The sequence below is a fragment of the Sander lucioperca genome, chromosome 12 (assembly GCF_008315115.2).
Source record: "Sander lucioperca isolate FBNREF2018 chromosome 12, SLUC_FBN_1.2, whole genome shotgun sequence".
Lineage (NCBI taxonomy): Eukaryota > Metazoa > Chordata > Actinopteri > Perciformes > Percidae > Sander > Sander lucioperca.
In genome coordinates, this window is record NC_050184.1 from 14504386 (window position 1) to 14576474 (window position 72089).

Genomic DNA, 72089 nt, shown 5'->3' on the forward strand with positions numbered 1-72089 from the left:
CAAATATTCAGAGAGCATTAAACATTTGAGGTCTGCCAAGTGAAAGTAACTCCACAGTGCAGCGGTGCAAAAGAGTATAAAAACCTGCTGCCAATCAGTTATTTTATCTCACTTCTAAATCAAAACGCTTTCTGATTATCACACACAGTCATTTCAAATATAATTAAAGCATAATTATATGAGTACTGTTAATAAAAGCTTGGATCGGAATAATAGTCTTCTTGTAATAAAAAGTAAGATCCTTTCACAGTAATTCCTCCTGCTAGGTTGCTTGTAATAATGACTATAAATATGCATTTCCAATATACATAGTAGGTATTGTGATGACTTAACAAGGAGAGAGAGATATTAGTGTTCAGGTTATACATAATTCAACTTCATTGAGTGGGTATAATTTGGAGGTAGGAGCCTCTCTTCAATCACAGCTGATGGGAAGTTTAACTGTGATATAAAGATTAGTTAGCAGTGACTTTGTGAACCGTCTGTTGGGCTGTGTTCTCTGAGCTGTGACCAAATTATACCTCAAAGTATTAATTGTGTTATAAAATACCCAGTGCTCTTCCTCAGCTGGAGAATTTTTTGGACATGATAGTTGAACACTGGACAGTTTTTATTTCAGCCATAAAACATGCTGGAGTGTATGCTAGAGTAGGGCTGGGCAATATATCGATATGATATCGATATATGAGGCTAGATATCTTAAATTTTGGATATCATAATAGGACAGAAATGTCTTTTCCTGGTTTTAAAGGCAGCATTACAGTAAAGTAAACTTACCAGACTGTTCTAGTTGTTCTATTATTTGCCTTTACCCTACTTTGTCATTATATCCAAGTTATTGGTGATCATTTATCACAAATTTCATTGTGTAACTATTTTGTGAAAGCACCAATAGTCAACCCTACAATGTCGTTGAAATATTGTCATCGATGTATTTGGTCAAGAATACCATGATATTTGATTTCCTCCATATCGCCCAGCTCCATGCTACAGTATGTTTCCTTGCAGCTTCACATGGGACCTTGAAAGATGTGTTGCTTGTATGGATTTTGTTCTATTACTATACATTTTACTTTTAAGAAACTTGTCAGAGAAATGCATCAGTGTCATCTGAAGTCACCGTTAGCTTTTCACTCTGTGAAACCATGAAGGCAGTGTGGTATGAACAGCACACGTTCATTTTGCAATGCATTTTAGGATTTAGCTACATAGGCTGTGTTCGAATTAATCAGACTAAATCAGGTGTTAGTTCTCATTCATTCAACTAGATTATTTTTGGAAAATATTACAACTTAAGTATGGTTTTACATTTTTTTGATATTATTGTTGATACCATACCACAATGTCAGTACTGGTTTGTCTGTAGGGCTGGGTAACCTTTTAAGAAATAAGATTACAGTAACAATACCAGAACGCTTAAAGTGATACTGATACCAAAAGAGTACTTCATTTGATTATTGAGTACTTCACCTTTTTTTCTACTTCATTTGATACCATGTTTATAATGTTACTCGTACTCCCAGTTTTTCCTGAAATAATACGTATTAGACGCCACAGGCTTGTAGTAAAGCCATACTTTCAAATGTTTTGGTGCCATCAGCACGCTGAACTGCCAACTCCATCAAATACACCGCGCTCGGCTTCACCGTGCCACAGACTGTATGGGTTGTAGCTGTTGCGGTAGTGGGCTGGTAGTGCCATTTAATCGAAGAACGCTTGTAATGATTGGCTGTGAGCAAAACCATACAAATAGTATGTTTTTTTTCTAGGTCTGGGTACAAAAACGATAGAATGCAAGTATGGTTTGACTGGAGAAGATTGAATGCTACTCGGTACTGGGTTATGTCGGTCGATAAATTAAAGGTATTGAGTACCGATACCCTGTCCTATTGGTCAGTCCACTCATTCGGTCCAAATTTAAATATCTCAGTATATAATATTGGATGGATTACCATGATATTTAGTTCAGATAACCACGGTCCCCAGAGGATGAATCCTACTGTCTTTGGTGATCTTCTGTCTTTTCATCTAGCGCCATAAGTTTGAAATGTGTGGTTTTGAGTGAAATGCCTCAACAGTTAGATGGATTGCTATGACATTTGGTATACACATTCACATCCTCCTCAGAATGAACTGTGAAAAACTTTGTCGACCTAAGCATGTAGCTGCTGAATGCACCACTGTGCCTAGATGCAGCCTCGCAGAGCCGCAGGCATGGCTGTAGACTGTTCATTTAACATTTTTAAGCAGGGTTCTCAAAGCAGCTGTAAGATAACTTTTTCCAATAAGGACAATATATATATATAAAAAAAAGCAAACGTATGATTTCAAATCAGTAGATGTCTGATTAAACAAGGCTAAAAATCTGACCAAACATTTTAATACTTGACCGTTTTCAAAACTTTTATGTTTCCTAGCTACATTTCAGTCTATACCAAAAACAACTCGAGGTTCAATACCCAGCCTTGACCTTGATTGGTTTTGGGAAGGCAGTGAGATTCTGCAAGTGTTTCAATTTGCAGGAATACTTTTTTCAAGGCCACAGTGAGAACAGTCCCAGGCAGCCCCAGCTTGCCATTCTTTCACATGTCTAGCCATAATCAGGGTGGAGGCCCTGGGGGAAACCCTGTTGATCTGTAACCCTGGTTATTCCACTCAGGCCATCATCCACCTCCCACTAGCATTCAACTGGAAACCTCAATGCACCGGTGTAATTATGGCCAAACAAGTCCCATATGTACACGCAGGACCAACACAGTCAGACAGAGGCAAGCACACACACACACACACACACACAATCCGTGAATGAACACAAGCTTACAGATGCACGCACATTAATACATCACACTCACTCAAGCATATGAAGGCACACACACAAACACTATAGTTTGTATGGATGAACAGACAAACACACACCATGTGAAGGGTGTAATGGCATGCTAATCAATGCAAAGCCCTTGATGTAGTGGAGCAGATGGCCAGAGGATGAGCGGCACAGGGCTGACAGGTACACTCCTCTTTTACTTTCTTTATACATTTTCTCTCTTTTTTTCCCCCTCCTATTCTGTTTTGCCTTCTGTCTAACGCATATTCCCTTCATATTTCTTTATTATTTTCTCTCCCTACCAATATCCCCTTCCTCTTATCTCACTATTTCGTCCTCTTTCATCACTATGCCATCTCACTTGACTTTGTCTTTCTTTGTTCCAGAGAGACGATATGAATAATCAACAGCATGCAAAGAGCTGCTGAAATGCTGCTTTTGCCTCTGAAGTGGTGAATTGTAAAATGATGCCTGATGTCTTGAGTGCAGCTCTTTGGAAATCCAAAGTAGAACCCCATCCCCACCCCCTATCCATTCCCTAAAATTAGGGCCAAGGCAATAGAAAAGACAAATCAAATGCCACCTTTTTCTGTCAAAAAATGTCAAATGCCACTTTTAATGACATTGACATATTTCAACTTTTTCAATCAGTTTGCTGAATCTTTGAATTCATTGTAAATGAACGAGGTTTCCATTGAAGCCGTGCAACTTTTATGTGTAGGTTGAGGTTAACAAAGCACCTGACATCCTTCAACTTCTTCAATGCTATATCGTGGGCGGTTAAGAAGAGAAAAATAAGTTACTTCAGAGCCACCACATGACTCATATCACATAATAAAGGGTGACAATCATCTATACATCCCTCTCTCTCTCTTTATGTTGTAAATGTCTAAAGAAAGGTTTGCACATGCACCTTCAGTCTCTCTCATTTGCCTTTTACAGCTATCACTTTTCACTTCAATAGCATCAAATTATTAGCCCTCATATTGTGCGAAAGAGCACAATCTCTACGGGGGAAGATGGTGCTCAGACACTTAACATGTCTGATTCACTTTCTCCCACCACTGAAGTGAAATGTCACCCCTGACTTTGATGAAACACGATGATAAATCACTGGCAGCTGACTGATGAATCGGAGGCAGCTGTGGAATGAGAACTGCGTGAGTCAACTGATAATTTACATATGATACCAACAAAATAATGCGTGTTTGGTGCCTCCTGGTCATTAAAAAGGAAGGCTTGGTGCAGCAGAATCTGCATATCCCACACGCAGTACGGACAGGGCCGAAACAAAAGATCTGCCACAGTGATGGGATGCATCAGAGAATCTGGCCTGATGCAGGCCAACGCTGTCCAATCATTCAGTAACGCTCCATGTCTTCCTGAAGGGACTACTGTATGCAACATTAAGCAACTATTTATTCACAATCATGATGCAAACATCCACAAAACACACTGGATTTTGCTTTACAGAATTAAGAAATAATCTTTCTTTACAGCTCACAGAATATGAGGAAATAAATCAGTGATGTTAAAATATCACCATAGCCAGACAGGCACAAGGATTGATAGGACAATATATGCTAATGAAACCAAGACGGCAACATAAAAAATACACTACAACCATACGGTTGATCTCATACGAAAAAACACATGCACAATAATTCCTATGATATCTTACAACATTACAGCCACCGCTGCCGGTCAAGTGATGGTTAAGTTTAGCGGTCATTACAGTTAGATTTAACTGACAAAAGGTGACTGTGAGCAGGTTACAGGGCACCGTGAGGTGACGGTCTTGACAGCGGCCATTACAGTTAAGTTTAGCCGACAAATGTTGACTGTCCTGCTGTGACTGCAGTTACGTTTAGGCAACAAAATGACTACTTAGTTGCCTTTAAACACCTGCCCCCTTAAGTAGTACTCCCGGGACACAAATGGCCGTTTCCTGGGTAAAAGTCTTGTGTTTCCCCTTAATTTCTTCCGGCACATGAGACACCGTTTTAGGACCCATCCATCCACGTCAAACTGCTCTCTACGTGGATCTTTGTGGTCTTACACAGCGGCAGTCAATGTGGGGCATACAGTAATAAATACGTGGAATGCATACAAAATGCTGTGCATTCAGGCTATGTATAAAGTTAGCATGAATCGCTTGGTCAGTTAATTAGGCTTGGATATTAACTTCTGAACCTTTAAGTGAGAGGCATACTGAACTGGACTTTAGAGCCACAAAAATAGGGGACCTAATTTGATTTAAACAAGGAACGTGACCTATTAATATTTTTGAAAATGTTGTAGTGTGTCACCAGCAAATGATGGTATGGTAACTGATGTTGCTGAAAATCCATTGTATATTGGTGATATTTTTAAAATAATGTATTGTGGGATCTTTTGGCGATTGGTGTCTCTCATTGACTTTCTATTTCCCGTTTCTCCATCTTTTTTTCTCAGCTGTCTCTCTCTGCCCTCTCTTGTCTGTAGTAGGAGAGCAGGTGTGTTTGTGTTCGTTCGTTCTTGGGGGCATGTGAGCAGGTCACTAGAGATTAGCTCCAGGACAACCTTCAGGCATCAACACCACACGCACCACCGTCTACCACACACACTGTATACACACATAATATAAATGTTAGCATGATCACGAGTACGTGTGTGGTGGAGTGTGGTCACACTCTCCTCCACACACATACTAGACTGAGCCCAGGGGCTGCTGAAGCACCCCTAAACTTGATTCCAGCACCCCTTAAAAAATATTGTTAAAAAAAATAGTCTGTATTTGACGAACTCCCCCCAGATCAGTTTTTGAGTCACAGCGAAGATTCGTGTGATTGGTGTCAGCTGAAGAAGTGGAAGTGTGTGTAACATGCTTTCAAAGTCAGCGAAGCTGTTTAAAACCTAAATGGGCATGATTATTTTCAAACGGGTCCATTAAACTTCCACATCAAGATATCTGAATGAGCTGTATTTGGCTTTGGTGAGAGTCATTTACAGCCATGTCTGACAAATGTCAGCTAACTATAGCCGAGTTAAATAATACATTGAAATAGTGAACACATGTTAATATTACTATTACCTTTTTCCCTTCCCTGTTTCTGCATACTGTGTTAGCCTACTTATAAGTCTTGGCATTGTAGAAATTGGATGCAACCAAATACTGATCCTAAGAGTCCATTTACATTAATGTGTGATTATTATTGGTCATTGGTCATACCTCATTATCTTTTCATTTGATGATGTGACTTTTAGTTTTTTTTTTCATTTATTCAATATTTGCATAATACCATTTCATTTGTAATACCACCTCACCTTTGTAGTAATGGCCCTGTGGCTTAGCATCAAAGTACGTGTTCTCAGAATTGTTGGTGTCTTTCTAGTTACAGAATTCTGTGTTTCCCCTACTGTGATGGTCAGAAATGAAATGCACAGTTAGCACAGTAGAATAACAAAAAGAAAAAAGAATACGTTAAAAGGGTGCCAGGCACTGGTCCTAGAATTGCCCCTGACTGAGCCGCTCCATTATTCAGAAAGCTGCCAACAGAGCAGGGAATGAAGAAGAGGAAGATGAAGAGATAGACTAAGGCGGGATGACAAGCAACTTGTTTGTTTGTTTGCCAAATAATTAAGGAGACATCAGTCTACGCCGGAGCTCCGATTTAAAGAGGGGGAACACAGGCAGGTAGAAAGAGTTGTAATGACGCTGACGGCTGTGCTGTTGATTCTGTCACTCGCATAGATTTTATCTCTCACAGAGATTCAGAGGCACAGACAAGGACAGCAAGTGCTGTCATTACTCGCAAGGTTTTAATGCCTCATGTGATCCGAATAAACTGGGCGAGATTGGAAGAAGCACGATACTTGACTTTTTTGGTGTGACGTGGTACAGCGAATGCCAGTCCAGGACAGGACTCTGAACTCTACTCGTCTAGCTACCATATTCCACATGCAGCAGAGTTGACAAAATGTTGAGCTTGTTTGAGTCCCCTTCAGTTAATACCATGCACTCAAAGCAATAAGCCTAACGAGCAGCGGCGAGTGTTTTGCAAACTTCATTTTAATTGGGTTTCGCCTCTAAGGCTACCTATGTGCTTTACCTTATTGATGAAGATTGCAGCCTGAGAGGAATACCTGCTGAAATTGCTCAGAGGGCAATACATATTTAATGTATATTTCTATTCCCCTAAAAAGATGCTAGAATTGAACATCAGTCAAAGATATGAGAGTAAAGCGCAGAGCGCTTTGTAGTCAATATGCAAATTCCACATTATCTGAAAGTGTCAGGCAAATGGAAACTTCTTTGGGATCAGTGCATTAACAACACAGAGGTTTACATAACATTTTTATTTTTTTATACTATTTTTAAAGGGAAATGTATATATATGACTTCGCAGATTTGTATAGGTATCTGATCCCAAAAAAAGAGAAATCTACTCTGGTAAAATACTTTGTAAAGCAGTTTTAAATTACTTTAAAATGAAGATGAACATTTCCCTGCAGTTAACAAAATGAGATGCTGTAGTCACAGTTGGTTAAGTCTTGTGAAACGTCATGCAATACTTAATGCTGCCAATTCCTCACAATAATTATTATAATCTTGCTGCGCTTTCACACTATAAAATATCCAGTGAATCAGTACAATGATCAAAGGCAGACTCTGTCCTTTAAATAATCTATGGCCACAAATGACCAAATACTTCACTCAGTTTTGCGCTATGTAATCCATTGTGCCAAATGGAGAATTTGGAATGACTATAAGCGAGTAGCAGACTGAATGGGATGGAGGGACGACAGTATGTGCTTCTTTATATCAAAGCGTCTATGCTAATCAGCTGGCTGGTTATGTGAGGTTGAGCTGCTCGGGGCTCTGTGGGCATTTGGACCACATTGCTCTGCTGTGCTGGCCAGGTAAGGCACGCTGCCAACACCAGGCTCTTTGCCAAGCTGGGTTGGAAATACACTGCCAGCGTACTGGCACTGGCCGCCGGCAGCTTCAGTCACCACATTAACCTGTGGATGCAACTGTGAAAGAACACATAATATACAGGTACTGTAAGTGCCAAAATGACATCAAATTCAAATCAAATCACAAGAAGAAATATATACACGGAAGTCTCATGATTTTTTTGTATCTGGTATTTGTTTATTTAGCTTATATATATATATATATATAGATATATATATATATATATATATATATATATATCTATATATATATTATGTACATGAATTAGGCAGTGCTAAGCACCGGAAAAAGCAGCAATGCCTCTGCAAAATAGCCTCTGGAAGGAACTTGTTTTGGTGGAACGTGCACGTTCAAAAGTTGTTTTAGTCGTGCAACAGAAAACTCAGATTGGACAGATAGTCTAGCTAGCTTTCTGGATTTACCCTGCAGAGATCTGATAAAAGGTTAACCATAGTCCTCATAAATCAACCAGAGTTTAAAATGCCAACGCAAAGGAAGCAGACTAGACTACTACATAGACTACACACACCTCAACCACGCCCATAGCTGCAATAGCTCCTCACTAGACGTTGATTGGTCGAACAGCTGGCTAGGGCTGCAACGATTAGTCAACATAATCGAGGACGTTGATTATAAAAAAAAATTGTCAACGCCTAATTTCATTGTTGATGGGTCGTTCCAGATATGTTCTTGAGGGGCAGGGCTCCAGACTGTGACCAACCATTTTTTTTATTTTTATTTTTTTGGGCATTTTTAGGCCTTTATTTTCACAGGACAGATGAATACATGAAAGGGGAGAGAGAGGGGGAATGACTTGCAGCAAAGGGCCACAGGTCGGAGTCGAACCTGCGGCCGCTGTGTCGAGGAGTAAACCTCTATATGTGTGCGCCTGCTCCACCAACTGAGCTAACCCGGCCACACGACCAACCATTTTTTGAGACGGTGCGAGTGATTTTAACTTCTACTACTCACAATTTTATGACTTTTTTTATTTTTTTATTTTATGTTGCAAAGGAGGAGAGAGCCAGTTTGCCAGAGTTGGCCAATGGTTGTGAGAGGGAGAGGGTCCGTACCTACTGCGTAGGTAGGTAACGTCATCTACACTCGTGTGTCTCGCTTTCGTAGCGTCACACTCATCATTCGCAGATGCTGTTGCACAGCGCTGTTGTTACCATGCTTCCATGAAAATCATGACTTTGCAGTCCATAATACATTTATGAGTGGTGATCTGCAGCCGAGGATGATCCATTTTGTCTGCTAAAGACCGAACATTGGCGAGGAAAATGCTGCGAAGTGATAGCCGATAAAGAGTTAGCCATAGCCTAACGTTAGCCCTCTTCTTTTTTTACGGTCTTAACCCTGCTTGCCTGCACTTCCAGTTGGTGGAGCTGTGTTGATAGACCTCGGCAGTGCTGTAGTATTCGGTCTCGACACAAAATCGACCGCGACATTTGCCACACTCTGCGGTACCGCTCCCTCACTTGGGCGAGAGAGGTTACATTAGAGACGAGAAAAGAAGAGACTCGAATCGATATAGGCTGCTAAATATATAAATCTTACCTCGTAAAAACAAATAGTGCTTGTGTGAGTGTCGTGAGCTCATCTGTCTCTGGCTCCCGCATCACTCAATATTTCCCACACTGGCTGTTAGATAGTTAGATACCCCCATTCCATGGAAGTCTAATTGCATAGATATTGCTATTTCAGTGCAAACAAAAAAAAAAAAACAGGAGTGAGGGAGACCTTCTATGGGGCTGAGGCAATAATGTTATAATTGCCAATAATAGTACTTTGTTACATTTCTTCAATATTAGCTATGTTGTTTTACAACTTGTCATAGAAATGACCAATGATGTTCTATTCCAACGTCTTGTCGCAGGCGCAGGACCAAAGGTTCTAGAGCGCTACATTTGCACTTTGGTGTATTATTTATTTATTTTATTTTGATTGTAACCACCAGTATTAATGTCACAAATACATTTGATTAAGCTATTAAGCTTAAGTTTCATATTCATATGTTTCATGGGTCATTATTTTAATTTTCTATGGGAACAGAAGTTATGTTATGACAGAGACAGGACAACTAGGTGACATTCACAGGTGTACAGACTTGAGCAGGTGAGGTAAAACATGCACTGGAGCCTGCTACAGGAGCCCCGCCCAAAAGAAAGCAGAGATTGATGGCGTGACAAAAATAATCGTTGACTAATCGAAAAAACCAAAAAATGAATTAGTTGCAGCCCTACAGCTGGCTGTTCGTACACAAACGCATTACTTGAAGCCTGACAAGATGGTTTTTCATGTGATCCCGCAATTGTCTCGTGATTTTGTGAGAATCCAGCTGCCGTGCCAGGTAACCTCATTATGGCACTACATCAAAAGTCACAGGGTCACATAAGTCATGACAATTTATCCTCTGGGTACAATGAACATCTGTACAAAATGGCAAAACAATCCATCAAGGAGTTGCTTTGATATTTCAGTCTGGAACAAAGTGGTGGACCAACGGATATTGCCATCCCTAAAAGTAGTAATAGTGTAACTTGAAATCACTGTATTTGACAATCATCATGTGTGACTCTCAGGAAAGTCCCAACCCCTCTCTCTCTCTCTCTCTCTGTCTCTCTCTCTCTCTCTCTCTCTCTCTCTCTCTCTCTCTCTCTCTCTCTCTCTCTGTTGTCGCTCAAAACCAGTCCATAATTATTATTGTTCAAATTCACCTAGCTTACCCAATCTTCCTTAAGTGGGGTCACATCTAATTTTTCTGTTTTAAGGTAACCATGAAAAGTACCTTAACAAAAATGAGTCCACCTGTAACTGTAGTGTACATAGAGATTTATTTTTTTGTAAATCCAGTTTCTTCATTATTTTCCCAGTTCAGTTGGGACCGTGATCTAAAAGTTCCCTTAAAGTTAGGGCAACTAAAACGACTTGGTCAGGGTTGAGGAAGGACCATGTTTATGGTGAAATGATAAAGAGTGACTTTGCTGCTGGTGTGGAAGATATTTATTGTACAGCCATCCAGCTCCCTGACCTCCACAACCTTAGTTTTACATACACTATATAAACAGCCCACTACTTCCTGCATTGACTCTTGATGCAAATGCAGATTAGCTGCATATAAATGTTGGCTGTTGCCTGTTGGCTGCATATGAATGGTGTAAGTTGTAGAAAGTCTAGACAGCTCTGGGCTATTTGTTTAGTCCCTTAAAACTCCCACAGAGGTAAAGTTCTCTAGCAGTTTCTCCATCCTTTGGGTTGGCATATATAAGGTCGTTTTTCTTTATTTTCAAATGTTTATTATGTATAGTATTCATAGTGATAATGCCTTCACCTTTGCCATTCTTTTCTTATCAGAAAACTGCCACTGCTGAATGTAGCTCCTACCAGTTGAACTGTTTAAAAAAGTTTTTCCGTTTTCTCTCTCATTTATTCATTCTAATTTCTCAACACCACGCAACTTGTGTAAACAAATTTTGCTTTACTTTGACGTTTTTTGTATACATATTGCTCTTATATTTGTGTCTTATTTATCGAGTGATTATATTTTTACATTTGTGCTATTTTATAAGCCTGTAGTTAGCAGTATGAACTAGCTGTAAACACAGTTTGTGTTCCTGTGTGTTGACACAATATCATAATAATGACATAGAAGATGAGATACTGGGCCCTATTTTAACGATCTGAAACGCAAGTATCAAACACCAAACGCAAGTAGCTTTGTGGGTGGATCTCGGGCGCTGCTGCTATTATACCGGTGGGATAAATGACTCTTGCGCCCAACGCAAATCTAAAATGGGTTGGTCTGAAGTAGCTACATTACTCATAGGTGTGGTTTGGGCGTAACGTGCAATAAACCAATCAGAGCGTTATCTCACATTCCCTTTAAAAGCAGGCGCGCTTGTTCAATGGCGGATTGCTACGCACACGCTCTTAATACATCCAAGGGCACACGCTGGTTCACAGCCGAGGAGACCGACATTTGCTATTGATTTTTCTTTTTGACAAAATGTAAATAAAGAAATGTCACAAAAACATACTTTCCGATGTTTCTCTCACTGAATCACGAGGTGAATGCATGGTGATATTTTTGCAATGTAGTCTAACATTAGACCGAGATGACCTCACTATAGACGATGCAGCTCTTCTGTCTCTCCTCTCCCGTGCTGCTGTTGGGGCATTTGGGTTAAGTGCCATCAGCACACGCAGTTCAACATCACATCTCCTTAAGTCCTTTGATATTTCCTCATTTATGTCATCAACACATCCATGATTCATGGAAATGTTGTGTAAAACAAGGTCATATTTTTCCTTGTATTTATGTATGGTTTGCAAAAATGGGAACTGCTGGGTCCGTGAGATGAGAGAAGCAAAGTGTATGCGCGGTGTGCACACTCTACATTACGGCCAAGCATGCGCCCTTAAAATAGCATCTGAATAACGCGCCACTGACTTTCGACTAGGTTTTTTCTGGTCTGTGGCAGAATTGTTTTCTGAAACTGCACTACGGAACATTTGCGCCGGGGGTGGTTTTGCTCAACCACCCCCGGGAGCGCAAGTTCATTCCATAATTTACCGACGTGAGTCTGTGGAGGGAAAAGTCCGCTGTGCGTCGGGCGCAAAATAGAAATGATACATGCATCGGTGTACAAAGTCAATTGTGCTGGGTGCAAGATAGGGCCCACTAAGTTGATATTGCAAATGTCTGAACAGGTTGCTTATTTACACATCCGTACTTAATGTCCCTTACTGGCTTGACTCTTCATTGTTGAAATCCATGTGGGCGGAATGAAGCGTGCAGTAAACTGGAAGCAAGAATAGAGAAAAAGGCTGTTGTTATTCCACAAACAACAATATATAAAGCATTTGGTTATATTTTAAGGTATTAAAGGCGTCAAATACTGACGCTTGATGAGGACCCCTTGGCGGCTCTTCATACTACGTGGGTCTTGTGCGTCAGTATCTGACACTGAGGGCCACTAAACAAACGTCTATATTTCACGAGTTGGGAGCGTGAACAGCTTGGTTTGATAATCATTGTGTTTAAATCATCATTGTGTCAAGGCTACTCAGATTATCTATCAGCTAGGCTTCGATTGATTTCAGGAATATAAGATTGTGCGATTTAATATTGGATTCCGTTATTTTCTCTACTTTCTTTCATCTTCGCTTTCTTTGCTCTCTGTATCCGCACATTCTCTGACTCTCACTTCCTTTCACCTCACTTTTTGGTTCTCTCTTTCTCTCGAGCTTTCTGTCCCTTAACCAAACAGTCGTAACTCTGTAATTGGATATGCTGAGATCCTTAATGAAGCAGCTGACGGCCCTCCGGCTGTCCTGTCGTCTTATGCTATAAAGAAATGTGCTGACAGTGTAACATTGAAGTTATAGGGCAACTTTTGTGAGGGAGCGTAAAACTTGTATGTAACTCTCCCAGCTGGCTGAGTGCAAGTGTGAATCACAGGCTTTTGTTACTGTGATTATGTGGGCGGAACTTTTGAGTGCACGTATGTGTGAATGCCCATATCTTGTCCGTACAAACTTTGTATCTCCCAAGTTTAGTAATTATCATGTCTTCAGATTTGGTCTTCTGTGAATTCAAAGAACCTCTCATGCTCATAAAACCCTTTCAAAGCCCATTACAAGGTTTTGAAAAGTGTGTTGTCATCAAGCTTTAAACAGCTCCCTGGATGCAGACTTTCTGGAGATACAGTACGTGGTTTTCGCCTGACAACTTCAGTATAAGTCTTGGCAGTGAATTACAGTCAGGTACAGTTAATTAAAAATCTAATTAATGTGAATGTAAGAAGCAGTAGTGGCAGCAGCCAGCCCTGTCAGCTTGCTACGGCTTATTTACAGCTGTACTACATATGTCTTGTCTTAAACTTACTGTATGACAAATCTGTTGCTGCTGTGACATTTACCCCGCATACGGGATGTGATGTAACACACCCCCTTTGGTATTTAACGAGAGTTCTGATGATGAAACCGCATAAGTGTGAAGTGTGGCACTGCATAAGGTTATTATTAGTAGGACCACAATGCCGTCCCACCACGTGCACTTCCTACATTTGTGCCACATTGTTACATTCAAGGTTTTTTACAGGTCATTAGAAACTGAACCAATATGCTTCTTGATGTTATTTTTTAATTTTTTTTTATTTAGTCATTGGACCCAGAGGCACACTGTAGCAAAGTCATTGAATTGGTTAATCTTTCCCCTAGAGTGCACAACACTTTCCAAAGGAACGAGTAAGGAAGAAATCTGCAGCTAATTGATAACTAATGAATTACTGTCAGGTACTGTAGTTCCTGATTATTTCTCAATCGAGGAGGACTATAAGCCAGATAACAATAAGAGAAACAATTTTAAAATACTATATTAATGAAATAGTATTTAATGATTATTGTCTAGATATCTGTGAATCTATGAACTGTTGACGTTCTTGCTGCCGAGCAGCACAGCCCTAGCCATACACTAGTACTGGACCAGTGTGTTGGATTTAGTAGCATCTAGTGGTGAGAGTGCAGATTGCAACGTGTAGTAGAACCTACAGTAGCCTTCAGCTAACGTAAAAACATGAAAGGCCCTCTCAAGAGCCAGTGTTTGCTTTGTCCGTTCTGGGCTACTGTAGAAACATGGCGGTGCAACATTGTGGGCTCTTTGGACACGCTCCCTATGAAGGGCTCATTTTAAGCTAATGAAAACACTGCGATTCTTAGTTTCAGGAGATAATGCACAAATTCAAACATAATTATGGATATTATATTCCATTTCTGCCAATAGACCCCCCTAAATCCTACACACTGGTCCTTTAAGTTTCAATTACTTACATATTATTTACAGCTTTCCCTCAAGTAGCTATAGACACCTTAAAACTATATATATATATATATATAAAGTCACTGGTGCATCACTTAGGCCTGAGGCATCCTGCTGCATGTGTGACAATACACATGTGGGAGGGAATGTTACAGTAGCTCCTTGTGGAAGCCATCTGCAGACACCTGTCTGGGGAGTCCAGGCCTGAGCCTTCGGTGTTAATTGATTTGATGAGACAGCCACAGTGGGGGGAGGATCACTAATGACTCTGCTCCATTTACCCATTTAGAGCTACATCCACACAAATACATTTTTGTTTAAAAATGCATATATTTTACTACTTAACCCATCAACTGTACAGTATAACTATAATTATAAAACTACATTATATTTTATCACATTGAACCAGGCCCGTAGTCATGAATCAGATTTTATTAGCAGATGTCACATTTTCAATCATTTTAAACTTAGATTTATGATTCATATGACTCATACAAAGCCACACATTTCATTATGCAGCCTTAAGAAGGGAAACCAGCCAGACTACATCTTGCTACCTCATTTGTTGCTACACATTGAAGTCTCAAAAAATCAACTTGGAACTCCTGAACAGCTATTGAAACATAGTGTTGTAAATTCAAAAATCAACTCATATTCATTAAACTCATTTTGATTGATAGTTTGGGAGAAATTTGACAGTGTTTTCAGAACAGCTGCCATGTTGTGTTGGATAAGAGGGACACATTTGTTTGCCCTCATGTTTTTTTGACTGAATTACTTCTCAGACATAAAAATACTTACTGTGCTGACTGGAGAGTACACAGCATATATGCTATAGCTTTACTAACCACACACATGTAACATTATGTTTACACACATTGAGGCTTGATGTGCATTACCTGCTTCAAAAGATTCCCTCCCTATGCAATTACTAGGAGTTACAAACATTCTCAAAAAAAAATGAAGTGGTCGCTTTCAGATCCTCTATCACATATTAAATTAAAATCCTCCCAATTAACAAGAAAACAAAGGGGCATCCTCACAGTAAAAAATAACTGAATAAACCTAAGAATGTATGTGTACAAAAATTGTGAACATCTTGTTTCTGTAAAAGTTTGGAAATATAACAAAAACATTGTTTAACTTTCCAAAATTTACTAATAAATGATTTGGTGATAAATACAGAAACTACAATGTGCTGTTTTATGTAGTTCACAGTCACATTTTATTTGAATGGTGCTTAACAAATGCAAATTATTCAGAATTGTAGGCCTAAACAAAGTATTATTGTCAATTATAACATTATTGCCTCAGCCCCATACAGGGTCTCCCTCACTTCTCTCTGTCTTTTTTTGTTTACACTGAAATAACAATCAAAACAATTTACAATCACAAAACAATCACAAAAGAGGCAAAGACATCTCAAGTGCATTTCAATTAAATAAAAGTACCATTAGTTAAAACATTTGCACGTATGGATAGACTCATGTTCTATGGTTTTAACATGACCTTTAAAATCATTTAAGGAAATTAGACACTTTAGTTTGAGTGTTTTCTGTAGGTCATTCCAAGTAGAAGGTGCAGCAAACATGAAAGCCTTTTTAAACAACTCTGTCCGGGCTTGAGGTACATTCAATGAAATAGTGTTCTGGGACCGTAAACCATAAGTACTCTGTGTAAAAGAAAGAAATTTAGATATGTAACATGGGAGCCTGCCTAAAATGCCTTTGTATATGAACATATAAAGGTGAGTAAGCCGGCGATTTGACAGAGAAGGCAAATTTACTGTGGAGTAAAGTATACAGTGATGAGTGAGGGGTCTGCAATTTGAAATGAACCTTAAAGCTCCATGATACACAGCATCCAACATCTGAAGACACTTTGATGGGGCATTCATGTACAACAGATCACCATAATCAATAATAGAGAGAAATGTGGCATCAACTAGCCTTTTTCTGGCAGAAAAAGTAAAACAAGATTTGTTCCTAAAGAAAAAACTAGGGCTGTCAAACGATTAATTTTTTTAATCACGATTAATCGCTGAAGGTCTATAGTTAATCGCAATTAATTGCATATTTTATCACGATTAAAATTCTATTATTTTGCATTTCAGAACAGTTTCTAAGTACATATTAACAATGGAAAGCCATTCTTACCAGTGTATCTTGATTGGGAATTAAATGAATGCAAAGAAAGTTACTTTATGAACTTGATTTTAAGATTTGTAATTATTTATTTACTGTAAACAAAAGAAAAATGTGTGAATCTGTCATTATTGCACAATTCCTCCAAGTACCTAACTAAAAAACTAAAAATCCCTATCCTTACTAGAGTCAATATCGCATTTAGTAACTCTTAAACAGGGCTGTCAAACGATTAATTTCTTTTAATTTCTCTGAATTTCTGCGATTAATGCGATTAAAAAAAAAAACTAATCGCATCGCGGCGGCCCTTAATCGCATCGCGATTAACGCGTTAATGCTGACAGCCCTAGAAAAAACCTAGCTTCAATTTCAACTTTTTTACTAGGTTCTGTATATGTAGCTTAAAAGAAAGGTAATCATCAATTAAAAATCCTAAATATTTATAAGATGAAACAACCTCAATTATTTTACCCTGATCAGTAACAATATTCAGGTCTGTTTTTTCCTTGAGTTTGAAGAGACCATTACTTTGGTCTTCTCAGCATTAAGCACAAGCTTTAATTGATAAAGCTGTGCTTGCACTCTGTCGAAAGCAGTTTGCAAGCATTCATACGCCTTCTTAATGGTAGCTGCACAACAATAAATAACAGTGTCATCTGCATAAAAATGGAAAAATGCATGTTGGACATTTTCCCCCAGACAGTTTATAAATAGTGAATAAAAGTGGCCCCAGAATGGAGCCCTGGGGAACCCCTTTACAGATTGATACATATTTTGACGTTAGGCCTTCAACTTGCGTAGCTTGAGTCCTATCAGCGAGGTAGTTGATAAACCAGCCCACAGAGTGCTTAGACATACCTATACTGATCAGTCTCTGAACTAGTATGCTATGGTCAACAGTGTCAAATGCTTTGGACAGATCAGTGAACAGAGACACACAGTGTTTCTTATCATCGAGTGCTTCGACTATATCATTAATTACTTTTATGGCAGCAGTGGTAGTGCTGTGTTTTTTCCTGAAACCAGATTGATGCTTGGATAAAATTGACTGAGCATTTAAGTACTCTTTCACTTGATTACTAACCAAGGATTCCAACACTTTGGCCAATGCTGACAGTTTGGACATGGGTCTGTAATTATTAGGCAAGGTTGGGTCACCTCCTTTCAAAAGTGGTAAAACACAAGCAGACTTCCATACCTTGGGAATTTTGTTTGTGACCAGTGAAAGATTAAAAAGATGAGTCAAAGGTTCAGCTAGGATATCTGCAGCTAACTTCAAGAAGAAAGGTTCTAAGTAATTGGGGCCCGCAGGTTTTCGAGGATTCAATTGTTTCAGGGCTTTATGAACATCAGCAACAGAGAAGGTGCTAAGACTAAAAGTGTTTTCGTCAGTAGTAAAGGTATCATTTACAGGCTCCAACACCGTAGGGGCAACAGTGTCAAACATGGTGATATGAAATGCTCATTAAAACAATTTAACATTTCTACTTTGTCAGATATAGTCACACCATTCTTAACCAAAGACAACGGAAAACCTGTTGGTTTAGTAGATGCAGATAATGACTTAATAGTTTTCCAGAATGTTTTGGGGTCATTTAGATTCTCGCTGGTTTCAGATAGGTAAAATTCAACCTTTGCTTTTCTAAAGAGTGAAGTGAATCTGTTTCGCAACTGTCTGAAAACAAGCCAGTCAGCGTCAGTATCTGATTTCCTTGCTTTTGCCCAGGCTACATTTCTCTCGTGGAGCAAATTAGATATCTCTGAAGTAAACTAGGGATTGTCCCGCCCCTTAATTCTAAATTCACGGATAAGTGCATGTCTATTCAGAATATCAAGAAAACTGTTCTGAAAGGTCAGGGCTAATTCCACATCATCAATCAGGGCAATTCTACTCCAGTCAAAATAAAATGCTCAACAAACATTTTCATATTTCGCCTTTCAACAATACGAGGTGCAGACTTGGGCACCTTAGTGTCTCTAACAGCAGCAATCACACAGTGATCACTCACATCATTAGCAAAAACACCTATTGCAGAGTACTTAAAAGGGGCATTGGTCAGGATTAAATCAATGAGTGATGATTTCTCCGGACATTTAGGATTTGGTCAAGTAGGAGTGTTAATTAATTGAATCAAATTTAAATTATCACACTGCTCTTTAAAAGCATCTGATATCGGCCTCAGCCAGTCCCAGTTTAGATCACCAACAACAATAGTGTCATTACAAATAACTTGACTTAACAAATTTGATAGTGTAGATGAAGAGTCATTTGATGCAGACGGAGTTCTATAACAACCAACCACCCTGATATAGTGGTCTTTGGAGACTTCAAGGTTTAAGGCCAAAAACTCAAATTGTTTACTCACCAATTTTGAAAGCACTAAACTAGAGTTGAATTTGCATTTGATATAAATAGCAACACCTCCCCCCCTTTTTGGGCGATCTGAGCGATACACATTATAACCATTGATGCCAATATCTTTATCAAGGATAGATTTTGTCAACCAGGTTTCAGATAAAACAACAATGTCAGCATCAGTTGACCTGACCCATGAATTAACCATATCCAGTTTGGACATTAAACTCCGAACATTTAGGTGAATAATACCCAGGCCAGACCTAGATTTAAAATCTTCAGGTGTATCACATAGCGTAAAACTATCAGGTCCCGGATTAGGCTGAACATTTTCAGAGATTAGTAATAAAATAATAACAAGGAGTCTGGACTAGGGCTGTTGGAATGAATGCCGAAATTCGAATATAATTCGAATAGTAAAAAAAATCAATACTATTTGAATGCTGAAATTACTATTCGAATGTGACTTTTTTTTATAAATATGTTGGCTAACATTAGCTAATCTCCCTCTTCTCGCCTTGGCCTACCCGCATGTGTCACTCATGTCACGTCTTATGAACAATAACTTAGCGGGAGTGAGAAACACAAGGCATTGTGAGGTCTAAGATAACGTTAGTACAACATTACGAAGCTAACGTTACGTACCGAGTAATGTTAGTACACGGGGGAGTGACAGGCTGCGGCTGGAAATCGTAAGAAGGACGGGAAATAGTTTTAACATGACTTTAAAATTGACTTCCACCGAGCCAAAGTGCTTATGTTAATATTAATTAGCTCGTTCTTGTTTTCTAACTGCGTCGCGAGGTACAGTAACGTTAGCGTAGCTGGGAGCTTCATGAAGACAGCTAAAGGTAATGTTAGCTGCCCTACAGCTGTCAGAGTTAGCTTCTACTTATATATTACCTTCTAATAGCTGTATTCTCAGTAACGTGACAATCTGCAAGAAACAGGTTGCTTATAAATCACTAAAATAGTAGTGACAGCCCCGTTTGGCTTAGTTATTAATGCCGTTAGCATCATTTGTTACTTACCTAGCTAGTTTATGACAAAACGTTTCGGCTGTGCTTTCTAACATGATGTCATTGTGCTAACCGAGCACTGTTAGTCTTTACACCAGAGCTGTTTCACTACACTTGTTGATAATGTTTCATTCCAGAGTTCTCTGTTGATTTGTGTTTGTCGCTGTGTGCTCATGGTGGAAAATGAATGTTGCGTGCAGGTCCCCTCAAGGCCAGGCTGATGTTGGAAGCCCCTCTAGTGGATGGAACATGTAACAACAACCACATGCTTGTAATGCCATCGACAATGCATAAGCCTGAGTAGTGTAGTACATATTATTTTACAGGCTGCAATTGAGCATTAAATATTCGAATATAAAAAAAAATATCAAATGGAGTTTGAATGGTATTATAGAGGAAGATTGACAGCTCTAGTCTGGACTTAGCTGATTTGTAGCAGAAAGTGCCAGATCTAGAATTTAATGATATTAAAAAGGCAGGGAGTGAGTCTGCAGAGACAATGAAACAGTCCTTCAAAATGGAGAGGCAGTGAAGGTATAGTAGATTTGTAACCTTGTAAACAAACATAAATGAGTGACTTGGCCCCTGGGATTTGAATTGGAACATAGGAAAGTTCTCAGGCCTTGAGAATACATAAGGGAACTGCATATGGATGGACTCATTTTCTGACTGCAGTTTGACAACCCCACTGTGAAGGGGGATCAAAAAGATAAACAAGGCTAGATAAAGCTTCATTTTTTAAAACACTAGAGAGACAGCTTTGTGTAGCAAAAGGTGAAATAGATAACAATGCGGTGAGTAGTTAACAGGAGACGGGCAGGCTGTAGCCGGTGACAGCCTGATGGTGATGGAGGCAGCTAAGGCTGTAGCAGACGACAAGTCCAGTGATGAAGGCAGCTGAGACCTTAGCAGACGACAAGTGTGGTGATGGAGGAGGCAGCTGAGAATGTAGCAAACCACAAATGTGGTGGTGGTGGAGGCAGCTAAGGCTGTAGCAGACGACAAGTCCGGTGATGGTAACAGATGACAGCCCAGAGATGGAGGCAGCTGAGGCTGTAGCCGGTGACAGCCTGATGGTTGAGGCAGTTGAGGTTGTATCCACTGAGGCTGCAGCAGATGATAGACGGGTGAGGTGGAGGGAGCTGAGGCAGTAGCAGGCAGGCCCTCTGAGGTGGTGATGGTGAAGAGGTGAGGGCCACAGCTGAGGTAAGCAGAAGCCCGATAAAGGGGTTTTATGCAGGCAGCAGCTTGGTGGTAGAGGCCGTGGCTGGTGACAGCAAGCAGTGAGGGGTAAAACTGCAGCTAGTGGTAGCTAGCTAGTAGCGACTATGAGTAAGCCACCTACTTTGCTGCAGATAGTGCTAGAAGTAGTGCTTAGAGTTGTTGCAGTTTTTGCCTGTGGCTAGTTTCTAGTTGTTAGTCATAGCTAGTAACAGAGCTTAAGTTTAAAGCAGGTGGAAGCTAGCTGATTAGTAGTGGAGTAAGTATTAGGCTAGAGGTGGATGAGCAAAAATAAAAGTCCATGTAGTGTAGGCCAAGGCACAAAATGGCTACTAGCCCACAGCTAGCTAAGCTACACAGAAAGACTCCAGCAATTCCAGTTTGAAGACATTCACCAGTAAAACACAGTAATGTGCTACAGGTTTCTCTCACCCATCCGAGGCAAACACACAGATGTACCTCTTGCTGTTCCAAAGAATGATGCAAACTGTGAGTCAGTAGTGCAGAGATACAGAGGCCCAAAAGTACCAGGAATCAAGCAAGTAAACTTAAAATATTATTTAAAAGAGATGCCATTTCCAGACAAGAAACAAACAAAACAGGACAAACACAGTTTCTGCCATCTTGGATTGTATCTAAGGTGTTTAGACTTCCATGGAAAGGGGAGTAGGCTATCTAACTATCTAACACCCAGTGTGGGAAATATTGAGGGGAGTGATGAGGCAGCCGGAGGCAGATGAGCACACGACACTCACACAAGCACACAGTTTTTTTCACGAGGTAAATAAATAAATTTAGCTGTGCTCTTTTCCAGCATTGGATGTAAAATCTGTGTAGGCAAACTTCACGATATGGGGCGCATCTCTCTGCATTTTCCAAATGTCAATATGTAGTAGGGAGCCCGCGAATCATGCACTACAGTTGCATATATCATTAAAGCTGCAAGCAGCGTTGGACAGGCCTCTGTGTGTGCCTCTGCGTGCATCGGGGTTACTGGCGGACGCTTCTCCTTGCGACCGTGCATTTGCGCGGCACTCAGACACCGCATGAATGAAAATGAAAAGGGAACTCCCTGCTGAGTTCAATGACACCTCACACGAGACTCTACGTCATACAGTTCATCAGCTGTGAAAGGGGGCGTGGCCAGAGCATAGGGGTCGGGGCAAACCTTTAGTTATGAAAGAGGGCGTGGCTTAAGCATAGGGGGGCGGGCCAAACCATGACCAATGAATAAGGAAGTCTCTGCTAAGTTCAATGACACCTCACACAAGACTCTATCTTAAATGGTTCAAATGTTATGAAAGGGGGCGTGGCTTAAGTATAGGGGGAGGGCCAAACCATCACCAATGTAAACGGAAATCTCTGTTGAGTTCAATGACACCTCACACAATAGTCTACAAAGCATAGGGGGCAGGCCAAACGTCTCCAATTAAAAAGGAACTCTGTGCTGAGTTCAATGATACCTCACACAAGACTCTACCTTAAATGGGTCACCAGTTATGAAAAGGGGCGTGATTAACGCATAGGGGGCGGGCCAAACCATGACCAATGAAAACGGAACTCTCTGTTGAGTTCAATGATACCTCACACAATGATGTACAAGAAACAGGTCATTACTTATTAAAAAGGGCGTGGCTTAAGCATATGGGGCGGAGCAAACCATGACCAATGAAAAAGGAAGTCTCTGCTTAGTTCAATGATACCTCACACAAGGGTCTACCTTAAACGATTAAAATGTTATGAAAGGAGGCGTGGCTTAAGCATAGAGGGCGGGCCAAACCATCACCAATGAAGAAGGAACTCTCTGCTGAGTTCAATGACACCTCACACAAGACTCTAACTTAAACAGTTCAAATGTTATGAAAGGGGGCCTGAGTAAGGGGGCCTGAGTAAGTGTGCGTGGTTAAAGTATAGGAGGCAGCTCAGTATCACATGTAGACCATACATTATAAGTTTCATGTAAATCGAATGACGTTTGTCATATAAGGCTGATTTCCTGTTGCCAGCGGGGGACGCTATGACCAAAAGTCAATTTTGGCCTATAGGTGTCCTCAGGCCTGGACCCTTGTCCCTTGATGGCGAAACGCACAAAATGGCCACTCCGCCACGGCCATGCCCTATGACGAAATTTTTTTTCTTTTAACAACTTTTCAGCTTTAACGTCTTAAGATGGCACAGACCAAATTTGAAGTTGATCGGATGAAATCTCTAGGAGGAGTTCGTTAAAGTACAGCATGTGGAAATGGCCAAAATCACACTAATTTCGAACTTTCAATTCAAAATGGCGGACTTCCTGTTGGGTTTAGGGTATGGCTCCAATGACGTTTTCTGTGCGTCTTGACATGATAGATATGTGTACCAAGTTTCGTGATTCTACGTTAAACGTACTGCAGGGGCTCAATTGTTTTGATGTTGTAGGGGGCGCTAGCGAGCCATTTTTGTGCACCTATTGCCGAATCCCTTAAAATACGTACATTTTCACCAGACTTGATGCAACCCTCAAATTTGGTGAGTTTTTGAATATGCTAAGCCCCTCAAAAAGGCAATTCATTTGCCGGGAAAATAATAATAATTCCTTCAGTTCCAATAGGGCCTTCGCCGCTATTGGCGCTCAGGCCCTAAATATCAATTCCTTTGTTACGAGAGTAGTGAAAGTAAGAGCGAGATTGCAGCGTGAGGTGAGTGTGTTGTCAAGCAAGGAGAGTGAGCGGTAGCGGTGTCCGACTGAGAAGCATATGTGTGGCTGTGAGGAAAAAGCGCGAGGAAAAAAGAGATCCCAAAGACGATGTAAAGTGAGTTAACAGTTAACAATAAACAAGAAGCTTCTCAAGACATGGTGGCTTCATCTTTTGTTAATACTGTCGGTGAAGTAAAGGGTGTTACCCCCAAAAGAACATCAGCCCTGGATGGAACGTCTCCCCAGCTGCTTCCCGGCCGGTCTTGGAGCCCGAAACAGGAAGAATTTAACATATATCAAATTTGTATAACCTATTTAGTGAGAAACTTCATCCAACATCTGAATGCTCAAGTCCGATTTTATATATCCTCGAGTCCGAGTCCAAGTACAAGTCATCAGTCCGCAAGTCCAGAGAATAGATTCTCGAGTCAGACTCGAGTCCAGAGAATAGAGATTTGAGTCGGACTTGAGTCCATTACTGCATACAGCTAGTAAGTAGGGGTGGGGGAGAAAATCAATACAGAATAGTATTGCGATATTTTCCATGGCAATACTGTATCGATACACAGACGCCAAGTATCAATCTATTATTATATATGTGTTGGTCACTTTGTCTGCTTGACAATCCCATTTTGCAGCGATAAAATTGAAATGAGATGAACAAACTGAGAAATGTATCTTTATTAGATAAAACAGATGTTGACAAAGTTTCCATTTTGGGGTGATAATTTGCAATTGTAAACAATTTGAAGTTGGAACAAAGGTAACAAATTGCAATATATCGCAGAATATTGCAATATGTTAAAAAAACCCGCAATAATATCGTATCGTGCCATAAGTACCGTGATTATATGTATATATGTATAAGTTGAACTGCAGTGGAAACAAAAAGGAATCCGCAGTGGAAACCAGTGAAATGATCGTATTTCATTGAATGAATGCTTTATTCCAAACTTGTAAAAAAATAATACAATAAAAACTAAAACAAAATAGTAATCTTACATGTCCGAAAAGGAATGGAAAGAAGCAGAAGCTTATTTAATCCTACCCCCTTTCCACTACTATATAACAATCATCACGAATGGCTTCATATTTATATCATATCCGTAACACATTCTTTACAATTCCTCATTGACAGAACACAAAGCCTGTTAGTATAATGAACACAGATTTTTCCAAGTAGAAAAGCTGATAATAATCAGTCAGCGTGTAAACACCCGGAACCTTCATCACATCAACTTTTTGTCCTTTAATTTGAAAATCACTTCACTAACACTGAAGCAAGTGGGTATATTTTAGTACAGTTCAGTCCAGTTGTTTCACATGAAGGTAGGCATGCTGCTCCTGAATGCTTAATGAGTCTGCCTAATGATTCTGATAATAACAGGCAGGGGGTGGTGAATTAGTAGAAACAATTAGCTCTAAAATACCACCGCTCACAGAGAATGGTGTGCGCTCATAGAACACTTGCTTTTTTGGTATGATCTTCCGTTTTCTCATGTTCTCAGGTAGAATGAACTACACTGACCCAAGAACAATGTTAGTCAATTTATCTTGGGGATTGTACTGTTGATTGTACGCGTTTGTGTGTATCTCTCTCTGCGTGTTAGACTTTGATACTTTTTGAAAACCCTTTTTTTTGACTTGTTTGTTTTCCTCTGCTTGTGTGATGAATTTCTCCACACACATCCCCGCCTGAATTTGACTGATTGCCTCAACAACTTGTAATATCTCCAAAGTAGGGCTGTCAGCATTAACGCGTTAATCGCGATGCGATTAAGGGCCGAGCATAATGCGTTCATTTTTATTAATCGTATGCCGCCATTTATTAATTTATTTTCACTTCACTCGGCTTTGTGTCATGCCTAACAGGCTACTATTTTGCCGTACTTCCTCGTAACACATCCTGCTGCTGCAGGAATAGCAACGCGGATTTCGGTGCCTCATTCCAGTGCTGATATGCCTGCACTTCTCTCTGATGCTCTGAAAACGGACGTTACAGGAAACAGAAACATCGCTGCACATGACGCTAGTTAACACTATACTCGACAGCAGCTAACGTTAGCCTACCACTAGCTAGTAGCTGGATTAAACACGGTTACAATGCTGACAGCTAACGCTAAATGGTGTAAAGTTTGTCTGTATTTCACTGTAGAGGATTCCAACACCGGGATGACGGTGCGTTCAATGAAACTGATAATTTACAGCCTTGTCGTGCATTCAAAGTTGTTGTTAAATTCAAATGTGTGACTAGATTAAATATATAATAAACAAATACAAATCTTAAAATCAAGTTCATAAAGTCACTTAATTTGCATTCATTTGATTCCCAATCAAGATACACTGGTAAGAATGGCTTTCCATTGTTAATATGTACTTAAAAACAGTTCTGAAATGCAAAATAATAGAATTTTAATCATGTGACAAAAAATGCGATTAATCGCAATTAACTATAGAAATTCAACGATTAATCGCGATTAAGAAAATTTAATCGTTTGACAGCCCTACTCCAAAGGTTTTCTTTTACCCAGCGTTGCAACATACTGCTTTGATTAATTACCAAGAAGCAAGCAGATGAAATGATCAAACATAAGCACCTGACATGAATAGTACAGAACCGTATTTATCTCAACTCGTCATCAATTTAGTATTTTTTGTGCAACGTAGCAACACCGCAAGTGCGCTGACTTTTACCCCTAAATGAACTGAGAGCTACTTTGGCAAAACTTTCTGCTTGTTTACAGCTCATATTGATCGTTTGACCACTTGTGTTGGTTACCCTGCTGGCTCTACCTTTAGCGATGTCTCTGCATTCACCAATTCCAGCAGTTAGTGAGTACAAAGTTATCATAACCAATATGGAGTTATATTCCTATCCTTATTCAAGAGCGCATTCTTTCAATTTGAGAGCATTTCTCACTGATATTATGTTCAGATTTTGTAATAATTTCCCTCAAAACCTTGCGCTCACACTCAAATAGTCACTGCTCGTGCTTGGATTTGCTCTGCTTGTGCTCAAACTTTCTGCTTGGACTCAGATATGTTGTTCTGTGGACAGATTTCCTGCTCTCAGCTTTGGCCCTTCTCCTCGCACTCAGGCTGATTCTGCATGCTTACAAATCTTCTCACGGATTTCTCCTGCGCGCTCGGATTTTTTAGTGTTACAATCCTATCAAAATTCCCCAACCAATAGAATGCCAGGTGTAGTGTTGACCGATGAAATGATCCCTGCCCCATTGAGGGTGCGTTTGTTTTACGTTAGAACGTCTGTTGCGGACAACTGTAACCGAGTTTATTTACCCCTGTCGTCCATCGCTTTATTATTAGTATATGTCAACAATGTGCACAGAATGGTCGACGCTCTTTCATCTGCACCCATCAGGAAACGGGAGAAAGCTTTGAAGTGGCACATATCAAGTTAGGTCCACAACTACGAGGGTGAGTAACATAAATTAAGCACGTAGCATATGGCGCTAGCATATAGCCTAGCTTGATGTCCATAAACAAATAGATTTTCTTTACAGTTTAGCTAGATTGAACGACATATGACTGACAGTATGTGTGTATTTACAACTGGTATTTAATGACCCCACTTTGTATTTTTCCTCGTTTGGTTAAACACGTTCCTGGGGATTTGGCTAATTTCAGACATGATAGCATATAGCCTAGCTTGATGTCCTCAAACAAATAGATTTTCTTTATAGTTTAGCTAGATTGAACAACATATGACGAACAGTATGTTTGTATTTAATGACCCCACTTTGTATTTTTTCTTCGTTTGGTTAACCGTGTTCCTGGGGATTTGGCTAATTTCATGTTAGAGCCAATAAGAAACTGGATTGTTTGTATCAGTTTTTGCATCAATGTTATGTGTTGTTCATCAGAGTTTAGTCTTTTCCTTTATATAACATTAGTCTGAAAATGGATGGATTCAAATCAGTCTGTATAAAACGTTGTAGTGTTAAGTACAATTTCACCACTATAATAAAAACAGATCTAGAAATGATGTCTTCTTATTTGGTCCTTAAATAGCGGTTATTTTTTAAATTAATGCAAAGAAAATTGAACAGAAAAAACAAGTACTTTGTTTTACTTTCTTTTCTTCCAGTTGGGCCTGAAGGGCTCGACCACTGATGAGCTGCTGCATCATAGCAGCACAGTGTCTTATCACCAACCCATGAAAGCTAGAAGTCACCCTGCTGCTCCAGATCTACCTACTGAATGGCTGGCTACAGACTACAACCATCTGCTCCAGATCTACCTACTGAATGGCTGGCTACAGACTACAACCATCTGCTCCAGATCTACCTACTGAATGGCTGGCTACAGACTACAACCATCTGCTCCAGATCTACCTACTGTATGGCTGGCTACAGACTACAACCATCTGCAAGTTTTGTTTGTAGTAAACATCATCAACAGCTGCACTTAAAGTCTCTTGGGTCATATGGGACTTGGTTTTTCTCCATACTGCATCATACACTATATTGTTTTTTCTGTTTTGTTATATTAGTAGTCTACAGACAAAACTAAGTATCATTACTTAATCACAGTATATATTATTCTGGTGTACACTGTTGACTAGACTCCCTGCTATTGATTATACATCACTTTAGCTTGCCACTACCTCATAACTTTGCCTTAATTGCTCTTATATAGTTAATTTATATTCTACTAGTTGTATATACCTCATATTTAATGTAAGTATTCTTAATTTGTGTTGCAATACCTGAATTATCCCTCTTGTGAACACTAGGCTTATCTTGTCTTTATTTTAGTTCATATCATGACCCTGCTCACAAACTCACCTGTACCTGGGTCATCTGTTTGCCAATATCAATGTTCCTGCTACAGTAAATCCTACAGGAAAAGTGTACTGCTTCACAGTAGTATGAACCATATGCTTTTTAGGTTTTGTGTCAAATATTGTGCAGTTTATGAATTGTTTTGACAAGGTAAATTAAAGCCATTTAACAACCTGCAAGTGTCCGCTCTGGTAAATTTAATTGTACTGATTTTTTTTTATAAAGGTTACAGAACATGAAAAACCTATTTGCCTTGATTAGGGTTTTAATTTGTTGCAAATATGAACATGGCTTTAATAATCTGTATCTTATTGCTGTGAAAAACTACAATGATTTAAGAAATATCAGTGATACTTATCAGCATTTTTTTAATTGATTGTATGTTTGCAGACATTACAGGCACCTATTCATGCAAGCAGAGAACACAATAGTTTGTTCTCTCTTTTATCACTTGGATTATGTAGGTGATGGTGCAGAAACAGATGCAGTCCTTGTAGATCTCTGGCACTTTGAGGACAAACACATCCAGCAACTCTCCACTGTTGTTTTTGTATAGTGTGCTCCTATTTAAGACAAATTCATAGACATCAACACATAAGATATTAGGTGTACATAGCTTTCTTTAACATCATTACTATCTTACCTTACCTTCTCTGCTTTGGTTTTGTAGACATCATGGTAATTTTCTCTCCCAGGCCTGGTTGTGCAACCTGTGAATTTAAGCAAAATAAATAAATGATAAGTGTATGTAACATGATGTGTGTGTAGTTGTAGTATTTTAATTACAATTACATTATTATCAGACTAGCCAACGTTCTTGGTTTGTGCCACTGCTGCCTGCCCTCTGCACACAGGTGAGTACAAGGGGAACCAATGGGATTTTGCGTTGGGAGTAATGTACTGACTGGAACAACATAGTAGTGTGGTTGTACAACACTGGTCCATGCACACGGTGCAGCTGTGATGCAGCTCAACAGGGGTACTTCAGTCACACCTTGAAGAAGTGAAACTGAAACACAATACTTGTTCTTTCTGTTCAGTTTGCTTTGTATTGATTTCATTAGGGTAAAAATAAATAACTGCTATTTTAAATAGTGTTTTATTATAGTAGTGGAATTGTACTTACAACTTTCTATACAGACTGATATGATTTTTTTTATACTAATGTTATAAGAATTTAGAACAATATCTGAAAAACATACAACAGTGATGTAAAAACTGATACAAACAATCCAGTTTCTTTTGTTTTTCAGTTATATTACAGTTTAGGTTTTACTATTGGCTCTAACATCTCTGAAATTAGCCAAATCCCCAGGAACATGTTTAACCAAACGAGGAAAAATACAAAGTGGGGTCATTAAATACCAGTTGTAAATACACACATACTGTCAGTCATATGTCGTTCAATCTAGCTAAACTGTAAAGAAAATCTATTTGTTTATGGACATCAAGCTAGGCTATATGCTAGCGCCATATGCTACGTGCTTAATTTATGTTACTCACCCTCGTAGTTGTGGACCTAACTTGATATGTCCCACTTCAAAGCTTTCTCCCGTTTCCTGATGGGTGCAGGTGAAAGAGCGTCGACCATTCTGTGCACATTGTTGACATATACTAATAATAAAGCGATGGACGACAGGGTTAAATAAACTCGGTTACAGTTGTCCGCAACAGACGTTCTAACGTAAAACAAACGCACCCTCAACGGGGCAGGGATCATTTCATCGGTCAACACTACACCTGGCATTCTATTGGTTGGGGAATTTTGATAGGATTGTAACTAGGGATGAGCGAGTACAGCATTATCTGTATCTGTATCTGTATCTGTATCTGTTAACCATATGAATTATCTGTATCTGTATCTGTACTCGGACTGGGCGGGGCCTAACCCGGAAGTGGGCGCGATTTAACCCGGAAGTGGGTCGGTTTGTCTTGAAATGGTCGGGGCTTTAACCGGTATATTTTAAGCATGCAATTGATATGGGTTGATCAGAAATAGTTATATTTATTGCTGATTAGAAAACTATTTACATGACAGCATCAGCATTGAGCTTCAGATCAATGGTTTTGATCACGATAACAAACTATATACAGAACAAGAACAATGAATACAACACATGCGGTTGCAATTATGAAGTAAAATGTAATGAACAAGAGTTTTCATACTCAACATAACTTTCTTTTTTTAACTTTTAATTTTTTTATGATCAGTGTGATATATTTATTTTTTTGGTTCTTTTTTCTTTTTTTTATTTCCACACCAGGTGTGTGTGTGTGTGTGTGAGAGTAAGAGAGAGACAGAGAGAGAGAGAGAAAGAGAGAGAGGGGGGCAGGGGGGACTGTGTTCTACGGATCAAATAGTCCGACGCTGTTTTTCAGATCTGTTTAGAGCCAGCTGACGGTTTAAAAAAGAAAAATCATCTCCGACAGGCAGAGACGCAACGCGAGTCACATTCTACCAAGCACCACGTCTGAACAAACCCCACGTTTACCAGAACTCTACAGGTTAATAAGTAAGTACTACAAACCGAAGTAAAAAACAAACCTGAAGCTGAAAAAACCCTAAAAGTTAACGGAAAAGACCCGCAAACCTGAGTGACTGAGGGAGAGACAGAGAGAGAGAGAGCTGTTCTGTGTGAGTGAGCAGAGCGGGACACAGCAACACAATAAATCTGTATGTGTGTAGGGGAGGGGCGCTGTGACGACTAGCCTATCACAGAACGCAGACACAGTCAACTACCCAATGAGGATTTTTATTCAATCCGAGCACAGATATTGACTCGTATTACTCGTATAATAGTCGTACTCGGCAAAAGTGCTTTATCCGTATCGGATACTCGTTTCAGCCGAGTATCCGGCTCAACTCTAATTGTAACACTAAAAAATCCGAGCGCGCAGGAGAAATCCGTGAGAAGATTTGTAAGCATGCAGAATCAGCCTGAGTGCGAGGAGAAGGGCCAAAGCTGAGAGCAGGAAAACTGTCCACAGAACAACATATCTGAGTCCAAGCAGAAAGTTTGAGCACAAGCAGAGCAAATCCAAGCACGAGCAGTGACTATTTGAGTGTCAGAGCAAGGTTTTGAGGGAAATTATTACAAAATCTGAACATAATATCAGTGAGAAATGCTCTCGAATTGAAAGAATGCGCTCTTGAATAAAGATAGGAATATAACTCCATAAACCAATAGATACAATGGCTGGAGGTACGCAAATAAAAGTAGCAATAAATTGCAGTTTTCGATGGTGATACACAACACTAAATTTTCATATTGCATTTTTAGTGCATCAAAAAGAACAAACTGAACTATCTTTATTGGTAGCAAGGGAGCAGTTGCTCCACAACTACTATTCGTGTATATAATAGTATTTAAAGTATTTCAGTTTACAAGTTCTCTGAAAGACAATGTTTACACTGCAAACACATATACAATATATAGCTGCCTCACACCAGTATTATTGAAGGGAAGCCTGTGACCGCAGTACAAATACTTGGGAACTATGCTGGATGACAAGCTTCTTAAGGAAGCTCAAAATTTTTAATATATACGTCTGTTGAAAGTGTTCTTTACTTTTTTATGCTAAGATCTCCAACTATCTATGGAGGTCCCGGGACATATATGCATGTATTTGAAAATAAGCAACAAAAACATCGAAAAAAATGGGTGGAAAAAATTTGACAAAAGAGACTAAAACGTCAAAAGGTGACAAATGTCGGAAAAAGCGACAGAAACTTTGCAAAAAATGCTCAAAAAAGGCGACAAAAACATTGAAAAAATTATCTGAGAAAGGCGACAAAAATGTCAAAAAGCGTCCATTAAAACCCTTGAAAAAAGAGAGAAAAAGTAACATTTATTTGTCCCTGTTCAAAGCATTCGCCCAAGGTCCGAGTCATAAGTGACCCTCCATATGTACACGAGCTGTTTCGTGAGTGGGAGGCGTTCGAAGGCCACCGACAAGTGCAGCTTCAAGGGCCAGATGATCTGAAAAGAAGTGTTTTGTTTTGTGTTGGCTGTTAAAGTGCCAAGGACAAGTGATATTTTGGTGTGTGTTTAACATGAGTTATCTGAAGCGCTAACTTCACTTACTATGTCTTCACTGAAAAGCAAGATTTTATTCTACTCTCATTGTGACAGTTATTGTAAACCTATCAGAGCATTTCAATACATGCTACCTTACCTCTGACCTGCGTGTGCTGCTTAAGAGACCTATTCAAGTCTCAACTTGGCTGTAGGCAGGATTTTCGATATATTTTCTGTACATAGTATAGTCACGCTTAGACCCAACATGCTCTAAATGCCAGTTCAAAGCCTTCTTCTCAATCCTGGGATAGAATTTGGTGGGGAAATACTAGGGGGCTTAACAAAACATTGATCTGGATCGATACATGGATTCAACGATCCACTATCATCGATGCAAAGTGAAAATATCGATACGTATCTTCATCTTTAGGATGCGCCTTCATTTTTAAATTCCCATTTCATATTTATTCTTTTCATTAAAAAGAATACTTGTAAATGTAACTGATTGTGATGAATGGGCATATGATATTGTCTGATATCGATGGCAGGTCCCTGAATTGACAGAATTTGTGATATCAGCATATATGGTATAATAGTCTAAATGATCAATATAATAGCATATTGTGATTAAAGTTGTGATTTACACCCCTTGAAAATATTGAATAAAAAAATGTATTTATCGGAAAAATAATTAAGAATAAAATGTTAAGAATCTTGCTTTTATATACCCACCACCTGGCTCAGAAAACAAGGACATTACATCTTATCAAGAACAAACTTTTACCAACTCGAGCTACTGGAGGCATTCAAAGTTTAGGATTTTGGAGGGAAATGTTTTGGGTGGAAAAGCCTGAATTTATTATGTAAAATATTTTACGTTTTGGGAAAAAAATAGCAGTTTTCTGATTGGTACTTGGGATCAGTTGATACCTGGAGTTTGGCTATGAATGAGATCTTAATTTGAACTTTATCTAAATTTAAAAACATATATATATATATATATATATATATATATAATATGTATTTTTTTAGATCAATTCAAGATCACATCTCAATCTGCAGACAAAATCCCAGATTAAGTTCAGTGGCAAAGTTGTTTTCCATCTGATGCCATTGTTTTTACAATTGTCACTTTTTACAATATCTGATCATGGCAGCTACAGTATGGCAAAAGGTTATGGAAAGGTTATGGTAAACAAAGTATGGTTAAGGTGTTCACGGTTACTAAAAAGATGAAAGTTAAATTGGCAGTTGTTGGAGGAGGAGCCAAGGAATGTACATATACTGTAGGCCATGCTACTTCCTACACTGGCACTAAGTTACATTGGATGGAAATGATGTGGTGTGGAATCGTCTAATAGAGACATCATTTCTCTGGGATGCCGGGCTGCAGTATCAATGTCCGGGGAGCTATGTCAGACTGGTGCCTTTCTACTCCCTGACACTGTGTATTTCTCCTGATTACTGTGTGTAGTTATTGGGTCAGATTGGGTTATATTAAGTGTCAACTGGATGACTCTGGGGCTTATCAGTGTCAGCAGATTGGGAGTCCAGCTAAATATATGATAGCAATTAGAACTTTGGTGATGTATTCTGTTCAAAATTACTATGCTGCATCCCATGACTTCTGCCTTCAGGAATAATAACTCTCAGAGTGTTAGCATTTTCTTAATTGTATTATTTCCAACATACTGCCATTCCTTCCCCCTCCTCCGCTCCGTCCTTTCTCCCCCCCCCCCAAATGAGATGCGGTGATGGACTCCTCCATTACATGAATGCTATCAAGGGAGTGGTTAATGAGAACGGATAACGCTCTCCCTATCAGTTAGCTGACCCATTATCGTCCCTTATTGTGGCAAAATCTCATTTGACTGTGTTTTAATTAAACAGTGCTGGCGTAGTAAAAGGTGGCCTTGCATACAGTGTGGCTGAACCCGGGGCCCTGCAGCAGTAATCATTTGGCACAGGTAACTTTTAATCATTCTGCCAACGCAACGCAGGACTCACCCACTGCTGTGATATGTAGGCAGCTTATTAGAGGCCCCTTTTGTTGGCTGCCCCCAATTGCTCTTTTTGAAGAACACAAGGTAAAAAGAACTTCCTGTTTCACGGCCTGCTGTACGGTGTGGCATGAAGAGAAGGGGAATAAAAGGCGAGGAAGAGCAATAAAGAGAAAAAAAGAAGAGAAGATCAACAAAGCATAGCAGCAGACATAGCTTTAATCACATACACCCCCCCCCCACACACACACACACACACACACACACACCTAACAGTTTTATATCAAACGCTACCACCTCCGCTGTGCTGCAAACTGTCTGACTGCGAATAAAGTTTTGCAAGTGCACTTGTCCTTGGAGGACAAAAAGTTCTCCTGATAAGAAAAATAGGAAAAAATGAAAACATTGATTTAAAGATAAGAGAGTTCAGGGAGTGCGGAGGAGAGCAAGAAAAGGGGAGTACAGAGGAAAAGGATAGACAATTAGAGACAGCAGAGAAAGAGTGGAAGAAAAAAAGACTCAAGCATGTGAGAGAGCAAGCAAGATACTGTAGGATAAGGAACGTTTTTGTTGTGCAGGCTGCTTGGCTGGCTGGCTGGCTGGCTGGCTGGCTGGCACGCATACAGCCCAGGGGGGACAGTGAAGCTCCCTGAACGACACCAAAGCCAGAGAGCTACGACTGGAGATGAAGCCGCTCGCATCGCACAACCTCCCGCTGCTCCGAATCAAGAGCTGCAAAGCGCGAGAAAAACAGCTTTGATCTGTCCTCTCGTTCTCTCTATTTCTGGCTTTTCTCTTATTTCTCTGACTCTCTCCGTCCTTCCGCTTCTTCTATATGCTCTCTTTATCGTGAGCATTTTCTCTCTTTCCATCAGTGGTTGTCTGGCTCTCCTTATAAAAACTTCTCCCAAGATGATATTACCGTTATAAGCTCTCATTGTTCTAATGATGCGACTTGTTAACAACGCATAAATTAAACACAGCTTACACACACTTCAGTCACACTTTACTTGAAGTGTGATATGACGCACAACAAGCAGATCAAAACCACTCCAGAAGGATGGACTGTGTGTGTGTGTGTGTGTGTGTGTGTGTGTGTGTGTGCGCGCGTGTGCGTGCGTGCGCGTGTGTGTGTGTGTGTGTGTGTGTGTGTAACAACAGGTCTCATTTATGTAGGCGTAGACATAATTTCTTTTAGTTTGGATAAAATTGTACTCACCATAATAATAGCTGAGATCTATGAAAATAGAATAGTAATAATAGAGAATAGAGAAGCAAAATGTCATATTAACATTGTTCCTATATCCCTCACATTTCTCCTTTATCCATTTATATTTGTGATGTGTTACAAACCTGTGGACATACAGGCAAAAAACCTAAAGCCCATGAAATATTTCTCTATAACATTAAATATTAATGACTAAATAAGCAACAATCAAAGTGAAAGTTTAAGGGGGAAAGGCAAGAGTGGATGTAGTCCATAAGGTGTCCACCATGAACTGCAACAGTTAAAGTCCCTTCCTTGGATCAATAAGGCATTCCTCATTTCTCCTCATTCCCTGTCGTCTCTCTACTATCAACTATCAACTTGGTAATGAATGTGGAAAATTCCCAGTGTTTGATTTGTAAAGTGGGAGGTCCCGGAGCGGAGTGGATCCGGCGACTCAAAACAGGGGTTGGAGGTAACGGAAAAAAAAAAAATTACACTGCCTACGTAGCTTCCCTGACTAAAAAAACCTAAACAACGCTGTGTGTACATCAGGGCAATGTTTATTTTTATTTCAGAACATGCACCGTCTGCATCGGTGCAAAATGTAAAAAAAAAAAAAAAAAAATGTACACTGCAACAATCGTTTTCACAAGCAGCAATTATCCATCGGACTATTAAATCAACCAAAAAATCCACCGTGGTCTCCACATTCTTGATCGGCAGAAACGGTTTTTGCTTGTTTGGGATCCGACTGGCCAGCGTATTTGAAAAAGTTAAGCAAACTTTGTTGTCTTTTTAACATTTTTCCCCTGAGTGAAATGAGGCTATAACAGCAATCTCAACCAGCACAAGCGCTTGTGTCACTTGAAGTGCAGCGCCGTGCTGTTGAAGTGCCTCCACTCCCTCCGTCCCTCTCCCCACTCAGTCTTACCATGAAAATTCACCTCAAAACGCATCGAAAATGCAAACACAAGATTTTCAATGGGGAATAAAGACTAACAAGACAGATAACAACATTGAACACTACACAAACAGTAGTTTATTTTTTTCATTTAGGCACATTTTTCATGGTGAAACAGGAGGTGCCGGATCCAATAAAAAAGGTTCCCGATCCAACGTCGGAGGTGCCGGAACATGTTCCGGCGTGTTCCGGCTCAAATTAAGCCCTGAAAATGCCCTCCCAAAAAGAATATCTTATGTGAAATAATAGTAGTAGTAAGTAATAGCGAAATGCTGATGAGAATGGTTTTCAGGGCCTTTAAACATTTGGGTTAAACTAGTTTACATTAAAGCTGTCCTATAACATGTATAGTACCTCTCACATGTAAATTTAGGGCTGTATCCGACTCAGAATTTTGTCAGTCGAATTGGAGTTGGCTGTTCAATACGAATATTTTTCGGCGGGACTTTCAGGGTGACAGCGACGTGCACGTAATAAAGTGAACAAGCCAAGTACTGTAAGCCCTCCGAGCTAATGTGTACTAACTACTGCAGCCAAATTAAAACACGGGGGCTCCATGGTCTCAACCAGCGTGGACCAAGATGGCTAACACACTTTTATTAACTTCCATGTCAATTGACAAGGGCCGCTCTTAACGGTACAGCTTCACTTCTTCCGTTTTTACCCAACTTAAATTCTTCCAGAGCATTTTGCTAAGAGGAAGATCAATAAAACAGCTACTACATTTTTTGCGGACACTAGATATCAAAGAAAATGCCAGCAACTACAGTATATTGTATTAAGTTGCTGTGGGCTGTAAATTCACCAATTCTAAGCAGAAGGCAGAGGATAACTTGTCTCGGAGTCTGACCTGGCAGTGCCTCTCTAACCCCCGGGCAGCGGCCTCCGTCTCACTCAGACTCACCCTGGGTCCAGTTCTGTAGCTGCCTGTACCCGCCTCTGACATCTTCACTGAGCGGACGGGACGATGTAGTGGAATGATTTTACCCTTGAGAGCAGCGTGAAAGCGAGGAGTTCTCACTCTGCAGCTACTTCTGGGGACGACTGCAGGCTGCAGAATCTCAGTCGACTGATTGGTCACCGACGATGATTTTAGGGGGCAGCCCTATGTAAGTTTGTGTCATTTCTAAGTTGCCCATCCTACCATGAAATATATATAGCAATATCTGGAATGCCTAGGTAAGACAAAAGCTCGAAAATAAAGGGTGTAAAACATGGGGCCAAAAAAGTATTAGTATTTTATTTCTTACCTCCTTTGTAGACACAGGGATGCATGTTGGTCTGCCATTCTCTAGTTTATCTGAAGAAACTATTTAATCACATTTTGGATGAATTAACTGCCAGTGCTTAAAAGCCGACTTTTTTTGAGAAAATGTGCAGTGTTGTGTTTAGGCTTCAAAGTGAACTTGACGTGTATCCAAAATAATCATCATCCTGATCCTGCAGTGCCGTAGGCCCACACAGAAGGATCAGAGGTGCTAAATAAATAACTCATCCTGCTCCAGCTACCCCTGTTAATGACTTTATTGGCCCCCGCCACTAAGATGTCTCCTTCATTAGCCTCGGTGAAATGTCAATCACAGGGTGTGAGACTGTGTATGCGCTTCTTTGCTAATCAGACATATCTGTGGAACTTCTGACATGCTGGGATTGATCAGTCACTGAGCATCAGGCATCAGCATTAATGATGGAGAGGGAGAGGAGCAGCTCTCAAAGCATGCATTAGTTAGTGGACAGTGAAGTGTATTTTACTGGTGTGTGTTTGCGTGAGAGGTAGCTGGAGGGAGGAATGGAGGAAAAGTAATGTGCTTGCATGTGTGTATTAATGTGTGTGTTTTATGTATTAGTTACGACTGTACAATAGATGGGACAAGGATCTATTTATGCTTTGTAGTTTCATAAGTGTGCCCGCAGCACTCACTACGTGAGTTTGCTGTTACTGCTGCCATATTGGCTCCTGCATGATCTTTTCTTACATTTAAAGTCAGATCAGTCAGATAAAATTGTATAAAAATTACAGTGTTGATGCTCATTGGGATGAACTGTAGTAAAATGTTCATTCCAAGACAGTATTTTTGGATTGAATTCATTCAGATTTGGATTAATTGTTGGTGACTAAAAGTCTGAAGTGGATTTTCTTGGATGTGGGATCTTGAATGGCAAATACATTTTCATAGTATTCTGTCTTCTGGAAAATGAGATATCCTGTGTGAAAACTTAACATTTTGGCAGAATAGAGGTACAAGAAGAAAGCTCATAAAGTGCACAAATGGAAAGGGTGCTCAGTGAATGTTGGCAATCTGCCCAATCTACTCATTCGGTTTTGATGCGACTTGTGAATGGGTCACCAAATCATTCATAATCTTTTTTTCTAGGGACCATGAATAGTCATGACAAATTTCACAGGAATCTGAACCGTTGTTATAGAGATTTATATCTTGCTCTGGATCAGAGTATTTAATAGGCCGGCCAACCCTCCAATTGACAGCTGTTGCTGCCACAACAAACAAGGTGATAACTCTCAAGATGGTCTGTCATTGCCATGAAATTCTGTAGAGACATTCATGGTCCCCAGAGGCACAATCCTACCAACATTTCCAACATGTAGCACCGTCATTAAATCATAATGATGCAATGATAATGACGTGCGCGAACAATACATAAACGATGCATACCTCTGGTATTTTAATTGGGATTTTTTTTCAATATACTATTTTAAAAAAAAAATCATCTTACTTTTGCACAATATACGCCTCCTGGTATTTGTTCCTGTTTGGGGAAATCAGAGTTGGACACACGACACACTTATGAAAATAGCAAGGGTTTAAATGTTCCTCCTTTTTTTTTTTTAGCAAGAGGTGACGTTGTCAGGTCCGAAAAGGTATTCTCTTTACTCGAGTACTACAGTAGAATACTACAGTGTAGAAATACCGGTTACATGTAAAAGTTATGTATTACAAATAAAAGTACAAAAGTATTAGCATCAAAATATACTTACAATACAAAAAGTAGAAATACTCATTATGCAGAAACGCCCATTTCAGAATAATATATATTATTGAATATATATACAATAATGTATATTATTGAATATATATATATAACAGTATATATATAAAATGTACATGAATTATGCACTGCCTGGGAGTAGAAGCAAAAACATTTCACTTTACATACGTGTAAGAATTATGTGACAAATTATTGATTCATTAATGTGTACATCATTTTAATGTTGCAGCTGGGCTTAGTTTGTACTTTATATACTGCTTGATAGCTTGTGCATTTTACCAAGGGATCAATAAAGTCTTATCTTTATTCACAATAATACATTGCATATAATTGTTGGTAATATCTTTTAATCAGGATCTGCAAAGTAACTAGTAACTAAATGTATCAAATAGATGTAGTGAAGTAAAAAGCACACTATTTCCCTCTGAATTGCAGTTGAGTAGAAGTATAAAATGGCTATAAAGTAGCAAGAAATGGAAATACTCAAGTACAAGGACCTCCAAAATTGTACTTAAGTACAGCACTTGAGTAAATGTGCTTAGTTACTGTTTTTATTTATGCTTTAAAACAGCTGGCTGATTCACCATCAGCTGACTAGTAGCATCCACTCATAATCATACAGGTGTATAGCATGGTCGATATAAAGTCATACTTTTGCTATTATATTGGTTATAGATTTGGGGCCCTATCTTGCACCCAGCGCAGCGCAAAGCCCGACGCAAGTGTCTTTGCTAGTTTAAGACCGACGCATTTGTCAGTTTCCCGTCCAGCGCCCACGTTGTTTAAATAGCAAATGTACCTGCGCCCATCTGTGCGCCCATGGGCGTGCTGGTCTTACAGGGAGGTGTGTTCAGGTGAATTCTGGGCGTATTGCTATCTTGAGGCAGCGGGAAGTGATCGCGCCATTGACCAACAAAAACTTGGTCTAAAGTCAATAGGGCAGCATTTCATTGTTGTTTTAACAGCGAATTAGTAAAATGCGCCTAGGCTTGTGCACAGCGCGCACACTATGCTTGTTACACACACACAGGGAAGCGCAGCAGCACACAAACATGCAAAAGATTACAAATAAAAATATTACGGTGCAAATCCGCCATCATAATAGCAATGCGCCAAGGTACAAACGCACCTGACTTTCAAAGGGAATGGGAGATGACACTCTGATTGGTTAATTGCATGTTGCGCCCCAAACACACCTATGAATTAATGAAAACACTAAGTACAACCCTTTTGAACCATGCGCCCGGCGCATGGACCCTTTTTTCTGCCGTCAAACTAGCAAAAGTGGATTTGGACACGCCCTAAACGCTCCTGCGCTATGCGCTTCACGCCATGTGCTTAGATCGTTAAAATAGGGCCCCTCAGTATTTATCTTATATTAAGTAATTATAACGGAGCGATTGGGTCTCTCAACAGAATCCTTGTTGCTGCTTGGATTTTTTGAGAGCCCCCTCAAAAAGCAGAGCCTCTTCCACCGAATCTAATATAAAACCACGTATAATGCTTTGAGTTGAGCCATATTTTGGTAAAAAAGTGTTTGGAATATGCATATAATGTATGGACAGCTGAGACGTAGATGCTTCAGGAAAGTAGGACAACTTTTTTGATACTTTCTCATTAGCATAAAACTAGGTCACCGGCGACTACAGCCACTGCCCTCCTAAAGGTACAAACACTTGAAAGCTGCCCTTCGTTTGATATTCTAAAAGAGATTTTGGAGTGTTGCTTTAGGGGCCACCTAACCTAGTAGTCGCTGTTAAACATTCTGATCAAGCATAAAAAGATTATCAGGTATTGACCATCCTGAGCTGACATTTTCCAGGTAAAGCTCTGCAGTGTGTGAATTTGTGAGAGACCAGCAGCATATTTATTAGAAATACCCCATATTTAAAGTAAGATGGGAGCATGTGGAGTGAAGGTCTTCACTCATATTCAAGTCTCACATTCATGTCGCAGAAACATTTCATTTGCTTTGTTTCAGTGCAGTTCCATTCAGTATCCTTAAACTCGGCACAATAGAGCACGTTCTGTAAGGCCTTGATTTTGAAAAGCCTGCACAGGCAGAGGTACACCAAGTGTCCTTTTGTTGTTGCCAGGCAACAAGCAAAGTCAGCTGCTGTCAATCATTTCGCAAGTAAAGAATAGCATTGAGTAATGTAATTAGCTAACGAAAGAAGAGACTTAGCATCTATTTCAGTCTTAGCCTGTTGCTCTTTATTTTAGCACTAAACATTCTCTATTACTGAAACGGTATGGATAGGAGCAACCACGGCCAACTCTTCCTCTATTTTCCTTGCTTACATCAGACCTAAAAGAACATAAGGCCTGATTGGACAACCACAGTAAAAGAAACCTTTAAAAGGTCAAGCAGTGTGATTTCCTGCTTGAAGCCTATTGAAGAACGGCCATTTTCAACTGCTAGTAAGCCTTCATGATTCGGGGGAAAATATGAATCACGATTTTTTAGCTTAGAATCGATATCACGATTCTCTGCCACGATTCTTTTCTCACAAAGTGTAATGTTTATTGCACACATGAACCATGACAAAACAAAACAAATTGGCAGTACCAAACATAGATCTTTTTGGGACCTATAGCACATTGCGCATCCCCACAAGCCTGTAAACATAGAGGCTTCAATGAATAAAGAAAAAAAGTACATACTGGCCATTTAAGTACAGTAGGCTACCAAAAATAGTGACATATAACATATTGAACTAACTATGGCCCTGATACAGGCTCTATCTGAACTCCTTGAAAAATCGAAGTCATTTGAAAATCAAATCGCGAACAGGGGTGAATCGAGCTCGCGATTTTATAACAATTTATCGTGCAGGCCTAACTGCTAGTGCAGGTGCCTTCTCTATAAAAGCAGGGCGACACAAGTGGCTAAAATAGAGGCACCTGGAGCGCAAACGCGGAATGCAAAGTGCTTCAGAATCATTCAAAACAACTACAAAAGGAACCCCCTGCTGCTAGAAATGCATCATTTATGATTGCAGCCCTGTGACACAACATCAAATCAAACTTAATTGTCCTAAAGTGGATATTCAGGTCAGTGTGTTAGCAAAAGAATGCCCCCTGATTTAGGGAAATCCAGGTCATCAAAGTGTTTTGGATCTATACCCCCATTTAATTATGTGAAAACTGTAGGAAAGTATAGTAATGAGTTGAGGATGGACATCCAGTCCACGCAGCTACTATTATATGAACACAATTTTTTATTTTTTATTTTTTTTGGTATGGTGACATTTTTACTTGTTGTTTTTGCACTTTAGGTGACAGACGCTTCATTTTTATCCTTTATTTGCATTGAGAGGTTTTGGTGAGATGTGCTTGTTTTCAACAGCAACCTGCCTCTCATTCTTTAAGTTAGAGAAGAAGTTCATAAAACTGGGGAGCACTTCTACTAGAGATGTTAAGGGTTCAAGGAGCAGAATTTCTAAAGAACTGTTTCCAAGCACAAAATGATTATTATACAGTGTCCAGCAGCAGTGATTTAACCTTTACTTGGCAGGGAGCTGAGATTTTTGTCACTTTTTGGCCTAATTTATCTTGTTATGAAACAGAGCTACCCACCTATTGAGGTATAGCAACTCTTGCCCACCTACTGACATTTGCAAGTGCTCATCAACGGAGACACAAACCATGAATTAGTGTTGCATACTGCTGCTGCCTCGCTCTAAAAAATAAAAAAGGGAATATCAAAATGAGGATTGTTCAATATTATAGCATGGTTCTAAGTTAGGTATCAATAGGTATCCCACAGAAGGTAACACTATGCCAGAGAAGAACACTTCTCAAAAAAGGAATTTGCCTGCGTTTAACTTTCTTGCACAGCTAACTGTATCGACTTCCATACTTGTTTCACTCGTCTCCAGGTCTTAATAACATTCCTCCATTCATCTCCATGTCACCTACAGGACATTTACATCTTCTGACTGAAATGCGTGCTATTGGTCAGCTCACTAATCCATGTAATCTTTCACCTGACATTCTCTTGTCAGCCCATATTATGGACAGAGAAGGTGGTGCTAAAGTTGTGCAGACTCAGGGCTCTGACATTTGACTGTGTGCTCGGGCAGTTTTAATAAGAATCTTACTATTTCAAACTGTCTCTGGGGTGAAGTTAGATTTGCATTTGATGTGATCTGAACAGCCATTAGCAGCATTTGAACTCTTACCTGAGATGGACCATCGAGGGAGAGAGTGGAGATGATTGGCCTCATGCTCACTCTCCACTGAAGCTCAGCCTTTTGCTGAAACAAGTAGCTTTTACGGATGAGGCACCGATTAGTGGGAGGTTGAGAGAGGGGAGAAAGAGAGAGAGTGTACAGAGATGAAGATGGACAGGGCGAGAAAGGGGAGACGAAGAGAAAGGCGGAAATGGGGATATGGCTGAGCAGAGACAGAGAAGAACACAAGGATGAAGGCTTTAAAGAAGAGCTTGGGTGGAGGTGGAGATCTGAGGCAGCGTTTTAAAGTAGGGCTGAAGTGCAGGAATGATTAAGATAGGGCGGATGAATTGAGAGCAGCAGTTAAGAGTACAAGAAAGAGAGTTGAGTAGGGAGAGGCAGCTGTACCACTTGTTTTCTACACTGTAAGTAGGAGCTCACACTTCTGAAATTAATCACAACCCTTTATCCAAGATAGCTGACTGTTTAACACCCTTCTTCACTTTCAAATACACCCAGTAGTTATTCTGTACTTGTACAGTCTTCTAATGTTAGACACTGTTGTTTTAGTGTTTATATTCACAGTGTATTAGTTAACTTGTAGTAACCTGTAAATCACTTTAAATGAACCGGTATGAAAGTTTCTATTTAAATAGAGTTTGATTAGTTGATTGATTGATTGATTGATTGATTGATTGATAGATAGATAGATAGATAGATAGATAGATAGATAGATTGTACAGCCTTACAAATGGAGTTTGAGTGTCTTGCACTTTAACATAGCTTGTGTCCTCCTTCAGTATGGAAGTCCAGGGTTGCCAATATAAAAATGGCATCATTTAAACAGATTAAATATCACATTTTCCATTTTTGTGCACAGGATTTATGACCAAATTAAAATTTTGATTGTCATGCGGCAATCATTTCAGTGTACTCCAAAGCATATCACTGCCATAATTATATAATAATTGAATGATGAAAAGTGAAACAGACTTTCAAATTAGTTTGTTTTATTTGTTTTTTTGCTCTATTGAATTTCATGTTATAGTAAAAAACACAGGTGTAAAATAAAATTGTATTTATTATAATTTATTTATATCTTTACTCGACCCTGGACTTCCATAATCCAGGAATTTTTACTTAAATATTATTCAATTTCCTGCAAATGTGAAGTCCACAAAAGAAACAAACAAAAAACATTTTTCTGATAAAAGCTAAAAACATTTGTTTATGTATGTGTGAGTATGTGTATATGTGGTATTTTTTTTAAAGATTTTTTTTTTCGTGCCTTTATTTTGACAGGACAGGTGAGAACGGGGAGAGAGAGGGGGAAGACATGCAGGAAATTGTCACAGGTCGGATTCGAACCCTGGACCTCTGCGTCGAGGCATAAACCTCTCAGTACATGTGTGCCTGCTCTACCACTGAACCAACCCGGCCACGTATTTTTCAAATTTGTATTGACCAATCTTTTATTTGACTAAGCACTCGAGCAAAGTAAAAAAAGAATATTAATGAAACACAGTAATTTCAATGATGGCAACTTGAAAGCAGATTTGGAATGCAGGCAGCCTTGTTGGATATAATCAGATTTACATGGTTTATGTTACCATGGGCATGTAGAGTACAGTGCAGCTCGAAAAATCTAAGTATGTTTTATCCACTTGCACATTTATAATAAAGATATATTTGATATTTTCAGGCAGCAGCATCATAACGATTTGCATGCCATGCTGTCCTTCCACGTACAGAAATTGATGATGAGTCTGATGCTAAATCTATTTTAACCTAAACTTATAACCATCGCCAAGGCAACTAATCCAATACAACATACAAGTGATACCTTGACCCCCTTGTTTCGCTCTTCTTCTCTGCCTACCTGGCTGTGTCAGGCTGTCACTCATAAACCAATCATAAACTAACATCTTCCTCCTCTGGTCTTCTGTCACCTCTGACCCCGCCCCTGAACTCAGGTCTCCTCCAATAAGGCTTGATGTCACAGTGAGGCACTCACCCATGGCCGCAGACAGAGCCGCCAATCATCTGGGATAATCAGAAATGGGCTGACCCTGAGGTGACCCGGCCTTGCAGAGGGCTGACAGGATGAGAGGCGCTGGAGTGAAACGTACAGGGTATTTTCACGCTGTCTTCTCTGTCCGTCTCTCTCTCTCTCTCTCACACACACACACACACACATACAGCGTGCACATTGTGCACGGTCACATACTGTAGCGTGTATCAGAAGTAGAACAGAGCATTATTGGCCAAGTATGTATACACATACAAGGAATTTCTCTCAGTTTTTTCGTTGCTCTTTACATTTATACTGTATATGTGGTTTAATACATAAAGTTAGCGTAACTCAACAATTGTTTGACTTTATGATTAAGTTTATACCTTTCATATGGTGTCCTATGTGTTCACGTGGTTAACTCGCCCTTGACAAACAGCAGCCACAGTGATGATCTGATTGTTTTTTTTATGATGTGCAGCAGTGGATCCATCCTTGGTCTATTAACCTTTAACATGCCACAATATTCATCATTCACTCATGCCACTGGACGCATCCTGGCCTTTCTTGTCATTGTCCTCGAGAGAGGGATACAGTGTCACGAAATAATGAGAGAAACAGATCAAGTGGGTGGAGAGAGAGAATGAGAGGATTAGGCATCACCCACACTCGCTCACCCGCTCTACCACACACTCCCCACGCACACACACATGCAGGCCCCGCTATTCTCTTAAAGAGATCGACGTAGACAACAACGCACAAGTATAAACTTTAGTCCACTTACGTAGGCTACGGCAAAAGCTGTGTGAAGCCTCCGCAGGACCATAAATTAGACTTTAGTCACTAAATGAGTAATTTACTGATAGTTGAGATTACAACCTAAATGAAGCTTCAATCACAAGCGTCCGTATGTTCAGATTGCACACAAAGCACATTTTTAATTTGCAAAAATGACCCGCTAGCTTTAAATGATCCCTCACCTGTAAATAGCAACACAAAAGTGTTAGTGCAGAGTGAGCCTTTGTGTGGCACCATTTTGACTCTGACTGATCATAAAACCCCTGTCCTTTTTCTTTCCTATCTATGTACATGGGTCCTTCATCCTAGACCGAGATAGACAAAAGCAGGTTCCTGGTTTCTAGCGAGCGACCAATCGTTTTTGCCAGCTGGAATGACAACTTTTGCTGGCAGTTTTTATCGGCTGTAGCTTCTTAGCCTCGTGAGACCGTCCTGATCTCGCGAGCTCCAGTTTTCCACTCGCAGATCAGTCTGGCATCTTGAGATAGAGAATATTTGGAGCCGTTCGCCAAACGACCGACCAATCAGCGTTGGTTTTGAGGCGGGTTTAGGTGTGACGCAACGAGAAGCGACTGTTCAGTCTAAGCAACATGGCGGCTTCCACGGATGAGATGAGCGTAGCTATCGCGCAAGTTTTATCCAAATTAGAAAGTATTCCTTCATTGAAAGAAGAGCAGAAAACGGCACTGGAGGCTTTTCTCGGAGGAAAAGATGTTTTTGCTCTTCTCCCGACTGGTTTGATATATCAACTGGCTCCGCTAGTCATGAAGAAAATTAGCCTCGTGAGACCGTCCTGATCTCGCGAGCTATCTGGCGGCGTCAGGTTAGTGATAGACAGATGGTTTATCCAATCAGCTAACCAGTATTTTCGCCCCTTCCCAAAAGTTCTCCAACGGAAAGTTCCCAGATGGATATGCCGAGCAAATGCGAAGCAATCCATCTGGCGGAGTCAGGTTAGTAGCTTCTTGCTCCATGGGTTAAACTCTAATATCATCCAGGACTGCATGGCTTCCACACAGTGGATATGCTAGTTGTGAATGTTTTTTGTTTGTTTTTGTTTTCCGTAACCTGTATCCTCCCAAAGTAATGTAACCATGTTAATGATTTGCTCCTTGGCCTTGGAGTAATGCTCGGCTACTGTAGGTGGTAAGCTAGTTAGCTGGACATGATACCAAATACATTTTACGTAAGAGCAGATAAACTTGCTGTTTCATCCATTCCTTACACTTTTGCTCTTCTGTGTTTGGTTGGCGGTGCGTCGTTAAGCTTGCTTAGCTATGATTGGACAATCGCTGGTTGGGTCCACACACTGCTGGCTAAAACCTCTTTGGGGAGCGCCAAAAATTCCTCTATGCAGGAAAAACCTGGCTTTGATGCAGTCATGTAGTTTCGAAAATTTTCGTTGTATTCTATCTGAACACTTTCAAAACGAAATTGAGAGGGGATAATGACACAAAGCATGAAGACGCTGGTATTCTTTGTCAATTTCTGCCTGTACATTTGTTCTACCGTAACACTACGGACAATTCCCTTTTGAATGCAGTGCAGTACAGCACGATTTGTAAAATGTACCACACAACTCGAAAGCCCTCACAATATCTGGCAGCTGAAAGAAGAGCAGAACTCGCATTGTCTGTGTAAAGGCTTTATAGATAAATCATTGGTTTCATAGCAACCGCAGTGAACACATCACCAAAGCCAGTGGAGAACTGGCTTTACAAAAAAATAGACTGAATACACAACAGTTAAAGAAGAAAAAAAGATTAAAGATACATAAAGAAAGATTATTTTGTGAAACTGTGTCTAACCAAGGAGGAACAAAGAGGCTTTAATAGTAAGTGATTAAGGCCCCTGTTTTTTTTCTTTACAAAGAAGTAGACAAAAGCACACTTATCATTATAATATCGTGGATTTTTCAGGCTGAAATAACAAATTTCACTGGCATCACAGCTAGAAGGGGGGCACGGGGTGGCCCCGGCCCCCCCTGAAATATTGGACCCCCCTGGTGACCCCTCAATCCATTAGGCTAGAGTGCTGTCAATCTGACAATTGTATCAGAGAACTGTCACTTGGCTGCCTGTTCTGCCAATCTTCCCAGCCCTTGTCATATGACCAATTAATGTTTCCATGACAACTGTCCAAAATTTGGATACCATGGAACCGGCACTGGATTTGTTTTTTAAAAAAGTGGCAGACTGAGCCTTTAGAAAATATGTATTGTATTCGGATATACAATTTGTTTAAAATGAAAACAAGTGGAACTAACAATGAATGTGATGTTTTATTTAGCAGAATTACATTATATTGTATTATCCGATCCAGTATTTCCTATATTTCTAAGCGTATTTTCTATGCTGTATTCTGATAAAATGCCGTTTTCAATATTCATTCTAAAAAAACCACAGAGGTTTGAATATCTATTTTTGCGCATTATGTCCATAAGAGGGCAAACCAATACAACGGGAGACATAACTACATATGTAACGTTAGTCCTCTCTCCCTCTCTCTCTCTCTCTCTGGAGCGTGCAGGAGACAGGACAGGCCACAATTTACACCGCCGTCACGGAACCGTTCGTAATTTGGTCAAAAACAACCAAATCTCTTGCTGTGCCATGAATTTGTCCCATGATATTTTTTGATAGTTAAAGATTAACGTTAGCGTCCACATGCCCCCTCGTTCACTGAGATAGAACGTCATCAACACGCCCACCCGTTCACTGTGAATTCTCTTCCCGACCAGCCGGGCTCAATCAGACAGGAATCTGAAGCAGCAGGCAGCAGCGGACCAGGCACACGAACGATCGCGTGATGCAGATAGCCGCAGTAGTGCCGTTTTTTTACTCTCTTATGATATTCGAATATACATTTTCACATTTGAATGTCTGTTTCTTTTTACTATTCGAATATATATATTCAAATTTGGAATATTCGTTGACAGGCCTACCTTGTTCACAGCAAATGTTCCCTCCCTGGACAATAAACTGGACTACTTTATTTTCGTAGTATCGTTCCTATATGCACTGTAACATTGATCAATATAAAGTCTCTTATTTCATAGTTTAGCTTTTAATTAAGCTGCAGCCCTAAATCTTTGGATACAGTAAACATAACTTTTACCGAAGGAATGTGCATGCGCATATTCATTGGCAGAACAGTTAATAGAAACGGTCTCTCTCTCTGAAATTACTTGTAATGGCCAAAGTCTCCTGTGACGGCTAGATTTTCTAAAGCCTGAATACAGAGACAAGGAGGAGATGCAGAAGTCTAGTTTTCTGTCAGACCACCACGTAAACTGCCTCCCCCAGCTTTAATGCTTTATTCACACAAAGCACATTGCTAATGTCAGATGAGTGTCCACCTTGTTTGGCTAGTTTTCTCTAACTGGTGTGGCGTAGTGGCATTTAGCAAGCAAGCTAACTAGCCAACTTTAATTTAATGCCATAAAAAGGGGGAGTAACAGCATGATTGACAGCTGTGATTTACTTGAGATCGGGCGGGTGTATGGGTGGAACCTCGATAGCGCTGCTCCACCACCGAGAGCACTAGTTTTGTGATGAGAGATAGAGCTGCATTAGTCTATATCGACGACGTTTCATTCTGGAATTGTTCAGGTGCAGTGGGATATTTTGCTGGATGTCCCTAATTTTCGGCCGGATGTCCGTCACCTTCCTCTTTCTTTGTGTTGGCATTTTAAACTCCTGTCGATTTATGAGGACTATGGTTAACTGCTCCTCAGATCTCTGCAGGGTAAATCCAGACAGCTAGCTAGACTATCTGTCCAATCTGAGTTTTCTGTTGCACGACTAAAACAACTTTTGAACGAGTACGTTCCACAAAAAACAAGTTCCTTCCCGAGGCTATTTTGCAGAGGTACCGTTGCTCCGTCCAGTGCTTGGCGCCACCCAAGACGATTGTGATTGGTTTAAAGAAATGCCAATAAACCAGAGCACGTTTTTCTCCCATCCTGGTGGACTAGCCAGACCCTCCTCGGCAGCGCTGTGGAGGAAGGTCTGGCAAAGCGGAACTAGAGACTTTTTAGTAACTACATGAGTGACAGTGTAAGAAGAAAAAATAGAAAAAGAGTGAGATAAGAGTGGCAGAGATTTAGGGTTGTGTTCTTAGTATTCTACCTCCAGTGTCAGACCTGGCCTCTTTGAGACATCCCATATCCAATTCCCCACCGACCTGTTGTATACCGATGCAATGAGAGGGAGGAAAATACGACACAGAATGAAAATTAGAGAGGGTATCAAAAAAATAAGAGGTGAGTAAGACTTGGATAGACAGAAGAATAAATACAAAAGGTAAATCACACTCAGAAGTTTCTGATGCCAGGTTAGAATCTCTGATCTGTCTTTGTGGGCGCTCCTTGTTAGAAGTACGCATGAAGCCTCTGTCTCTGCGACTGTCAGAGCATCAGAGTTCAAAACTTGCAATAGCCTTTCATCTCTTTTTTAAAGGTGATTTTTGTGGCATTCTGAATTTCTGGCTTTCATTAACACTGGTAAGAGAAAGGAAAGGATCATGACACAGTGGATATCAAAAGCCTACACACACTTTGAAAGGTCATAACATAATAAGGCTGGAAACAAAAGCCTATGTGAATCAGACGTGTTTATACTTTCATGCTTCGACATGACATCATCAATATGTGACAGTTAATCAAACAAATAGTTTTAACATTTTGAGAAAAACACGTATTTTCCTTCTTTCCGAGAGTGTGATGCATAGAAGGATGTCAATCTCATGTCTGTGTGTTAAATACAGAACTGGGATCAGGACATGGTTAGCCGGGTTTATTAAAGCCACTCTGGCTCTCTATTTCTTAGCAAACATAAGCCTGGCACAGTGACTGTTCCCAGCATCCCAAAGTCTTGTTGTCACAGTGAGGTTGCCATGTTTGTTGCCACTGTGCCTGTACCAACACCAAAACCTGTTTCCCGACCATATCTGGCAAACTAAAGCTCCTTTCCCACATGCATAGCACACATATCTAGACATTATCCAGCAGAGCTGTATGTGAAAACGCAAATGTTCAAATAAATTGACATTAAATGGTCTTTACTCTGCCAGCTCCATAGTACAAAGTCTGTGTAATCTCTGACTAAGCCCAAAGTGCGAGAATTCACAGCAAGCTAGTGGGCATGTTGATGACTTTCCTATCAGCTCGCATAAAAACTGAAAGAAAACGAACATCCAAAGAAGAAGGGTAATTTACACGGGGAATGGCAACAAACATTTCTAACTAGAGAGACGTCGAGATTCTGGAACTTTGGTGAGGGCCGAAATCGTCAGACAAATTCAAGGAATGGCAAGAGACTTATTATGACCCAATTACGAACCAGCTCTGTGACGTGGTGTAATGCCTCGTCATGTCCCCTGAATGCTCTACCTAGCGCCACCCCTCGCCGAAACCAAACAGATTTATTTCCAGTAAGTGAGAACGCATCTGATACAGACAATCTCCTGTTTGTGCTACATGTTTGAAAGGGAAAGTCCGGACAACGTTGGGACCTTATTTGTTCATATGTGAAAACCGCTTATAAGTACACCGTAGATGAATTAACTATTGTTCGCCAAGAAATAATTTCAACATTTCTAATCACTGTTATTTTTTTTCCTTTCTATTCATTTATTGGTTAAACAGACGAGATACAGTGTCTAAATAAGACTGCTTTAAAGGTACATTGTGTAATGTTTTGAGTTGATTCTTAGCAAAAACCCCTTTGTTCTTTCAAAAATATGTGCTCATTCATGTGTAATTACTTCCACCAACTAATCAAAGTATTCTCGTATGCGTAGAATCTGCCATTCAGAATCATTCAGAATACATACGAGCGAGTCGCTCGAATGGCGGCAGCCATGTTGCGCCTCCATCTTTAAAATACATTAGCCAAAGAGGGACATACCTCTGCCTTTCGCGCTTTTACACTCAGTGGCACCGTGACGAATGATTGAAATGAAAGATTACTTGCGACTGCCGGCAGATTTGAAAGCCTGTTGTTGCTTTGCTAACTATAGCATGGTTGTGCATAATGTCGTGATTTCCCTGGCAGACAAGCAGTTGTAACACAGACTAGGCTAGAGCTAGAACAGCTGCGTGTAAACGATTTAGATACTAAGAGCTAATTTCGGTTTTATTGACATTGTTCATATAAGCTATTGGATATCTAAATCTATCTATCTATCTATCTATCTATCTATCTACTGCTCAGATAAATATATTAAAAACACAAACCTCCGTTGCTTCTCTCCTTTGTCTTTGAAGGGCTTCCACTCTATCCTTGTCATCTTTGGAGAGTGTCTCTTTAGTTTTTCTTTGCCTAGGAGGTCTCACCGGTCCACTGCCACCGGCTCTGTCTTTTGGTTTTTCTTTACCTTTCCCTCTTCCTTTAGCTTTCCCTCGCTAACCGTCGCATCACTGATCTCTGACTCTGCTCACGGAGAAAAATATGTAGCCTACGCTGTAAACATTGCCTTACACTATTAGTCTCGTACAATATACAGCATAACGATAGCACTGATACTCATACTGGAAGCCATGTTAATCTTGGAATAATACGGCCACCATAGGAGTTAAAACGTGCTCAAAATGGGAGGGGCTAGAAAGTGATATTCAGTTGGTTGTCATATACAATTTCACCGCTAGATGGGAGAAATTCTTACACAATGTACCTGTAAAGGTTTTTGTAGGTGTATTTTAGAACTTTGGACAGAGTCAGTTTTTAGCTAAACTAGGTTAACCATGTCCTGACTCCAGCTTTGTACATGATGCACAGACATGAGATTCATATCAATCTTCTCATCTAGCTCTCTGAAAAAACAAATTGGTCGCTCAAACGTTACAGCCTTACAGCAATAAGATCCTGGGTGGCTGACCCCAACAGTATAGTGAAGAAAGTAATTTCATCAATAACAAATCTGTGTTTTATGGGTTAAATTGTCACTTCCGGTTATACTTGAAATTTGCTGCGGACTAATTCTTGCAAAATGTATGTAATTAGGGTCTGTCGGAAATTTTTCCTTTTTTTTCTCTCATTTGCTAAGTTTTCACTGGGCAATACAAAACTGGGTCCAGGCCAGTGGTAGTGATAGTGGTGATAATATTTAGTGTCAATTTTGTGTCACATCAGCAACAAGAGTGAGGGTTAGAAAGAGAGGGGGAGCGAGAGAGTGGCCGTTAATGACGACTATTATCTTCTCATCTTTTTGAGTGCTGCATTTGCAAAAAAACGAAAACTGAATTATTCATCCCACAGAAATAATAAATAACCATTGCATTTCTAAAGGGAATGTGTAGCATCTATATTTTATGAACGAGGAAAAGATTTAAGACGAGCGGGTTCATTATAACACACACACACACACAGAGTAATTGGTATGATTGCTTCCCCAAACACCCACAGTCTAAACCTTCAAACAAAAGTCTACAGACCGTCTTATCTGAGGAAATCTATGCCAGCTACACACATAATGTCTCTGTCTCCCTCCCTCTGTCCCTTTCAGTCTATTGAAGTAATTTTATGCATATTCGCAAAGGCTAATTCTCTGGCGTTTACCCTGAAGTACCCCTGGGTGAATGTCTGTTCGTAGCAGGGAGCAGCCTCTGTGCGCAGCTGCATGTGGTGAGATAACGCAAGATTTGGAATACATGATAGCAAGCCACACAAAGAGAGAGAAAGTTATACTGGACTTCAGACACAGAACTGTCTGGGACTGCTTGGTCGGCTGCTAGGTGTGATAGGTTGCTTGATTGATAACTGAATCTAATCTAACGTTGAGTCTTGAAATCTAAAGAAAATCTGTCAATATGGATGAGATACAATAGATCGTTATTCAATTGATACAAGAGGAGTCATTTGACTTATTCTGCCATGGTTTACGGCACTGACCTTTGTCTCTAATAGGGGTTTAACAGTTTGTGTGCATCTCTGTGTTGTTTGAGCTCAGTTACTACGCTGTAAAGTAGGGCCGCTCGATTAGGGAAAAAAATCATTATCACAATTATTTTGGTCAATATTGAAATCACGATTATTTAACACAATTACTCATTGCCTTTTGGAAAGTTGTTGCGTTTATTGAACTTATAGAATGTAACAGATCTTCTTGCTCACCGCACAGCCTTACTGTAAGGGATTTTCTTGTTCTCCATTAAGGTTGATAGACCAAATTCAATATTGTATATTTATTTCAACATATGTTCCGAAACAACACACACACTGGGGTAACAGGTCAGTGGGGGTGACGGATATTACTTGATAAATGAAGTGTTATCTGTTCATACTGTATCTGAATGATGTATTTGTTTCCGTCCCTAGTTGTTGGCATGAATAGATGTTGACTGACTCAGAAATGTAGGATGATAATAACTAGTGCTGGCAAAAAATGAACAAACAAATCTTTTCTTCTGAGACTTTTTTTATTTTTATTATTGGTTATGTACCTCTCTGCACTGTACTGCTTACAGGAATTAGTCACAGCCAGTCACAGATGCTGACAAAAGCTCTCACCTTCTCAGCCAACTCAGCTTTTGTTTGCAGTTTCAAAAGACTCACTGCTGCATTTCGATTAAAAGTTTGACTACTTGCAGTGGGTGTTAGTGTTACTTGTTTTTTGTATTGAGTTAAATACTTACATTGTTTCCTGTTCATTTATCATTACTGCTACTGTCATCGTAAAACATATGGCATAAAAGTTTGATATATCTACTGGTCCAGGCCACGTATGTACTGAGGCAACATAGCACTCAAGCTTTTCAACACTAATCCTAAACTATACTTATAAAATACACTTAGTATGTACACTTTTGTACACTATAGGTGCAATATAAATGTGCTTTTTACACAAATAGACCTGCAATATCTGAGATTGTTTGTTTGCGTCTATGGATACAAAATCATTATTGATTTGCACTGAGAGCCATCCTTAAGTAATTTGGCCTTCACAATGTGCTGTCAGTCTTCTTCAGCATAATGGAGCATACAATACCATAATACAAGGAGATGATTCAGAAATGTTTTCAAGCTACTTTATCGTCAGTAGTTGGCATAGCAACAAACGATTAGGAAAGGTGGAGAGTGCTCTGCATAGCTGGAACGCGCTGCTTTAAATAAGGGTAGGAAGTACTTCTCATGCAGTACATTTTGAAATTATTTTCCTAACAAAGTGTTCTTCATAACTATTCCTAAATGTATACACTTCCAGCATGCACAACATCTGCATATTTCCCTCAGGATATCTATAATTGAGCCAATACAAACAGACTGAATGGAAACTAAATTATATTAGGTTTTACTTTTTTTTTACCAAGAAAGTTTTCAGATTGTTCAAAGCTGCTAGTGGGTTTAAATCTTAAGCTTTTCTGATTACATGTACTGTGTGGTGTACACTTTAACTGCCTAAGCTGTGTCAGTATTGTCAACACCAATGTGGTCAAAGGGGATGGTCAGAACGTTTCACTGTTCTAAAAGAATGTAGGGTAAACTGCAACTTGACTGGGTGGCGGAGGCAAGGTGGTAATTGTACATAGTTAGTCATGATATGGCAGGGCTGATGCCTGATGGTCGGTCTGTCAGTCAGTCCACCGCTTTAGTCTAGATTGAAATATCTATCTATAATCTAAATATAATAACAGCTATTGGATGGATTCCAATGAAATTGTCTACATTCAAGGTACCCAGATGATGAAACCTACTGCCTTCAGTGAGAACATTTACATGCACACTACAGTGTTTCCCACAGGTTGAGAATTACCTTGTGATGGTGGGGGGCGCAGGATGTTACGGCATGGCGTGTGATGGCTGGGTTCGGTAATAAACTAATCAAACAAAGGTTTATGAACTATGAGGCCATATACAGTTTGTGGATACGGGCACGGAGAACTGAAGGCTCGGTTATCAACGACTAGCTCCTACTACAGCTAACGCGATGCCTCTGAGCCTGAAGTGAATGTTGAAGATGTGTCTTGCACGCACGATTTCACGAGCGTGTGCCAGGATGAATACTTCTTTGTAAAAAAGTCATATGAATTGACAGACACAGACGTGCTGTGCTGAGCTGTGTCGATGATCTACAATGAAAAAAAATTCTGTGCGGTTAAGGTGTCCTTGAAAAATATGTATTTATTGTACTGTATTTATATAATGCTTTTCTAGTCTTAATGACTATTCAAAGCGCTTTTATATAGTACAGGAACCATTATGTGTTATCTAGTCTATATCCACGACGTTCCTTCCGGGATTGCTCCGTTGCCACCGGAAATTCCGCCAGATTTCACTCTTTTCGGCCGGATGTCTGTTACCTTCCGCTTTCTTTGTGTTGGAATTTTAAACTCCAGGGGATTTATGAGGATCATGGTTAACTGCTCCTCAGATCTCTGCAGGCTAAATTAGAGGTCGACCGATATGGGTTTTCTCTGGCCGATGCCGATCTTTAGAAATCAGTGTCAGCCGATTAATGCTGCAGATTTATTTTGGCCGATATTTGGCCGTTATGTGCTTGTTTTTAAACCTCTATTTGAAAGATAAAATGTAACACTAATATACACAGAATTTCTCAACAAAAACATTTATTGAACACTTCACCAATCTACACTTGTATACTTCAATTAAAAATGTATAATGTAAAAACATACTGTATATTGTATAAATAATGTATGAAAAATATATTAAATAAACGAAACAGGTAAGAAGAAAATAAACTTTGTCAAATAAACTTTTAAATTAAAAAAATAAAGTTTAGTGCACTTAGCAGCATTTATTAAACTTCTGAGAATACAAATCTGCAAGCTTCACAGAAAGTGACGTTATTATTAATCTCAACACTATTTCCTCCTAACTCCTGTTGAATTACATAAGACTAGGGCTATCTAAAGTCAATTCTTGTTCACCTTGTTTGTTAGATCATTGTTCATTTGTTGAAGTGCTTTATCTGTGTTTTGGGGACCCTACTGTTACATGTCCTGTTGACCTCATTAGGATCTTATCTGAGCACATTTCTGTCATTCAAACAACTCTTGGTTGTAATTTAAAACTCATCCAGCCAATTTAATAAAATTTAAGGGTTTTATTCATGCTCGAGTCCATAGATGCAGTTAATGGATACAGGCACGGAGAACTGAAGGCTCTGTTAGCAACGATTAGCTCCGTTAGCGGTTAGCTCCAGTTAGCTCCGTTATAGGAGTGGATGAGACTGCCACGGACAGGGGTAACAACCAGACTCTGATAAATGACATTCGGGGAGCTTCCACAGCGGTGTGGCTGCGGTGTTTTGTATGGTTTTATTAGTACAGTTAATCCCAAGGTAAGAACACCAGCAATATGCTACTACTAACGGTAGCGTCTGAACCTGAAGTGGCTGCGCGAGACACACGGCAAGACTTCACAAAGGGAGGGGCTGGAGGCAGCTGGTCTGGGTAAGCTGTAAAAAATGTCGCCTATTCATGTTTTTAACACTAGGCTGCCCGCAGATGCGCCTGCCTAATCGGCTTGATATACTGGGATATTGGCCGATGCCGATTATGTTAAAAAATGCCAAAAATCGGCCGATAAATCGGTCGACCTCTAGGCTAAATCCATACAGCTAGCTAGACTATCTGTCCAGTCTGAGTTTTCTGTTGCACGACTAAAACAACTTTTGAACGTACACGTTCCACCAAAACATGTTCCTTCCCGAGGCTATTTTGCAGCGATTTATTTAGCGCCGCCCATGACGATAGTGATTGATTTAAAGAAATCCCAATGAACCTGAGCACATTTTTCTCCCATCCCGGAATGCTGTGTGGACTAGCCAGACCCTCCTCCGCAGCGCTGTGAAGGAAGGTCTGGCAAAGCGAGACTGTGTTGTCTGACCCATCCATTTCTCCTACCTAACTTCTTACTGGCTTTTTGGTCATTAATACTACTCCCTACCATTGTCGCTATTGATACTACGTCATCTTACAGCGCCGTGGTCGATCAGCTGCTCTGCCCGGTGCGTCCTATACAGTATGGTACTGTATATGGTATCCCCTGATCTAGAGATGGAGATGGACGCAGGGATGATCTTGTTTGTCCACATAGTCGGGATCGTAGCCATGTCCGTACCTGTGATGCGATATGCGATGTTGACAGGTTAGCTCAACTTAAGGTGACCAGATTTCTGAGACAAAATCCGGGGACATTTTCAGCTCAGAAGCGTAAATATCTCCAAAAAAGGTAATGTTTTTATCTTTGTAAAACTTAAAACAGTTGTGAAGAAGTTGGTAATTTCATGGCGCAGATTTAACACTTTTGCATGCATTATATCCGTGTCACATTCTCATTAGGGGCTGAGCCCCCCTAAAGGTCTGATCCTAGAATCGCTGCTACTTCATACTTGTACTCCACTACACCTCAGAGGGAAATGTTGTAATGTTTACTGCAATACATTTATCTGACATCTTTTGCTTTATTGCTTCACGCTGGGCTTGTTTCTGCAACAGTCCATTGAGTATCGGATACAATTAAAACTATCGCCTCAGTCGGCAACGGCGAAACAAGCTACAATGTAAGTTAATAGGATGTCAATTGTCCAGCTTGTATTTACGTTCATAAAAGTGCTCGTTTTGCCACTGACAGGCTCAGATTAATATTGTATTATAAGAATAAGTGTCTGACAACATTATGGGAAGGATTTCTAAGGAGGTCGACCTTTCTGTTAAAGAGTAAGATCCTTTTTTAAAACATAAAAAGTCTGCAAAATTGCGTTCGCTAAACCCACCATACTCCATGTAAATAAACAGTAATTTTAGCATCGTAAAATGGCATTCTAGAACATCTCTGAGCTCTAAAGCTTGCTCTGGCTGTCTTGAGCCTGTGCGTGTAGTGTGCACGACTGTTTCATTCCAATTTCGGGTCTGTCAGTCACAGTGAAAACCGGGGACATTTCCGGGGACAGCTCCAGCCGGGGACAGGTTACCGAAACCGGGGACTGTCCCCGGAAACCGGGGATGTCTGGTCACCCTAGCTTAACTTTTCACCCCACAGTCAAACTTAATTTAATTTTAATTAATATTTCTTTTTCTAACTTGTAGAAGTTTGAAGGGTATGCTGTAGCCCTAACTCTCTAAAGAAATGCTTCTTAGAAAACTGATAAATGGAACATGAAGATATTTTTCTTTTGAAGCCTTACTGCCTTCTGGTTATATAATTATGTCAGCACTCAAGATAGAGAAAGTTAAGTGAGGTTGTCAGCAAAAGTAACAAATAGTTTAAGTTTATTTCATTTGCTTGTGCATAAAACGTCTATACATAGATATAGTGGAAATACAACACAATTCAAGTAGAAACAAGTTGAGACACAAATTAAAACCCTTGATATCAGATACACAGAAAAAAAATATATATATAGTATACATACATATACACACATATATACATATATGTTTATACATATACAGAAATACATATATATATATAAAATAAAAGGAAAGAAAACCAGTTAAACACAGCTAAAATTAAACGTCTTAAGGCGTGTGTAGTGTGTAAGTGATTGCAAATATGTTCTTTCGACATCAATAAGGCCAAAAACATACACTTAGGTTATGTTCAGGCAGCATAACCTAAGTGCAGGTGCACAGTGGGTCAAGAAGTCCTTTTGTCTTACTTTCACTTTCTTTGTTACTTTTCTTTAATATATATTTGTGTTAAACTACAGCAGCCCTAACCTCCAATTTCCACCGGTCGTTCATTAGGTTTCCATTAAAGTCAATGTGTGTATTTCCACTGACTGCTGAACGGCTGCGTTCCGACTGCGTCCCAGCTCCGGCGATGCGCAGCCCTCCGGAGCAGATACGCAGAGCTTCTATTTTTGCCGGACGGCGGAGAGCTCCGCAGCAATTCAGCACACGGCAGATAGTGCGGGACAGGAAGTCGAGCACAGAAACAAAATAAAACATCAGGTTAATTTTCAAAGTAAAATACACCGTGCTCACGGCGGATCATATTTCCCTGCACTACACCTTGAAAACACAGCACAGAGTTGTTTCCCCTCTACTCCTCTGGATGGAAACAAACTGTTGTTGGTTTTGTGGTTCTATTCTACGTGAATTCGCGAGATCTCGTGGGTCCTCGTAACTACAGCTGTCAGTCATGGCCGCAGCCGTTCCGCAACAAATCCGGACCTGGTTGGTATTGAAGGACGGCGGACACGCAGCGGAGCCGATCCACAGCCGTATCGCAGTTGGTGGAAATGAGGGGTAATGCCTTCCCTCGTAACTTCAAAGTCATACAGTAAATGCAACTTTTTGGCTATCATGTTAGATTTGAAGTTCTCATTTGTTTAAAGGTTTGTAAATGGCACGATTTGTTCATGTTAACTCTTTCTTGGGTTCTTTTGGATACAAACAAAGTTTTGAATAGACCCAATGGCTAGAAAGAAGTGAAGACTTTTAGCATTGCAGAAATAGTTTCAGCCTTCAACAACGTATCAGGCCTTCTTTTCTATTCAAACTCTTCAATCCCACGTCTACAAGTTTGCTCTGCTTATTACCTTTGTAAGAAAAGAAATGATTATCTGGATTTGATGCATTGGTGTAATGGCCCTGAGCCATTGCTGCATATTGATGGAAAGTGCTTTAAAGTGTGAATTAAACTTGAAGACACGGAAATAATAATAATTATTATTTAGTATATGCGAGTGTGGCTTGTCTGTCACTTTGCCTTTCTGTTGTACAAAAGGAAAAGTGTGGGATGACCCAGATTGTAAAAAAAGTGAGAGAGAGAGAAATGGAGCAGATGAATAAGGGGAAGTAGGGAATGAAAGATTTTTTAGGTGGGTGAGGAAAATTGGTGGCAGAGAAATCAAAGCGCTACACAAAAGTAGATCATGGGCGAGGGGAGAAGTGGACTGGAGGTTTCAAGAAAAAAAAACATGGTGGAGATGAATGGATGAAGCTGAGGATAGGGGAGAGGTGTGCTTGTGTGGTGAAAATGAAAGGCAGAGAGGTGGGAACAGCTACGGGCGGAGAAAAGATACATGGTGGTGAGTCTGGATGAGTGAGTTGTGAAGAAAGAGTAAGAGAAGTGAAACCTGAGGTGAAGTAATGAGGACAACTGGGAGAGAGGGATGGGAAGGAGCAGAAAGTAAGGAGGGTGTTAGAAAGGGCAGTGGGTAAGGATGGAGGCATAAAGGGAAAGGCAGGGTGGGAAAGTGGAAGAGCACAGAAGTAGTGGGAAGTTAATAAATAATGTTCAGTCTTCACACTGCACCAATGAAGCTGCAGCTATAGCAACATCTATGTATTTTTGAATGTATATTCCTCTACTACTGACCAGAGTTGTTTTTATCCCGTGCAAGTTTGCCTAATATACACTTCGAGAAACTGTGAGTCCTTGGCTCCCCCACTCAGGTGCAACACAACCAAGTCTCCAGAGCTCTGGCAAGAAATGTTTGGAAAAAACTACAGATGATTACTGTGGATAAACTACATGCAGCTGTATGATGGCAATAGGTATTTAATAATCTGAAAGTATAGAATCATACATAGAAACAGTTAGGGGTGAGAAAAATAATCAATTTGCATATGTATCGTGAGTTTTTGCGACGACTTTTCAAATCCATTCTTTTACCCAGAATCAATATTTTTTATTTATTTGTTTTACCAATGATTCACCTAAATATTTTCTGTTTAAACGGTACTGCCGCCCAGCTAAACAGGCCAAAAGCAGAAAATGCAGAAAATCCATGTGATGTTCTTCTTTACAGATGAAATAAATGTCAGACTGAATGACATGTCATGTGCATGCAAATGCTTCATGATATATTGTGTCTAGAAGTGTATGATTTAACTTTAACTGTTTTTGTTAAAGAAGGAAGAGAAAAATCTCAATACTATCGAATCGCAACACTACTAGAATCGCAATAAATGAAAATTGCAGTACAAATTGAATCAGCACCCATGTGAAAGAATCGAAACAGGACAAAAGCATATCATCCCAGCTCTAGTAACAGTTGTGGGTAACAAACATAACATTGATGTTTCTGCAAAACCCTAGATCACATTCAGTGATGTGTTTTGTAAATTTTTACAAGGTAGGTCTCTGTGTAATCTTTATGGACCCGTATCAGTGCTGAAATACGGAGGAAAGCCTGATGTTCAGACCTTGTTTTGTCTGCTGACTTATACTCTATCTTTTTCATGCGTGGCTTCCTTTGTATTTGGCCAGTGTGAAAGCGGGAGACAAAACCTGAAAGAAGGCGTCTCGTGCCATAATGTGAGAGGTGGCAACCCTGTGATGGTGTGGTGTGAGTTTTGATGGGTTACCTTTTGTGAAGTGTGCGCCCATGTGTGTGTATAGTAGATGTAGTTGTCTGAAAAGAAAACATAGAGAGAAACCTGTTAGTTAGTTTTCCTTTAACCGTATAATGGTTCACCATGTGGGGAACTGTTTTTTGTCCCCTTATGGGACACTGCGGAAATGTGACTGAAACTATTCTTCTCCCTGCGATATCATATAATTGATACAAACACACACACACACGCACGCACGCACACACACACACGCGCACAGAGAACGGAGTGAATGAACAGTAAAGTGGTGCCCTAAGGCAAACATCAGTTGTAGGAGCAAGATACAAAATGACATTGTACTGATTACTAACTGACACTAACTAACTGACATATGCTGAAAATAATTTCTCGCTACAGCACACACAAGGAGCTGAAAAGAACATTTGTTATTGGCCAAATCTCATCTAGTACAGCTGCACACAGCTATCAAAGCAACCATCTTCAAATACAGTAGCCCTGGGTATTAGAGATGAATTAACTTGGTACATGGTAAGACCAGGAACCCATACCAAGGAAATTAACTGTATTTAATTATTTTATGCAGGGACACTTAAGATGATGTTTTGTTAAATAGATAAAATAACAATTATTTTCAGCTCAGCTTGTGCAGCAGTGGCCTGGGGAGTACAGTAGTAGCAAGAGAAGACAGGTATTTAAACACATCCACACCAGTCCTCCCAGTGCTCAAGCTGTCACTGCTGGGAACTCAGATGTACTGTAAACAGAAAAGGGAAAGGTATGGTGCAATAAATGACTGGGGTTGCAGCTAGTTCACCTCCTTGTAGAGCCAAAAATACCCTCCTCCCCTTATCTTCCTGCCTCACATTTCAAATACTGAATACGTTAGCTTGTTATGTATCAGGCTGTGGTTTTTATCTAGCATACAAAGTCACTGATAACACTGTAGCATCGCACCTGTCATTATCACTGTGGCCTAAATCTAATACTTTATGATATTCATTACTACTACTCATCTTTGAGTAGTCAGAGTACCGTTTGTGATACATGTTACACACATTGCTAATGTTGTGTGTCATGGGTCAGGGGTTTGTAGACTTAATTCTGATAGGCTAAAGAGCATCTACCTGTCCATCTACAGTGCTTTTTTTTAATTCTTACTTGTGGGTCTTTTCTTCTAAGAAACTGAGAAATTAAATCCTACATTAAAAGTCTCTTTCTCACATTCCTGTTTCCAGTACATGTAAAGAGCCATTAGATAGTTAGATTGTTCTTTGTAATTGAATATTGCATGAGTGATGCTTCAACCTGCACTTAGGGGCAGTGGAAACAAGTTGTGAACACAAAATTGACATATGATCAAGTTGACATGGTGAACTATATGGCGATGTTGTTGGCAAACGGTTGCTTATTTACACATCCAGCAGCTACGGAGAAACATTATCATTCATTTGGAGTCGTGTTTCTGGTCACCTGGTGAATGTAAGTGACCCCTTTCACATTGTCACATAGTTATTAGAAAACCATCAATTATGGCCGCTTTAAGCAGATGCTGGATAGGAGAACTACAGAGTTGGAAAGAGAAATTGAAAATGCCAGAAAGGCAAGATGCCTGAGTAGTAGCAATGATGTGCTGAGTGGTTTCTGTTTACCAAATTGAATTAGCAAGTTTTGGTGCTCTTTCTTTGCTCTCTAGCTTGTAGTTGAGAGTAGTTAAATGTTAAAGTTGGCGACAGCAGTCTGACTGAATTCTGTTCACAAGTTGCAGCTGTCATGAGGCTCATGTTTAACCAGCCAGTCTCATGACGGTGAAAGGGAAATGCACATAGTTCTACTGGGAAGACACATTTTTACAGAAAATTGTAACACAAATATATAAACTTATCAACTGGTGGATCAGGGGTGTGTGAGTGCATGTGTGTAATGTGTACTGTGGTGTAAGTGTAAAATAAAGATAAGCACAACAGAACAAAACAAAAGAAAGTTGTAGTGCCAGAGGAGAAGCCAGCGACAAACTAAGATACAGGGAAGGCTTTTAGATGGCTGATCTTAAATGTATTCTGGATGGATTGGCCATACAAGAAAACATTCTCCAGCGACCAGACACAAGCAACCATCAGCCTGCAGGCCATGGCAGAGCCAGGAGGCCTGTTCTCACGTTTTTAAGACCTGACTCAACCCAATCCTGCCAAATTTGAGAACTGAACCTGACCTGAGACATAAAGCTATATGTATTGTTTAGTTTTACATATTGATGACAGGTCCTGAAGAGCCAGCTGAATGGTAAGAACAAGGTCCGAGACATCAACACATATGCACTGCCAGTCATTAGACACCCAGCTGGTATAATAACCTGGCCAAAAGAAGAGATAGAAGCCACTGATATCAAGACAAGATAGCTCCTCACACAACACATTCTCACTCAGATAGCGTCAAAAAGCGACGCTTGGTCAGGTGCCTTTGGCGGCATATTTAGAATGCACTTAGTCGGGACCTTTGGCGTCACTTTTTGAAGCTCTATGTCGGGACGTACGTTTAACTGACATGCGGCCCAAGAACGGGACAGTTAGGTTTAGGAAAAGATTGTGGGTGGGGTTCCAATCCACCACCCCAACCTACCTCCTTACGCGGATTTTCGGTCTTTAATACTACTCGCTACCCTTGTCGCTCTACATATTACGTCATCTTACAGCGCCGCGGTCAAGCTGCTGCTATGACCGGTGCGTTCCATACAGACGATAAAGGGAGATTTTTGCGTCTGTATCTGACGCTGCGAGCCACTGACCAAGCGTCAGTATTTTACGAGTTGGGAGTGAGAACGTGTTGCCTCATAGTGCATGGAGGGTTTCACCCCAAGTCCAGCACCTTGAGACTATACACCAAGCGGAAGGCGGGTGGCCGAGGACTAGTGAGCGTCAAAGCCACTAACAAGGATCAAACAAGATCCAGGAGTACATCCGGAAGACGGCCCCAAGTGATGACCTGCTAAGTCAATATCTCAGGCAGCAGAGACCGGTGATGAGGAGGCAGGGGGAGAGGAGGACTGCCCAGGATGGGGCGAGTGGGGAGTTCTTTTTTTTTAAGATTATTTTTTTGGACATTTCTGGCCTTTATTTTTACAGGACAGCTGAAGACATGAGGGGGGAATGACATGCAGCAAAGGGACGCAGGTCGGAGTCAAACCTGGGCCCGCTGCGTCGAGGAGTAAACCTCTATATATGAGCGCCCGCTCTACCAAATGAATCTGGGCACCCCGGGGAGTTCTTATATATATATATATATATATATATATATATATACCGTCAAAAGTTTGGGGTCACTTAGAAATTTCCATTACAGACAGAATACCAGTTGAGATCAGTTGCATTGTTTTTTTAATCAGGGCAGCAGTTTTCAGATTACATTATGTGCTTACATAATTGCAAAAGGGTTCTCGACTGTTGTAGAAAGAAGTGGCTGATCTTTAATGCAATATCTACATTGCCCATTATCAGCAACCATTCATCCAATGTTCCAAAGGCACATTCTGTTTACTAATCTGATATCACTTCAAAAGGCTAACTGAGAAAACATTGGAGAACCCTTTTGCAATTATGTAAGCACATAATGTAATCTGAAAACTGCTGCCCTGGTTAAAAAAAACAATGCAACTGATCTCAGCTGGTATTCTGTCTATAATGGAGTGGAATGGAAATTTCTAAGTGACCCCAAACTTTTGACTGGTAGTGTATGTATGTATATATATATATATATGATCAAGTTGTGCTTTAATGAATGGGAAAGTTGTGCCTAAGGCGCATTGAACAGCATAGCAAGTAGTCACCTTCTAAATGTCTCTCAGACAGATGGTCTCTCTCATATTGATTTGAATATCAAAGTCTAACTTCTCGCTGTGCACAGTCGGTCTGAAGTCGGCTCCATGTTTCCCAAGATTGAACCGCTCACCTGTAGACTTCTCTCCCTTCACAAAGAGAAATGAAAGCTTCTCTTCCAATCTTGTCAGATGCCTATGGTGCCAAAATAACTCCCATCAAATAGAGATGGCGTTAAGTTCACAACAAGCGAGCAGGACCATATCAGAATTTGAATTTAAATGATGATCAAATATTTTATCAATCAGTAGATCAATGGTCCTGTTCTATTGGGGGCAAATCTACCATGCTAGTTAATAATAGTCCACGTTGTAAAGCTCATTGCTTTGATGTTATGGGATATTTTCAGGTTTTGTTGACATTTGACTTTGGAAAGAAGCTACATTTGAAATAGACAAGCATGGCAATTACTCTCAATAACAATCCCAATGTGGAAAAAAAATGACAATAGAAGAATGAGCCTTCACACGAGGAGTCAGGGACCATTATAAAAAGTCTAAATATCATTTTATACCAAGTTTTCTTTATGAGTAGGAGGTAAAGCTGACCAGAGGGGAATTGTTTTGGCACAAGTAGCCCTGTTTGACTAGACACCATTATAGCCTATATCCTCTTCTCTGACAGGGTCGGCCCAATTTGTCACATTACATAGCGAAACATTGTGAAGAGTGCTGCGTGAGCTGGATCGAATAAGAGGAAATATTGTAATGTACGTAACCTGAGCGGGAATCTGTGGCACACACACACATGCATACAGATGTGCACACATAGACATGAAGAGCTGGAAAGGTCAATAAGATCCACCAATTACTGGAACTCATTACTCATAGCGGAGAGAGGGAGCGGAGGATGAAACACTGGTTTGAGAGAGGACAGCTGGTGTTGAAATGATGATAGTAGTTGGATAAAAAAATCTGTCTTTCTCACCATCCCTCAGTCCCCTCTTTCAATCCCCCCCCTCCCCCTTTTCTGACTTGATGTATTTGGCTGAATCCTCACAAGCTTTTTCCTGCTTTCTCCATCATCTTCCTCTTCTCTCTGCCGTCTTTCTCCTTTCAGACCATAGGAGGGGCCGGGCGCTGGCATTGTCCCCACACCACCTTCTCTTCTCTCTCATTTATTTCAATTTGTCATGCTTTGCTCTCCTCCCTCGGTGCAGGGTGGAGGGTGCTGGGGCGGAGGGCGCGTTGAAGAGGAGTGCGTCGGGAGAAGTGAGGAGAGATGGGCAAAGAAATTGGTATCTCCACTCTTGCTATAATGAAACATTTAGATGCGGGCGCAGCTATGCCGTTGCATTAATGGCTTGCGATGAAGGAGAGAGCGGAGGGAGGGAGGTATGAAGGAGGGATGGAGGGAGGTATAAAGGAGGGAGGGAGAGAGGGAGGTATGGAGGAGAAGAGGACCAGGCAGTCGGACCACTTCACCCTAATAACCCTTGAATCCAGGTCAGAAAGGAATACCTCCAGATAATCAGTGCTGCCACCCTTCTTAATGAGCCGCTATCGTGGCTTGAAAAGGTGTGTGTGTGTGTGTGGGTGTGTGAGAGGAGAGTGAGAGAGAGAGAGAGTCAAAGCTTGAGCAATGCCTTTGCTGGAAATGAAATGCTTGCGTGTCCCTCATTCCTCTCCAGGGAATCTCAGGTGTCATATATTTCCTTGACAGGAATGAATATTGACATTTTTCATCTCAACCAAGATTAGACTGTTAGCAAACTTCCTTTAAATTGTTTCTGAGTTTAAATCATAGCAGATATCCTCAGATATAAAGTGGCTGAGATATTACCTGAAAATGATGATTGACTGGCTGGATCGCCACGCATTCATGTAGGAGTGAAAGAGAAAACGAAGACTTCATCATTGGCTCACAGCCTTTAAGAATAAAAGAGCCAAAAACCTTGATCCCACAGCATGTTTCTCAGTATTTCTTATATTTTTTTAACTGTAAAGTTGAGAGTTTTAAAACAACTTGTCGAAATGTTGGCTCAGCCTGAAGTCCCACAGCTGTATGCTATTCTGAACTTACACTTACTGCAGCGTTTATTTTTATTTTGTAACTTTTAAAAGCAACCATTAATGAAATATTGGCATTAATATCAGAGCCATCAAATCAAAGCCGCCAGGGAGCTTTGTTCTCTTTTGAGATATCTCCTGCAAACTTCCGAGTGTGTTAGTGAATTTCCAAACAGCCTGGTTGACTGTCACACGAGTGTGTTTGCGATGAATCTACCCTCAACACTTGTCACTTCAGATCTATTGGATAATGTGCGCCTGGTGCTGCTTCGAGGCTTTGTGCTATTATTAATATCTGGCCAGTAACTGAGTATGACACGCAGAGATAAAGGCACACCCATATGCAGGCGTGTAACACACAGCAGGCTTTATCACACACAAGTTTGCACTTCAGATACACACATATGAAGCATTTTAAAAGGCCTAAATAAAAACAAAGTAGAAACATAAACAAATACAAAACACATTGTTATATGAATTTCCTGTTTTACTGTATCATAATGAAATGAAAAAACATTGTGAGTGCTCACATGTTAAATGACAATTATTTAGCTTTAGCTTATTCTCCGCCATTAAACCAGCCGGTGAAAACTGTAGCTTAGCTGTCAACACTTAGCGAGAATTCTTGTCAAGTGCGTGTTTGTACAGCTTCCTGCAGTCCATTCTTTACAACGACAGTCAACCTCAGATGTAATTAAAGTGCCCATATTATGAAAAAATCACTTTTTCTGGGATTTGGGGTGTTATGTTGTGTCTCTGGTGCTTCCACACACATACAAACTTTGAAAAAAATCCACCCATGCTGTTTAGAGTGAGATACAGTTTCTGAATGTGTCCTGCCTTCAGTCTCTGGGTGAGCTGTTCAAAATCAGCACGGCTTGTGACGTCACAAGCCGAAACGAGCAGGCTAACCGCAACCATTAGCTCGTAGCGTTAGCATGCTAACGCTATGGCTAACGCTAGCATGCTACCTCGTTCTCAATAGCAAAGCACTGCTACAACACACACAAGGAGTGCATTTGTTTGGCAGTTGAGTTCAAATATCAACAATCTTCGCGCAACATCGCTTACTGCACCTTTAAATATACAGTCAGTACTAGTGTCCCTGCAGCCCACAGGAAACTTGTTTTAATAATACATCTGCTCACTTTGTTTTCTATTTTGTGATTTGATTTTAATGTGTAATAAGTAATTGTCATTTAACATTCAACTAGTTTCATTTAATTACAACACAGTAAATGCATACGTACAAAGGATATACATCTAACAATGCGTATTGGATTTTACTTTGGATTTTACATTGGATTGTTTGTTTTGATTTTACTTAGGCATTCTAAATCTTCCGTACCCTACACACAGAAATGTACATACAGTAATTCAAATGATATTGGTACAGCAACAATGGTAACATCCATCCATCCATCCAATTCGTCCGCTTATCCGGTCTCGGGTCGCGGGGGTAGCAGCTCCAGCAGGGGACCCCAAACTTCCCTTTCCTGAGCCACATTAACCAGCTCCGACTGGAGGATCCCGAGGCGTTCCCAGGCCAGGTTGGAGATATAATCCCTCCACCTAGTCCTGGGTCTTCCCCGAGGCCTCCTCCCAGCTGGACATGCCTGGAACACCTCCCTAGAGAGGCGCCCAGGAGGCATCCTTACCAGATGCCCGAACCACCTCAACTGGCTCCTTTCGACGCGAAGGAGCAGCGGCTCTACTCCGAGCTCCTCACGGATGACTGAGCTTCTCACCCTATCTCTAAGGGAGACACCAGCCACCCTCCTGAGGAAACCCATTTTGGCTGCTTGTACCCTAGATCTCGTTCTTTCAGTCATGACCCAGCCTTCATGACCATAGGTGAGGGTAGGAACGAAAACTGACCAACAATGAAAAACAATGAAAATGAAAACAATGGTAACATTTAATCTTTTTTTAAATCATCAAGATAAAAGAACATTTGATATAGCCTGAACCACTCACTCTTTCTGGCAAAAAATAAAGCACAAAAACGGACACATTACAGTTGATTTATCACAACCATGACTCATCAGAAATTAAACGACACCACAGAGCATTTGTTTGAGATAAGAGCAGACTCGGAACGGCTTTGAGTGAAAACTAACTATTAAGAGCGACAGCTACGCCTAAAGATGCGCCTACATTGCTTCGGAGAATTGGCTTTTTTTTTATTATTATTTTTTTTTTAATGAATGCCTTTTTAACTTGTCCGGCTTCGTCTTTTGTCATCCTTAGACACACACTATCTGTACGCTAATGTCTGCCAGAGCCCAACGGCCTGTATAACTCTTCACCGTCTGACACTGTACTGTCATATCCGGCCCAGGCTTCATTATTAATTCCCCATCTCAGAATCAATGATTCGCCTTTGTAACGGATTTGCAGCCCCTGGCACTTTCTTTTTCTCTTCTCAAGCTCTCTCTCTCTCTCTCTCTCTCTCTCTCTCTCTCTCTCTCTCTCTCTCTCTCTCTCTCTCTCTCTCTCTCTCCAGTCCAACCCCAAGGGAGGAGATGTAAAGATGAATGACAGCAGGGTCATTTTACCACAAGCAAAAATTTCCTACAGATAATAGAAAGTGTGTGTTTGTGTGTGGCTTTGTGTGTTTGTGCTTCTATAGATATGTGTGTGTGCACGTTTCTGCATGTATTTACATACATAACAAAATATTCATACATATGCATTTGTGTCTGTGGGCTTAAATGCTTGTGCTTTGACATGTATGTATGTATGTGTGTGTTTATGCGTGTATGTACCGGTGTGTGTGTGTGTGTGTGTGTGTGTGTGCCGTGGGTTTGCCTGAATCAAGGATGACATCTCGGCAAACAGTGTCGCGGCCTTCAACCCCGCACTGACACTTTGCATTATAGTCACTGGTTGGATATCGGATAAGGACGGCGCTTTCCGGAAATTTACC

General features: G+C 40.3%; 2 long non-coding RNA genes across 3 annotated transcripts; one reads left to right on the forward strand and one right to left on the reverse strand.

Moving 5' to 3' along the window:
• The first annotated feature begins 2624 nt into the window (after positions 1-2624).
• LOC116041003 lies at positions 2625-28274 on the forward strand. Its single transcript, XR_004102816.1, has 3 exons — positions 2625-2636; positions 11614-11618; positions 28185-28274. It is a non-coding gene; the product is annotated as an uncharacterized LOC116041003 (long non-coding RNA).
• Positions 28275-29342: 1068 nt separating this feature from the next.
• Positions 29343-29690, reverse strand: LOC116041002. Of its 2 annotated transcripts, none has more exons than XR_004102814.2 (3): positions 29643-29690; positions 29478-29539; positions 29343-29392 (listed from the first exon to the last, which is right to left on the reverse strand). It is a non-coding gene; the product is annotated as an uncharacterized LOC116041002 (long non-coding RNA). The 2 variants fall into 2 exon arrangements; XR_004102815.1 differs by having other exon boundaries at positions 29354-29392; positions 29473-29539.
• Positions 29691-72089: the final 42399 nt, after the last annotated feature.